Genomic DNA, 72089 nt, shown 5'->3' on the forward strand with positions numbered 1-72089 from the left:
CAATTAATTTTCCCATAATGCAATGCGCTCTTCAAATGGGAATCACATGTATGAGGGTTGACCTGGGCGCGACTTGCCCTAATTTCCACCATTGACTCCTTCGATACTTTCCAATGACCTATAATAACCCAATTAAAGCTTGGTAACGTCTCAATTTGTACTTGTTGATCTGCGCAACAGTCAAAGTCGCCATCTTTGTTTCCATGAGACTCAAATACCTCGCGCATGCGTGGCGCGACGACTACCGTCCTTTAAATTCATTTTTTATATGCTTGATTTGTACATACAACATAACCTATTGAACGTAAAAACCTTACTCCGCATTGACATTATATAGTTCATATTAGAATCATTTTCACAATAATGTGGTCTCAGTGTTCAGTATACTGTTGTTTTTAGAATATTCTAATTTTTCGTTTTACAGAGTTACGAAAATAGAGAAGCAGTATTCAAATAAGAACCGCAAGAGACCATTAGAGTCAAATACTAGAGGTCATAACAACTCGGCACAGAAAGAGAAGAATGGATCGACAACAAGCATAATTAACAACACATACACTATCAATCATACTAAATCGCCCCAAAGTTGTAAACCACAGGCAAATTTTATATTTGTTAAAACCGGAAAAACAGGTGGCAGTACAGTTTCTGCTGTGCTACACAGATATGGACAGAAGCATAATTTAACAGCAGTGCTTCCAAACACTTCAGGGTGCAAGCTATCCCTTGATCATATTGTGAAATATCCATGTGTAACGAACTTTACTGGGTATAATTACATATCGAGCCATATGGGAAATTACAATTATAGTCGCTTAAGGAATTTTATACCGGAAGCCAAATTCATAAGTATACTTCGTTTTCCGTATAAACAATTGGAATCTAAATTTTATTATAAAAATGTAGATAAAAACCTCGGGTTACAAAATCGTGATAATGCATTTAAAACGTTTCTTATGAAGGGTTATCATCAGGATTATTCAGATTTTAGTATACATTCAAATCAAATAAAATGGTTTGGATTTCCTCTATGGCCGAATGAAAATAAGAACAATTTTGAACGCAAATTACGAGAACTAGACGAGGAATTTGACTTAGTAATGATAACTGACTACATGCATGAATCTCTTGTTCTCTTAAAAAAGATGATGTGTTGGACAATCGATGATGTTGTGTATCAGTCAAAGCGGGTGGTCAATAGGAAACGTCAGAAGATAACGCCAGAAATGGAAAAAATACTTTCAAAACCTCTTGAGGAAGACATAAGATTGTATGATCATTTTAACAAAACGCTGTGGCAAAAAATACAAGATTATGATGGTGACTTTGACGATGATCTAGAACGATTCAACGCCAGGCAATTGGAAGTTACTAAGGCGTGCGGTGAGAATGCAAAGCACAAGTTGTGTAACATTTTCAAAACTGGAAATACAGGTGGAACAGTTAGAGATCAGCAATTTGAGAGAATTTGTGGACGTGAAGTTAACGTAGTTATAAATTAGTGAAGTACATTATTTAGGATAAATGAATGAATTTTATTTCACTATAAACAAAAAATAAAAATAAATTCTACAAGCGCTGAATAAATAAATAAATAAATAAATAAATAAATAAATAAATAAATAAATAAATAAATAAATAAATAAATAAATAAATAAATAAATAAATAAATAAATAAATAAATAAATAAATAAATAAGAGAGACATATCTGAAATACGCTGAATAAGCGACGATCACGGAAATAGTTTCTTGAACTAGTCTAATTCAGAATCCTTAAAATAATAATATAATAAATTTATAATTCTTAGTATTAGAAGAGGTGTAACTAATTTATTGATTGATTTAAAGGTCAATACATTTCTTGGATAAGTAGTTTGAGATGTCAATAAAAACAGTAATGTTGAAACCTGATTATTGTTTGTAATATATATATATACATCCGAACTCTTTATACTTCTTTCAGAAATTTTAGAAGCCCCGTTCTAATGGAAGGTTCTATCATATTATTATAATTGTGCGGGGAGTTAAACGCCCGGGGGTCCGATTTGTGGAAATACCTAGAACCCATGTCTGTGAAAGGGGTTTTCAAAATTACCCTAAACACGTTTTAAAAGGTCAAAATTTCGTACCCTTTTCACTGTTAGAAAGCTAAAAGATCACGCACCTTGAACTCGCGCCTGATCTCGCGATATTTGAGCTATCTAACCCTTCAGTGTAAGCACGGGTTGGTTATATGCCGTGATCGCCCGTGATCGTTTTCATCGTTTTTGCGATCATTGAATTCCTTAAAGCAATAAAAAAAACGATAATCTCATTTAAAAAATAACCACCCTTATCACGTTGGCAGTACCGGAAAAGACACCCTTTTTGTCTATTTTGACTGAAATGGTAACCCTAAACGCGTAACGCGCGTTAACGTGCTTTTCTTTAAGAAAAAAAAAGCTTACTTCCCAATGAAACACCGTTCTTCTGCACAAGTGTTAATTACAGAGTAATTATACGTTATTTATCTGAACTAAATACTGCGTTTTGTAAATGATTTGCCAAGCTATTTGTAATGGTAAATTCTAGGCCATATAATATGTATATTAATATCAGGAGAAAAGAGTGTATACATTAGGCATTATTTGATAGGAATGAGTTGGCATATTCTGCTGACTAGCAATACCAATCATAATTGGTCTAAACAATATAATTAAGAAAAAAATGAAAATATTGACACAGATAATTGCTTACAATTACATTTTGGCGTGAATATAATCAGATAATCTTCTTAACAGATGCAAACATTATGAAAATAAAAGGCGGCATTTATTTAATAAACCATGGTAGCTACCAAAGGAGCAAATTTCACGTTTCCACGCAAAAGTGAATCATAGATGTTTCCGATTTTTGTTCACGTTGCTGTTTGGCAACATTTGAGCGGGACAGCGGCCTCAAGAGTTCTAATTCTTGAACCTTAAATTTACGTTTGCACCGCTGAGGGCGGTAGAATGAGAACATTGACCTGAGTGATCGACCTGGGTTCCGTCTGCCATTCTTCGTTTCAGTTACCTTCGCTTCTCTACATTTGTTTGACAGTGATATATGGTCCTCGTTTGATCGTAATATAGTTTTATTATACAATCTGATCATTTTAAACTGGTTTAAAATATTTCAACCTGAGTCGTTCAAGACGCCAGTGACATAATGACTGACACGAGTGCTGTCACCACCTCATGCGGTACAACCTCACCATTTGCCGGTTGAAAAATATATTTTCTTTCTAAATTCGGCTGTTCGGTGTTAAAATATTTCCATCTGCTGCACGGTACGTCGTTCTGATTACGTCAACAAAGGCTTTGAAGTTTGAGGTTTGTTTTTATTGCCATTACGATGATAATGCTAATCTAACATTCTGACAGTGTGAAGACTGGTGACCAGACAGTATACAACTCCACGTATACAGAAAACAATACGGTGTAAGACAACTCATTATTGGGACCGTTTTACCAATTTATCACTTCCGCTGACGAATCTCAATTCTGAAAGTCCCGTAACCAACATCTGATGTGCGAGTAGGACAAGAGAATTCAGACTTATCCAGACGGCAACAAGTCGTGATTTTAAGAATTTCCGGTAAGTGTATTCGGACTACAAAAACGCGTGTGGCATCAACTGTCAGTGTCAAGTATCAATCAAATATTGATTTGAAATAATCTGAAATTATTATACGATGTCATTTTTGACAGCTGGTGAACAGACGAATTTAAACAGTTGACATATTTTAACTGATACTCGTTTGTAATTGCATGTTCTCCCTACTGTTCTTGTTGTGACATATATTAATACAAGTTGCATATTTTTTTTTTTTGGTACCCATCTTAGTTATGTTAGGTTAATAATATGAGGTTATTACGAGGATACCGAAAAGTGTGCACGAAGACAGTACAATGTGAGTATTGACAAACGTGTAGTGGTGGTTGATGTGACCGTGTACTCGTGCATACTTTTCGTTATCCTCGTAATAACCTTATTATTATTATACATCTTTTCCTCCCATAAAAACATATACCGCAAAACTACGGCACGCTGTAACTGTAACAGATGTATAATAAGTATCTTTACATTGATCGACTATCGGGGGAAATTTGTATTTCCTGCCAAACAAAAAGAAAACAGAAGACATATCATTTGCAGATAGTTAGATAGATATTTTATTTGACACAAAATTTAGTATGAATGAAAAAAAAAAACATACAATAAATCAATAGTCAAGAAAAACAAACAAAAAATAGACTAAACAAAAGCTTAGAAATAAAATCAATAAATTTCCCCAAGCAATGAAGCTATCTTTAGTGCCTAGCAAGCACTTAAATTTCCCAAGAGTTGATAACTTACAAATGTTGTCATTATAAATATATTAGCATATGTTAACACTCTGTATTGTGTAAAGCCTTCAGTTGTTTTTATGAGGAAGTCAAAAACATGAAATATTTAATACATTGTCAATACCATATATTATTGAATAGAGACACATCTTCAGTAGATTTTTATATAAACCAAAAATTGAATTTATTATATGCTAGATCATTAAAATATGGCTTATTAGTTACGATCATATGCAGCTCGTTAGAACAAACAAAGAGGTCAAAAGTGTTGGCTTATGCTGAGAAAACATGAATGAATTCATAATTATTCGATTGGATATGCCATTTAAGACGTTTCAATCAATGCAAGCACATCCAGAGACATTTTTCTCAAGAAAAAATGGACTGACAATGAAATTCTGTACTACTACAGTTTACTCTGCAATCTGCATATTCTGAATTTGTTTTGGTATTATTTTATATCCGTAGAATTAACATGTACCGTATACCTTCAAGTTATAATCATAGTAAAAATGATTTTTTGTATATTCTTAACAAGTTCGGGCATTCAACCCATGCTAACTGTTGTTCCTGTGCATGAATGCAACAGGGTATAGCCGATATGCAAATGTTTGACATTAGCTTAAATCTTAGCCCAAACTTGTAGCCTGAATATGACAATTTTGACCATGGATAAATCTGTGTGACCTCTGATCCTCGTACAGGTTGATTGCCATTCTATAAATTCCTAACATGGCTGCAATCAGAGTCATGTGAACTCCAGATCACAGTCATCGCCTGTATTTTAATTTCGCTATTGGTCTCACCCCTAATACTGTTATTTTCAGTATCAGTGTAGAATCCGATAGTGGAATTGACAGATAATCTGCATGACTTTGGCTGCATCCCAAACAATTGAATAAAATTTCAGCAGCTACACTCATTCCAAAGTCCATTCAAAATGACAGTATTTGCATTCTGAAATCTCTCAAATATATATGATGATTATTATATAATGGGCATCTTGTGAACTGATTGGTGTGAAATGACTGGACATTTGCAAATTTTTACATATTTTAATCATTAATTTAAAAAAGGCATTCAATACATGCCAATTTAATAAAGACGACTGACTCCTGATGTAAACCTCAATTAAATGCTCACTGTTATAAAATCTTGCATTTCTTCAAGATGAATTTCACAAAAAATTTTACTTATCAACATTTTCACACTTTATAATTGCTTTTTTCATAACAATGTGTAAAAAAATGATTTCAGTAAAGTTGTATGAACATAGAGAGTAGACAAATTTCAATAATGATTTTGATTTAAATTTTTTATTGTATTGAATCGAAATTATGTGTTTTTAGTGTGTAAAAAATTAAGGAAGAACATTTATTTGAAGTTTTTGTTTGTTTGACATTTCTTTCTTTTGTATAGAATCTTTGCTCTTGATTGAAGAAGGATGACCTCTACACGTGACAAAACTATGATGATTATTCCAATAATAATTGACCACGAATAAATTAATTAAAACAAATACAAGAATTCAATTTAATTATAAAATATACTGCACCAGTATATGTTCTCAAACTAGCTAACATTTTGTGCACGTTTTGGCTAGAACTGGTGGCTCGTACCCGAAAATAAAATTATAGCATAGCTTCTTGCTTTTGTATTTGATTATACACGTATGCATTAATTCCTGATAATTAAACAACTAATGGGCAATGTTGTCATAGTAGATTATAAACTTTTACTGATCAGTGGGCTCATTTGTTTTCAGACTTTCGTAAGCCGATTGGCACATATGACGTCACAATGCAAAAGTCTATAGTGTAATCTTATTTCAACCCCCCCCCCCTCCTCCATCGTTTTGTCCAACTTTTGATTTATATAATATAAAAATATATGCCATGTTTGGATTATTGATACACTACGTACTACAGAACTGGAGCCAAAATAAATAACTGGTAACTATGGCAGCTGCAATTTGTAGCAAATCTGTTTACCATCAAAATACTGTTATACTAAATATTGGTAACATTTGTGTCATAACCATTGGACTGCACATGTTCAAATTTCAGTTATTAAACAATGTGTTTTACATGCCTTGTATAGGAACCATATTAAACCGTGACATGTTATTTGAGATGAGTGTTGGATATGTCTATGAATATGAATAGTCTAACTATTTCAGGGTTATTATAGCCGGAAAATGAAAATTGCCTGTCTAATTGTATTAAAATGAAAGATGACAGTCTAGTCTATAGACTATTTTGTGTTTCATATTTATGCTAATATTGTGAATTATACAGAATTTTTAGAGATTTAACTTGACTGAAATGTGGAGTACATTTCTAGTTGCTTACATGACAGCTAGACAGGTGGCTGGCTGAAATGACAGCTAGACAGGTGGCTGGCTAAAATGACAGCTAGACAAATGGCTGGCTAAAATGACAGCTAGACAAATGGCTGGCTAAAGTGACAGCTAGACAGGTGGCTGGCTAAAATGACAGCGAGACAGGTGGCTGGCTGAAATGACAGCTAGGCAGGTAGCTGGCTAAAATGACAGCTAGACAGGTAGCTGGCTAAAATGACAGCTAGACAGGTAGCTGGCTAAAATGACAGCTAGACAGGTAGCTGGCTAAAATGACAGCTAGACAGGTGGCTGGCTAAAATGACAGCTAGACAGGTGGCTGGCTAAAATGACAGCTAGACAGGTGGCTGGCTAAAATGACAGCTAGACAGGTAGCTGGCTAAAATGACAGCTAAACAGGTGGCTGGCTAAAATGACAGCTAGACAGGTAGCTGGCTAAAATGACAGCTAAACAGGTACTAGTAGGTGGCTAAAATGACAGCGAGACAGGTAGCTAGCAAAAATGACAGCTCGACAGGTGGTTGGCTTACATGACAGCTAGACAGGTAGGTGGCTAAAATGACAGCTAGACAGGTAGCTGGCTAAAATGACAGCTAGACAGGTGGCTGGCTAAAATGACAGCTAGGCAAATGGCTAGCTGAAATGACAGCTAGACAGGTGGCTGGCTGAAATGACAGCTAGGCAGGTGGCTGGCTGAAATGACAGCTAGGCAAATGGCTGGCTGAAACGACAGCTAGGCAAATGGCTGGCTGAAATGACAGCTAGACAGGTGGCTGGCTGAAATGACAGCTAGGCAGGTGGCTGGCTGAAATGACAGCTAAACAGGTGGCTGGCTGAAATGACAGCTAGGCAGGTGGCTGGCTAAAATGACAGCTAGACAGGTGGCTGGCTGAAATGACAGCTAGACAGGTGACTGGCTGAAATGACAGCTAGACAGGTGACTGGCTAAAATGACAGCTAGACAGGTGACTGGCTAAAATGACAGCTAGACAGGTAGCTGGCTAAAATGACAGCTAGACAGGTGACTGGCTGAAATGACAGCTAGACAGGTGACTGGCTAAAATGACAGCTAGACAGGTGGCTGGCTGAAATGACAGCTAGACAGGTAGCTGGCTAAAATGACAGCTAGACAGGTGGCTGGCTAAAATGACAGCTAGACAGGTAGCTGGCTAAAATGACAGCTAGACAGGTGGCTGGCTAAAATGACAGCTAGACAGGTGGCTGGCTAAAATGACAGCTAGACAGGTGACTGGCTAAAATGACAGCTAGACAGGTGGCTGGCTAAAATGACAGCTAGACAGGTAGCTGGCTAAATGACAGCTAGACAGGTGGCTGGCTGAAATGACAGCTAGACAGGTAGCTGGCTAAATGACAGCTAGACAGGTGGCTGGCTGAAATGACAGCTAGACAGGTAGCTGGCTAAAATGACAGCTAGACAGGTGGCTGGCTAAAATGACAGCTAGGCAGGTGGCTGGCTAAAATGACAGCTAGACAGGTGGCTGGCTAAAATGACAGCTAGACAGGTGGCTGGCTAAAATGACAGCTAGACAGGTAGCTGGCTAAAATGACAGCTAGACAGGTAGCATTAGCATCCAGCATTAGGATTGGGTAATTGAGTTCCAGCATCATGATTGGTTGAATTACAACATTATACTTGGTTAAATTCCAGGGTTATGATTGGTTGAAAATTCAGCATTGTGCTTTGTTGAATTCAAGCATTATGATTGGTTGAATTCAAGCATCATGATTGGTTGACTGTCAGCATCATGATTGGTTTAATTCCAGGATTACGATTACTTAAATTTCAGGATTTTGCGTGGTTCATGGCCACAGTTATATTATTATATTAACATTGGAATAAAATCAACTTCAAGTCATAATGATATGAATAAAGAGATTTGTTGGCCAAATATGGCACACAAGCTGAAGAAGTAGAATGTTTTTAATGAATGTGTGAAATTAAATCAATGTATTTAGTAATTTATTTATTTATTCAATAACAGCACACATATTAACTGTAGCTTGGCAGAATCCTATGTACATGCATAATGTACCACATGTCACAGACAATGTGACAGTCAACAGCTGGTACAAAGCATTTTTATTAAAACTTAGTTTTTACCTTCGGTATAAACTCACAGCTTTTGTAAAGGAGTGATTGTCTAGAGTGCTGACGCACAGACACACGCACACACCTCACGCAATGTTTGTGTGGAACATTGTGTTCATTCTGCTTAACACTGGATTTAAAAGGTTGGAAAAATTGACCTCTTCATTTGCTTTTATTATGACCTTATTTTGATCACATTGATGTATACATGTACCTCAGTCATTGTGTATTAGACTTGTACCATTTTGTTAGAATCAATTGATCATTTAAACTGTATTATATTAATTATGGTACTTTTATTAATTCTTGTTAGTAATATCGTTATTTTCTTATTTGTTTCCTTAGATTTAGTATTGGTGAAGGGAAAGTAAATATTTTTTATAGACTATGTTTCTGTTTATAGAACTGTGAATTGTAAAATGTAGACTGTTTTATTCGTGCCCACCCAGGTTAATGAATTGTAATTTTAAGTGATGGTACCAGTTTTTGTTCACCTCAGTGTTTTCCAGCTATTGTAATTGACAGGGTCTTACTTATCTGCAACAGTTTTCAATCCAGTGTTCTTGTAATTAGTGGTTTGTTACCTATATACAACACACAATTCATGCAGAATAGGTTTTGCTACCTAGGTATATATATTCTAAACACTGCAGTATGGCTACAGTATGGTCCAAGCATTACTTAATATTTACCTTGCTTTAAGCTGGGTTAAGTGTAGCTTAGCTTGCGTTCAAAACTGCTATATAATTAGGTATTCCGAGCAATCTGCCTAAATATGTCTCATTACAAGTATTTTTTTATAAACACAGAACAACCCTCTGAAGGGATGTTAAAGTTGAGATGAAGTACACAAAATACAGTTTAAAAACTTAGAACAATTAAGGTGTGTCTATATGTTGCCTACATACTGATATAAACTTGGCTACCAATCACTATCAGTATCGACATGTGATCACACTGCCCATGAGAAATTCAAATATATTTTTAATTGAAAAGAATTTATCAATAATTTTGTCAGCGTCTGAAAACAAGACATTATGAAATGTTGTTCATCTTCTATGTTGTTGCCTTCACTGTTCACAGATCCTACATTATTATGGCGACCACATTAAATTTTTAGGTAATAATACAAATGATGCAAGACTTTTCAGTTGATTAATTTTGTAGACTACAGCTGTGGATCATTAAAAGTGCTTCAAAACAGCTGTAAATCAACCATAACTTGTAACTCCTAAACTTGAGTCCATGTTCTATGATACACTCATGTCTATTTTATAATCTGCACTTTTTAGCAACAATATTTCCAATTTTAATGCATCGCCAATCTCATAAAAAATAAAGTCATTTGTTGACAAATATATAAAACACATAACTGTTACTTTGTTTAGTCATTATGATACTTGCAATATGCGAAATGAACTTTGATTGATGGCATAACTCACTGGTCCTGTTTAGTATGTACACCATTATTAGTCCCCATCGGGCGTAGTTCATAACAGGGACTTATGTTTTGGGTTCCATATGTCCATCCATCCGTGCGTCCGTTGTCATTTCTCAGAGATGCCTGGATGGATTTCCTTCAAAGCTGGTACAAAGACAAGTCATAATATGAGAGACATGTGCACATAAATTTATTTTTGATTTGATTGACCTTTGATCGACTAGCGGCCATTTTTGTCCCAAAAATCAACATTTGTACATGTCATCAACCATTTCGTGGACATGCCTTGACCGATTTCATTCAAACTTTAATAGTCTTTATACCTGTTTTATGCACATTTGTAGTTAAAATGCTCAATACTATCCCAATATTTAAACATAATCTGACTATTATTTCATTGTCTGACAACGTCACTAAAAACATGACAGGGACTACAGATGTCATTGACAATGACTTGTTCTGTCAGTGTTCTTCACATGCAATGCTTGATTCAAACAATTTATCGTTTTCACAAAAAATATTTTGTATCAAGTAATACCATATTTAATTGTCCATCAACAGTGGATTTGTACGCACACCAGATGGCAAAGTTCACGGTGAGATTTTCCATTGTGCACACTGAAGGCAGATATGGATTCCATTGTTATTGGATTTAGAATTTTGTTTTCAATCTGATATATAATGGATCCACTGTGTAAACTGTAATTATATCATGGATTAAAAAAAAAATATTTTTACTTATCGGTAATAGAACATTTAAATTACTATATAGGGTAAAACTATGACCATTAAATATGTGTGTTTGTTTGAGTATTTGGGTCATGTACATGTATACTCTATGTGAATGGTCATATGTTGTCATTTTATTGGTACACACCATTCTGTTGATTATTAATTTAAGTTGGTGTAAAGCCTATGATTTGAAATTTCCAAAAGATAATGAAAGAAAATTGTTGGAAATGTAAAAGTTTCATACTGGTTATATTTCTTTATCTGTACAAACATTTGTTTAAATATTCTGCTTACGATGGATGCAATAATAATTTTGTGTGTGAATGAAGTATAAATTACATATGTATATATACATCACTGAATTTTCTAATACATGATTGTACTGGGAAGTCCCATGTATTACCTCAGTAAAATACATAGCTCTGATTGGATGTGCCTATAAGTATGTGTCCAATCAGAGTTGCCGAGGCTTATGGCAATGGCAGTTGTTAAAATTTATTTAAAAATACACATGGTGAACAGAATATGTCATGTATATTGTTGAGACGATGGCTGAGTAAAGATGCAGCACTGAATAAAAATGATTTCCCACTAAACCAGTTTTTATGAGCGTATTCAGATCTATATCTTCTCTATATAAATATGGCTTCAATCGGAATAACTTGCATAATAGTGATATGATGAAAATATCCAAAAGCATGCACTGTACAAAACATGGAAAACCACCTCTATTATTGGGGGGGGGGGGTGTAATGATGTTGTTATCAAATAATGCCATGTTTATGGTCTAGTAGTAGGTTTTTTTCCAAATATAAAAGGTTCAAGAAAATTTTGGAAGAAACAAGTCAACAATATTTATTCTTGTCTGAAAACAATATGCAATGCAGGAAATATCAGCTAGATTAATTAATCACATTTTTTATATGTTTTGTTTTTATTTTCAGAATCAATTATCACAGAAAAATGGTTGTCGGTAAAAAGGGCTGGTGCGATCAGACGGTGTTATGTCAGTGGGCCATGAACAATCTCTTACTACTGCTCACTTTAATTGGCGTGATTGTCGGATTCCTATTGGTGCTAATTATGAGGGTAAGGTTGCTATGGTAATATAAACATGCAATAAAATGTACAATAAACCTTCACATCTGTTACCTCACTGATGCACGCTTCTCAACTATGACATATGGTATTTCCATGGTCAAGATAAATAATACCAGATTCTGCCGTAAAATTCACCCATCCGAAAAATCGCCCTGAGCGGTTTCATGGCTGGTGGGCCTTTATTTGGGGTTCAAATTTTCAAAAAATTATCATCAAATATTTTTAGGGGGCTTATATTTTCAATGCAGTTGGACCACCCGAAACGAAAAAAACTATTGCAGAATTAGTTGTTTTCAAAAGATAAACTGAGCATTTGAAGAATAATTTAACATTGTTTACAGCGATAACAGCTCATTGTCAAAACAAAGCTAACCCATTCATGCTAGTCGCAATAAACATCAATACTCTTGAATAGGCGTCAATGACTACGGTGAAACTTTTAGGCATCAGAAAAAAATTCAAAATAACACCTTAAAACTACCGAAAAATCACCCTGGGCGGTTTCTTGATCCCAATTTATTTATTTTTAAACCCAAACTGCCGTTTAACGCCCTAGGTGAATTAAAGGCAGAATGCGGTATTTAATGAGTCAGTATAACAGATGCATTTTTTAGTTTATGTGTACTTTATTGGAGATCTACTTCTAATAAAATCAGTTACTTTATGGTTTTCTTTGTGTCATTAGTTTATGATTCCTAGCGTTGAGCATTCTAATTTGCATAAAATATCATAAATTTTAAGAGGTATTTATACAAATTAATCCTAATGAGTCACTGGTCGTTACACTTTGCCTCAAGTTTCCTTATGTTTCTTATAATAGTTATAGTTGTATAGACTATAGATATAAACTTAGTCTTTAAAGCGTGGTGGTCGTCGCGCAGCGTGTGTTCGAATTTCATGTAAATAAACAATTTATGACACACTCAATATTGTAAACAGAACTTTATTTGGCATCAAGGGGGGGCACGCTGCTGGGACAATCTGCCTGTACAAAGTTGAAAATGACTGACTGCCTAACAAACTGTAACTAAGCTATCTAAGATAACGTGTCCCACAGCGGGCCCCCCAGATAGGTCAGTTAGTGACAGTACTAATGACCTTTAGCACCTGGTAACAAAACATACAGAAAACTTCTTAAAAACAAACTGCGATAAAGATAAATAAATGTTAACTATTAGTAATCAGTAATGATTATGAGGTGAAGCTGTGGTAGCTGAGATAAGACTACCTGGTAGAACAGCGAAGACTATTGACTACCTGAGGTAAGTAAGTTATCAGTAGTGCTGCGGAGGCTGCACATACTAGCAGAGACAGCGTAAGCCGAGACCACGTAAGGGTTAGTAAGGCAGCGGAAGCTGCCTGGCAAGGTAGAAATGGCGGAAGCCATAGCTACAAGTATGGTAGGTTAATATACATGAGGATGAAAATAAATACATACTATATATAAACTAAGAGAAAACACTTGGGTGAACTATAAACACAAGGATGACAAAAATACATACTAAAAATAAACTAGGAAAAATAAATCTTGGGGGAACAAATGAGTATAATCCACTAATACGAAGCCCCCTGGTGGTGGTTGGGGCTGGTGGCGGTTCGTACAGAATCCAGAAATAAACTTCAACTTGCAACAAACATAACCGCTGACGCAGATAAAACTGAGAAACTGATGCCAACACGAGATTATGCAAATCACCGTGTGATCATAAATACAGTCTAACATAAACATTAGACTCCCATTTATGACACACTCAATATTGTAAACAGAACTTTATTTGGCATCAAGGGGGGGCACGCTGCTGGGACAATCTGCCTGTACAAAGTTGAAAATGACTGACTGCCTAACAAACTGTAACTAAGCTATCTAAGATAACGTGTCCCACAGCGGGCCCCCCAGATAGGTCAGTTAGTGACAGTACTAATGACCTTTAGCACCTGGTAACAAAACATACAGAAAACTTCTTAAAAACAAACTGCGATAAAGATAAATAAATGTTAACTATTAGTAATCAGTAATGATTATGAGGTGAAGCTGTGGTAGCTGAGATAAGACTACCTGGTAGAACAGCGAAGACTATTGACTACCTGAGGTAAGTAAGTTATCAGTAGTGCTGCGGAGGCTGCACATACTAGCAGAGACAGCGTAAGCCGAGACCACGTAAGGGTTAGTAAGGCAGCGGAAGCTGCCTGGCAAGGTAGAAATGGCGGAAGCCATAGCTACAAGTATGGTAGGTTAATATACATGAGGATGAAAATAAATACATACTATATATAAACTAAGAGAAAACACTTGGGTGAACTATAAACACAAGGATGACAAAAATACATACTAAAAATAAACTAGGAAAAATAAATCTTGGGGGAACAAATGAGTATAATCCACTAATACGAAGCCCCCGAAATATGCTGCAATAAATAATTGCAGCAATGCCCCCAAGATGAAATTTAAGCGTGATCATAACAGCTGTTGCTCAATACTGCATGAGCATGACCGATAGAGGTATCTGTTGTATGAATGTACCTGACATAGCTGTCAGATGACCATCGTCCCAGGGCCTTTATCATGTGATCCTGGATCCCTGCTTCAGCTGCTGAGGAAGCGGCACCAATTCGGAAAGAATGGCCAGAATACTGAGTTGTATCTAACCCCAATGCAAGTAAAATTTGATGCAAAAACTGAAGGAAAATAGACCGAGTCATAGGCTGACCTTCTGCAGTTACAAAAAGGGGGTGGTTTAACGAAGGTGAAGGTTGCATAGCAGCCCTAAAAGTTAGGTAACGCTGTAGTGTGCGAACTGGGCACATCCGAGAATTACTGTAAAATTTAATAACTGCCCCTTTACGAAAGGGATCAGTCTTAGAAGACTTCAATCTAAGGGAAGCTTGACCATCAGCGCTAAAACTGACATCGCCTATGCATAAGTGAACATTACTATCAAATTTAGATGAAACAGAGAATTCCCCACAACGCATAAATCCGAAAAAGGCTAGCAAAATAACAGTTTGCATAAGAATGTCGGCAAAACCAGTAAACAGTCCTGCCTGCAACCTCGAAAACATTGAAAAAATAATAGCTGAAGTGAAAGGAAGCCGTGTCCTGGAACACTGTCCCTGATCGCGCTTGATGGCTCTGAGTAATAAGTTTACACGCAACAGTGGTATATTAACTGAACTCTGCCAGGGATTCGTCACCCCGGCCTCAATGTACTTGAATCGTATACCAGCAAGATAAAGTCGAATAGTCGATTCTCGGAGGTGCAAATGTTTGTAGCAGTGTGTAATAAATAACAACAATAAATCCTCAGAAAGCACTGGTAAATTAAAAGTTGAACATGGTACATTGTGCATAGACAGAAAATTGGTAAAGAGGGCCAAGCCAGAGTCATACACCTGCCTTGTACTATGTGATATTGTTGCACTCCACAACTCACGCACTTCAATCCCTAAATAAGTGTTACTTTGCAAAACGGTGGACACAGTGTCTTGTTCAGTTCTGCCTCTGGTGCCAGACTGTGGAATTTCTGCAATTGAAAGCGTGATAAAGCATCAGCAATAGAGTTCTGCCTGCCAGGAACAAACTGTGCCAACACAATGAAATTATGTTTCATGGCCGTTAAGGTTAAGCGGCGCAAGAGAGCATTAATAGAGTGGCAATGTGATGAAGCTCTTCCTTTCCTCAACACATGAACTGTTGTCTGGTTGTCACAGTTAAAGCGAATTCTCTGTTGAGACCAATGCCTTCCCCACAGCATTGCCGCAATTACAATAGGATAAAGTTCCAATAACGCCATTCAGCCGTCCAATTGTTAGGGTTTGAGGCATCAAACGTTCGCGATCTCGATAGTTCGTTGACATCGCCCAAGGCGTTATTTGGTAAAGAAAGAGATCGATGGCGACCCCTACCACGGCCTCGACGACTTGATTTTCTCCTCGTGGCCGGCAACACTGGCTCTGTTGTTTGGGGTGCAGTAGGCACTCCACGTTTACGACCCCGTCGTCTGGTATTAACTGTAGAATTCTCCATCGTGCGAAAAGTTGGTGTAAATTCGTACAGAATCCAGAAATAAACTTCAACTTGCAACAAACATAACCGCTGACGCAGATAAAACTGAGAAACTGATGCCAACACGAGATTATGCAAATCACCGTGTGATCATAAATACAGTCTAACATAAACATTAGACTCCCATGTATTTTACACGCGTTGTATACGTCGCTATGAGTCCCATATCGAACAGAATGCGGCACGACGACTACTGCCCTTTAAACTTTTTTTTAAACAATTTTGTTTCACAAAGTAAACCCAATGGATTTTTTTTCTTATTTTTGACTCCCGTGTGCGAAGCACAAAAGGGAGTCTTTGCAGTTACCCTGTCTGTATGTATGTATGTATGTATGTCACTTTTTTTGTTCCACCGTTATCTCAAGAACCACTAATCAAATTTTGGTGAAACTTGGTACATAGATGCTCTGGGATAATGCGCAGAGTTGATTAGGTTTTGGTAAAAATCTATGAATATTAATTACCTAATTTGCATGATAATTAGCTGATTTTTAGCTGTTCCATGACTGTTCCACTGATATCTGAAGAACCACTCATTGGGTTTTGATGAAACTTGGCACATGGATGCTCTGAACTAGTGCGCAGATTTGATTAGTTTTAGGTAAAAATCTATGAATATTAATTCCTAATTTGAATGATAATTAACTGATTTCAAGCTGTTCCATGACTGTTCCACTGATTTTTGAAGAACCACTTATTGGATTTCAATGAAACTTGGCACATGGATGCTCTGAACTAATGCACAGATTTGATTAGTTTTGGGTAAAAATCTGTGCAATATTAATTATCTAATTTACATAATGATTAATCAATTTTCTGCTTTTCCACTGATATCTCAAGTACTAATTATAACATTTCAATAAAACTTGGTACATAGATGTCATATGACACTGCACAGACCTGATAGTTTTTAGGGTAATATCAGTTCTTATTAATTACCTAATTTGCATAATTAATTAATTTTTAGCTTTTGATATTTCGAGTAGTAATGATCACGTTTCAATGAAACTTGGTACATAGTTACTTGAGGACTGTGCAGACCCCTGATTAGTTTTTGGGTAAATATGTGTGCATATTAATTACCTTATTAGCATAATTAGTTAATTTTCAGCTTTTCACCTGATATCCCAAGTACTAATCATCACATTTCAATGAGACTTGCGACATAGATATTCTAGGACTATGCAGAGACCTGATTAATTTTGGGATAAATAATTGTGCCTACATGTATTAATTACCTAACTTGCATAATTAGTTAATTTTTTGCTGTTCTATGGCTATTGCACTGATGTCTAAAAACCACTCATTGGATTTTAATGAAACTTTTGAAGAGTACCCATCACATTTCAATGAACCTAAGACTATGCACCATATTAGTTTTTGGTAAATATTTATGCTTCTTAATCACCTAATTAACATAATTAATTAATACTGATATTTCAAGTATTGATCATCACATTTGAATAAAACTTGGTCCATAAATGCTCTAGGACAATAGACAGCCTGATTAATTTTGGGTTAAAATCTGTTCATATTAATTCTCTAATTAGTATAATAATTAATATTTTTTTGGTTCTAATCACATTTCAATGAAACTTGGTACATTGTGCAGACCTTATTAGTTTTACACCTAAATCTGTTCATATTAGTTACCTTATTTGCATAATTAGTTTTCAGCTATTCCATCAATATCTCAAGTATAAGTAATTTTGAATTAATTTTTAATGTGTCTCCAAAACTCTCAGCACACGGGAGTTCTTTCTAAGCTTTCTTTGATTTTTTAAATGTTGATGAAGATCAGTCGGCAATGGGAAATCATGAAAGTAACAAAAAAGTTGCAGGAAAATAGATAAATATGAATGAATTAAACTTTGCACCAAAATGTTGGTGAGGAAAATACTGGAAAATAATGGTCAAAAAAGCTGATGTAATCATTTGCTTTAATCAATATATTAAAAGTACAAAATAGTTAGATGCATAATGTATTTATTCAGATCACATTGCCATGGTAATTGGACCATAATTTGGTAACTTTGGTAAAATATCCCCTACTTCCTACATTACAACTGAAAATGTATTTCAAAATTAAAAGAAAATCTGAACTCTAAGAATAAAAAGTGGCTCATCTGTAGTGTGGTTAATTTGATACACGTATCCTTGGCAACCACAGACAGTGATGTCATTCAACAGGTTGGTCACAGCTGAGGTCTTGCATCGTTGAATTTCAGCAAAATAATGCCTCAAATCAAAGACACTTATCTTTGCTGGAATTTGACAATGAAATTGTATCACTGTAAATGTTTATTTTTGTATGCCAAATTTAAGATGTAAGATTTCTGATGTTGAATGTATTATTAGTTAAACTGCCCGAATTATTGTTTATTTTGACTTTTTGAACTTGCTGTATTACCTTGAAATGTCTACACATAATGCTTAATAGGTACACCTACATATATTTGGGGGGGGGGCTTCATTACTGGGTCTGCATATAGTGATTTCCTAGTGACTTTTGTCATTTGAAAACCATCTAAAATCATAAAAAATTGAAATATTGAGGTAAATTTTCAAATTTTCACTAGATTTTGATAATTTTGGTAAATCTTAGCCCAAAAAACATAGCGAAATAAATCTAAATAAAAATTAAAAAATTCACTGTAACATGCACTGTGTTTCAGTTAGAAATTGTTTTATCTTTCTAGCCTTACAATCCGTCGGATGATACCATTATGTGGATAGGAATGCCAGGGGAACTATTTTTACGAGGTTTAGAAATGACCATTATTCCACTTCTGGTTTCCACGGTGATAACAGGTGAGTTAAAAACACAAATACGCCAAGATTTCTACTTTCTTGTGATTTCATAACTGTGACATAAAGATAACAGTGTTTAAACATGTAGTATTGTAAAGTGCAGCAGCCTGTATATATTATGTTTTTATGTTATTTCCACAGCTGTGGCTGGCTTAGAGCTGAAAGAAAATGGTCGCATGGCAGCATGGTCTTTTTTTTATTTTGTTTGTACTACTTCTATCGGGATCACCACTGGAATCGTGATGACTGCCCTCATAAGGCCTGGGGAACAGTTTGCGATCCCTGGTAAAGATAGTCCAGAGCCAGCACAGCAGACGGTCCACTACCAGACTCAGGACGTGTTTGCTGATTTACTAAGGTAAATATGGATATGCAAAAATATGACTTTTCTTTATAGCACTTTCCATTATTATGGGATCTTCCTAATATTAGAACTTGTATGACATAACTATTAAAACAATATTCAGCACATGAAATGGATTTAATGTGGGCATCATTAGTAGGCGATTATGATGACAATTTCAACTGTGTCATGGCTTTTCGATGTTGCCAATCCTGAGGGAGCTCAGAGACTGAAGAAAACTCTTGCAAATTGATTTCAATGCTGTGATAAATGTATAAATACATTAATTAAAACCAGGGAGTTGTTACATGTGCATGTGGCTGAGGACCATAGTGTGTTGTTTGCAACTATGTGTCTACCATTGAGACTTTAGCATACCTGCATTGTTTTTGTTTTTTTTATTGATATGCTTAACAAAACAAAGATACAATACACAAATACAATACAGGTTACTGCACAAATACAAACTTATGCTTCAAAATAATCAATAAATTCTCCCCATTTTTTTATTGTGACTTCTCTGTCTGTTTTCTATAATTGCGACTTTCTTCTCTGTATGATAAATTAATTTGATATATGATCTAAAACCACCAATGTCTGGTTTTGTCAACAATTTTACATTTACCTGTATTGTTAGCATTACTTAGGATTCTATTCTTGCACATGCACAGAGAAAAATCTTTCAGCTTTACTATTTGTTTATCTGAATCAAACTTCTTTGTAAATAGAATGTCTCCAAGAATAAGTATTCAAATGACGTAATGCTTTAGGTGTGATTGTAAACTGTGCTATTTACTATGCTATTTAATTTTTTATTTTAGGAATTTAATTCCAAGCAATATCATCCGTGCTTGTTTCCAGTCGGTAAGTTTTAACAAAACCACTTTAAAATAAAAGTAAAAATTGTTATTTCAAAAATAAACTTTTGTAACTTGTTGCAAAATAAATTAGGTTTGAATCAAAATGAACGAATAAATTATAAATTTGCAAATAGTTACACTAAGATTTTGATGCCAAAAATGATGTTATTCAGAGCAATAATGTTTACAGTCGTTTATAATAGAAACATGTCTTTCAATTTATGTCTCAAAGTTTAGTGTTTTCAAAATACATACTTGATAAAAATTTTCAGAAATTGATTATTGGTTTCCAAGATAAATGAAATAAATGATACATGTCAACCCAAATTGTGGTTTTCAATGAAAATTAATTATCATGAAATTACCTGTAAATTACAAAATAAAAATAAATAATCAAAAATTAGTCTATGCCTCAGACTAGCAACTGTTTTTTTTATTTCAATCAAGTTTTTACACTGGCATTTTCAATTTTCTGGCTATAACCCTGCCTACCACTGAGTAAATAAGACAGATAATACAGGTACTCAAATAAATATACATTGTCTTCAAACAAAGATGTTTTGCAACATTAGATGAAACTGTAATTTGAACATTAATGATTGGGTTTGAACTCAGGTGGGACATCTAGGCAGTGACCTACATTGACTCCATGCTTTCCAAGCCCTTGATATGGGTATGGGTATGTGTATGCGCATGTTAAATTGTGAGTCTTTACATTAATTATCAAAGTGTAAATCTGCACAAAATGTCACAAGTTCACTGCCTACTATTGCCTTCAAGTATATAACTGCTGTAAAATTGCTGAAATGACTTCTATCGCAGTAAAAATGTTGTAATGTTTTAATGTCATTTAACAAACTTCTCAAAATCAGTATTTAGCATTTCTATACAAAAATCTTGACTAAAACAAAGTTTGATATTATGAGGTATTACAATGATACCGAAAAGTATGCACTAAGACAGTACAGCGAGAGTATCAACCGACACACAGTGGAGGTCGATGCGAATGCAGGCTGCCATGTTTGTTTTTATTATTAGGATGCTTATGCACATAATAGTTCCATATTTGGAATTCGCACTTCCTAATATGGTAGGATGAAAATACCCTGTAAAATACCGCAAAAGTACTGCACCCTGTAACTTATGGCGTTACGATGACAGATGTATAATAATATTATTTATTATGTACGTATTTAATATGTCTTTATGTCTTTCTGTCTGTGTATGTTATGTTCCAGTGATATCTCAAAAACCAAATCAGATATCAGTAAAACAAGGTACATGTACATAGATTCTCTGGGACAATGCGCAGACCTGACACTGACAGACACCTAATGGAAATCATGCATTCAATCATTGCCTCCATAACTCAGTACACAGGAGTTATTTCTAGGCTTTCTTTGACTCTAATATTACTTTCATATGAATAATAATAACATACATGTGTATTTTAGACTTTCACAAAATATGAATCCAAAGAAGTTGAGAATACAGAGAATGTGAATGGCACTAGTACCACTACCACTCTAACTAAACAGCTTGCAATGACAAACAGAACAAATATTATGGGTGAGTACCGAACAGAAGAGTTTCAGCTTTTCTGGTTGCTTAGCTACCATTTGTCAATATACCATCTTCAGATTTGTTCTGAGCATGCTCATTCTGTATTGTAGACATCCACATTATCTTTGTGTAACCTAAAATTTAGTGTTAAACGTTGAATTGGCTTTGATTCCCCCCTCTGCTAAAAGCCACCACGAATAGCCATAATAAATAGTAAAAAACAACGCCAACAGGTGATATTGAGCTAGTTTAGGTTTATGTTAATTTGGTTTCAAAAACAAATTTTTGTATATTTTATTTTAGCTGGAATTAATTTTTGCTGAAAAGGCTTTTTGTATGAAATTTATTTTCACTGATTTTTGACGAGTTGAATGTTGAATGTAAAATATTTGCTGGATTTTATTTTTACTGAATCATTGCTTCAGCAAAAATAGCGAAAATGAATTCCAAACAAAAATAATTTATTATAAGTATTTTACAGTAATATGTCTCATATAAGTAACTTAGGTTTAAGTAAGTATAAGTTCAAGTTATTATTTACAATGATACTTTAAAAAAGTTTTTATGTAAGGGCCAAGGTGATCTTACAAGTTGTGTTAAACACAGACTGTATTGTACAATGTATATTTAACTTCTAAAAAACTAAGACAAACAGGCTCACAAATGACTGGTTATAAAATCACCCCTCCCCTTCTGTTGAGTGTACACTCAGTATCATAATTACCAGGGAATACGCTGGGAACTTGAAACTCATCTATTATCATTGGAACGTACATGTAATTCATTTGCTAGTCACTATAAGGTGACATCATTTCTCATGTATAGGTAAAAGCAAATGAATCAGCAATTTCCCATATTTGATCTACTATGAAATACTATAGATACTTACATATTTAGTTTTTACACAAATATTTGTGTTACAGTAATAATTTTACTTGTGCAAATCAACTATTTATAAGTGATCTTAGTCACAGTCACAATCCTGTATTCAGAATACATCATTATCAGCAACATTTTTAAACTAACTGTAGCTATTTATGATATTATGGTATCATATCCATTTTCTTTCTTGTCTTTAACTGACTTTAAATATGGCACCATTTTATGTACTTTTCCTCAATTTTTAAGTCTTTCATTTCTATTTTTGTTTAAGGTGTTGTAATATTTTGCATAGCCTGTGGTATGGCAATGAGTGTTGAGCGAGTCAAGACAAAGCCATTGCTTGACTTCATGTGGGCTCTCAGAACTGTTATATTTAAAGTCTTTGGAGCATTCATTTGGTAAGATTGTTTGTAATATGTTTCCTCCTCATTTTCATCCTCATATTATTTTTTTATAGATTCAAACCAAAATGACAGACTGTTTTTTTGACATGGCTTGCATGATTTCATTCAAATTCAGTACAATGATTCTACATACTGGATTTTGTATTACATTACATTTTTTTATTGATTCAACCAAATTTGCTCAGCCCATTACTGTTTGCAGTAAGGCCACCTAGTGATACACAAATTGCAATAAAATATAATGATGCTTATTGTAGTGGGTAAAACCACAAAGGAGGAGTGGGTGAGTGGGATGACAACATCTGTGTGAAAATCAAAAGTTAATGGTATGCAGCACTAAGACCTGTGACATCACAGAGTGTCACAGATGGGGGCGCTATAAATAAGTTCAAGGCATCTACCCCACAAAGCTTAGCCTAGCTCACTAAAAAATTATTTAATGCAAATATTTTCATGTCGCGCAACACATCAGAATCAAAATTCAAACCATGATTTATGTGTTCAGCTCGAAACCTGCTGATCTCTCTTTACTGAAATATATGAAGTTGAAATGTTGATTGCATTTATTTGAAAATGATCATTGGTGTCATTTTACCTTAGGACTATGACATAAAAAATGTGGTTGATCCTGTGATTGGTTGTGTATCGATCGTACTTATCATTTGAAATATAGTCCATCTCTCAAAAATATTGTTATTAATGGGCAATGACAGAGCCAACAAAATAATGCTGTGAACACGTCACACTTAAAAGCTGGACGTGGACAAAGTAAATTAGAATAAAAAGCATTGCGTGTCATACCTGTCAATCTATTGTCAGTCTATTTATAAGAAGAATGAATTTTGTTTAATTACTGATGGAGATATAATTCATAGTTAGTGAAACGCGTAAATGCTGCTTCATTATGGAGGAGAATCCATGAAAAACTAAATTGTATATTGTTTTTATTAATCATGTTTATTTATTGGTGACACTTGTATTGTATTTGTTTTATCAGAAGGTTTCGGTCAAAATATTTATAAAATGTATTTATTGGTTTATTTTTATTACTGTAAAATGAATCATTTTCACTGGGTTTAAATTTCACTGATTTACCATTTCAGGCATATTTAGTGGGTTTTAAATTCACGGTTTCATCGTTTAGATAATGTGTTCTATGCTAAATTTTACATATTCACTGGGTTTTAATTTAGCGCATTTTCCAGTCAGCGAAATAAGCCAAATTAAAACACAGTGAATAATTAACCCCTTTACAGTACTTGAATTTGTCAGGGATGATCAGTTATGACAGGGGATATTTATTTTTTTCTCTATTAAGGTTGTACAAAAAAATAATTCCCCCCCCCCCCCCGCAAAAAATAAAAACATGGTGACACATCTCTAGAGTATAAGATAAAATTAGATTTAAAAAAAAAAAAAAAGTTGTTGACTAGTGATTACCAACTTTTATATTTCCTTACCTAGTACGTAATTATGCAAAAATTAATAAGGAACTACTAGACACGTGTACTGGCATATCTATTTTTGTATTTTAGTGACCTAACTGCGGTAATTTAATTATAGTGACTCAAAAAATTGTGTCCACAATTTAATGTTATTCTGTCCCCCCTGAGTTACGTTAATAAATCCAATATGGTATATAGATAATAATGATGATGCACAAACGTATGCACTGATGATTACTCAGTAGGCGTTTTTCCACTCCATTTACATTATAAATAAGCTGTTTACAGCCAGCTTTTGTTTTCACACGCCACAAACTACCAGCTGGTATGTCTACTTAATAGTTAATGGTTTGGCTTATTTTGAAAAGCAAACAAAACGCATTTCTGTTGTCATCATGTGGTGGCGCCTTTTGCCGCAATCGATAGCATTTAAAATTAGATTTGATTTATTGGTACCTTCTCAATTTATAAAATAACAGCAATATCAAATTCAGTTTTCAGTTTTCTGTATGGTTTCATAAATCTAATATTTGATGATATTAATTGAATTCTCATCTTGTTTTTCATTTCTAGGAGTCTCCCCGTGGCAACCGCTAGTCTCATTGCTGCATCGTTGTTAAAAGTAGAGGATCTACTCATTGTGGAAGAGGAGCTAGGCATGTTTGTGGCCACTGTCATCACAGTTCTTTTTCTACACTTCTTTGCAAGCATACCTGGCCTGTATTTTATTTTTACTAGAAAGAACGCATTCAAAGTATATGGAGCTGTCAACAAAGCAATCATTACATCAATGGTCATCAAATCTGGGTAAGTGTTTTAAAGTGGTATGACGGCATTGTTTTTAGAATGATTTCAAGTGATTTACATATATTCCGTTGGAATCAGATGTTCTCATGGACTGCTAGAAATATATGTGATTTGATGTGATTTGTGATAATTTCTAAAATTGACTAACTGCCTGTCTCACCGTGAGGCAACATTTCTGAATAACCCTAGTCATCCATTCAGTCGGCTAATTGCCACACTAGTTTGAAACATCACCAGCCACTATGCTGAATGGTTTATTATGTGAAATTTCAAAACACTGACATAACAAACCAGGTCAGTAGCTTTATAGTTTTTGAAGTCCAATATATTTTTAAAAGATCATAGATATTTTTGTTCAATAACATCTCTTAAAGATAGTAGCTTACACATCCATTTTTGACTCCCGTGTGCGAAGCACAAAAGGGAGTCTTTGCAGTTACCCTGTCTGTATGTATGTATATACCGGTATGTACAATGTATGTATGTATGTATGTATGTATGTCACTTTTTTTGTTCCACCGTTATCTCAAGAACCACTAATCAAATTTTGGGGAAACTTGGTACATAGATGCTCTGGGATAATGCGCAGAGTTGATTAGTTTTGGGTAAAAATCTATGAATATTAATTACCTAATTTGCATGATACTTAGCTGATTTTTAGCTGTTCCAAGACTGTTCCACTGATATCTAAAGAACCACTCATTGGATTTTGATAAAATGTGGCACATGGATGCTCTGAACTAGTGCGCAGATTTGATTAGTTTTGGGTAAAAATCTATGAATATGAATTACCTAATTTGCATGATAATTAACTGATTTTAAGCTGTTCTATGACTGTTTCACTGATTTTTGAAGAACCACTCATTGGATTTCAATGAAACTTGGCACATGGATGCTCTGAACTAACTGTGCAGATTTGATTAGTTTTGGGTAAAAATCTGTTAATATTATTAATTACCTAATTTACATAATGATTAATCAATTTTCGGCTTTTCCACTGATAACTCAAGTACTAATCATAACATTTCAATAAAACTTGGTACATAGGTGTCATATGACACTGCACAGACCTGATAGTTTTTAGGGTAATATCAGTACATATTAATTACCTAATTTGCATAATTAATTAACTTTCAGCTTTTGATATTTCGAGTAGTAATGATCATGTTTCAATGAAACTTGGTACATAGTTACTTGAGGACTGTGCAGAGACCTAATAGACCTAATTAGTTTTTGGGTAAATATTTGTGCATATTAATCATCTTATTAGCATAATTAGTTAATTTTCAGCTTTTCACCTGATATCTCAAGTACTAATCATCACATTTCAATGAGACTTGCGACATAGATATTCTAGGACTATGCAGAGACCTGATTAATTTTGGGATAAATAATTGTGCCTATTAATTACCTAATTTGCATAATTAGTTAATTTTTTGCTGTTCTATGGCTGTTGCACTGATGTCTAAAAACCACTCATTGGATTTCAATGAAACTTTTAAAGAGTACCCATCACATTTCAATGAACCTAAGACTATGCACCATATTAGTTTTTGGTAAATATTTATGCTTCTTAATCACCTAATTAACATAATTAATTAATACTGATATTTCAAGTATTGATCATCACATTTGAATAAAACTTGGTCCATAAATGCTCTAGGACAATAGACAGCCTGATTAATTTTGGGTTAAAATCTGTTCATATTAATTCTCTAATTAGCATAATAACTAATATTTTTTTGGTTCTAATCACATTTCAATGAAACTTGGTACATTGTGCAGACCTTATTAGTTTTACACTTAAATCTGTTCATATTAGTTACCTTATTTGCATAATTAGTTTTCAGCTATTCCATCAATATCTCAAGTATAAGTAATTTTGAATTAATTTTTAATGTGTCTCCAAAACTCTCAGCACACGGGAGTTCTTTCTAAGCTTTCTTTGATTAGTAAATTGTCATAAATTGCAGGACACTGGTTCAGGATACATAATTGTGGAGCTATTTTAATTCTATTGAAACCAACATGCTGTTTTTTGTCCCAGTATCCTATTTTGACCACAATTTAATCTTTTACATTCATATTCATATAGCATTTTGAAAATAGGATAACAAAAGCATCCCATCATTCATCGTATCGTGTATGTACCAGTGTGACATGCGATGAATATCACACGCAAATTGCAACATGATCATGCAAATTGCAAAATAAACCTGCATTTTTAAAAATCTGTAAAAGAACTACCATTTTCAGTAGTGTCCTTGATTATTTGCAAAACGTAAAATACATGCATTTTTAATGTGGCCAAAACCTCATTCATTTCTGTCTACGTACAATTGAACATTTCTAAACACCCACTGTGTTCATTTCTGTCTACGTATAAGTGAACATTTCTAAACACCCACTGTGTTCATTTCTGTCTACGTACAATTGAACATTTCTAAACACCCACTGTGTTCATTTCTGTCTACATACAATTGAACATTTCTAAACACCCACTGTGTTCATTTCTGTCTACGTATAAGTGAACATTTCTAAACATCCACTGTGTTCATTTCTGTCTATGTATAAGTGAACATTTCTAAACACCCACTGTGTTCATTTCTGTCTATGTATAATTGAACATTTCTAAACACCCACTGTGTTCATTTCTGTCTATGTATAAGTAAACATTTCTAAACACCCACTGTGTTCATTTCTGTCTATGTATAAGTGAACATTTCTAAACACCCACTGTGTTCATTTCTGTCTATGTATAAGTGAACATTTCTAAACACCCACTGTGTTCATTTCTGTCTATGTATAAGTGAACATTTCTAAACACCCACTGTGTTCATTTCTGTCTATGTATAAGTGAACATTTCTAAACACCCACTGTGTTCTATAATGTTATTTGTAAGAACTACATTTGATAGTTGCGTACAGAATGGGATCAATTTTAAACGCTTACAAAACATTACTTTTTCCTGATATCTTCATTGTATATTGAATCCTTGATGATATACCCCAGGTACACAAAAATATAATTTGTTCATGCTTTGTCACCAGCCAATATGGTATATCCTATCTCCATCATATCCAACGAGTATTTTCAATGTTGATTCTGTGTGGATCTAATGACAGAATGTTTTCTGTTATTGTACTCTGCTCCAACACCTCTAACCATTGGGAGAACAGCTTATATGTTTGCTGGGGTTCATTGACCAATCATTTACATTTTATGAAGTCAATTCGAATGATGATTGGCTATTTGTTTTACAGAGCTGGTGCATTACCAATAATGATGAAATGTTGTGAAACTGGCCGTGAAAAAATGCATAGAAGTGTCTCAAGTTTTGTACTTCCTTTATGTGTCTGTTTCAAAGGGGATGCATCAGCCGCATTTATTATGTGTTCTGTTCTGTGGTTAGGACAAAGAGCAGGAATATTCATGTCAATGGCAGAACTTATAGCACTTGGGTGAGTGTAAAACTTTTTTCAGCCATTTAAAAACACAATTCTTTTGCAATAAAGAGCTTCTTTAATGTAGATTCCTGAAGATAATGAGAACAATAGCACTTACTGTAGAATACTTTATTTTGGCTTGGAATTTATTTTCGCTATTTTCGCTGAAGGGATGATTCCGTGAAAATAAAATCCAGCGAATATACTTTTTTTCCTATATTTCACATTAAACTCGTCAAAAATCAGTGAAAATAAATTCCAAGCAAAACGTCCAAAAAGCCTTTTCAGCGAAAATTAAATCCAGCGAAAATAAAGTTTTCCACAGTATATTGTTTAGAAATTAGTCAATAAAATGAAATAAATCAATAAGAGAATATTATACTTCTAGCACTAATAACATCAGAGTTTGTTGTTCCATAAAAAGCGTTATCAGCACTTGTTTGAATGTTCAAATTATTCTTAATATGGGGTAAACTACAACATCAATATTATTGAGTTCAAGGTTATTGAGTTCTCTTGTTTATATTGGATGTAGAAGCACTATAACATGACTGAGATACAATCCCATCACTGACCGCAAACGTTAGACACAGTGCAATAACTTATTCATTGCTATTTCAGGTTATAATCTGTCATATAATATTACTACAAGCATAAAAAAGATGTTTATTAATAAGGTTATCATGAGAATACCACAAATTATGCACCCAGGCATTACAGGGTTGTATTGACTTCCGCTACAATCAATGTGCTGTATATTCATGCATATTTTGCGATATCAATATTTTTGAGAGCTACAGAATTGCAAAAACTTTTACTACAAATGGCATTGCTTTTATTCATTTAAATACAAGGGCAGTATTGACTATTTAGCCACCAAACCCCCCCCCCCCTAATTAATCAATAATAATGAAATTCTAAGGCAAATACAATGAGACCACAATATTTGGGCACAATGACAATTATTAATAATAAGTAGATATTACAAACAATAGTCCCAAAATTGCAATAAAGCTTTAGGAATAATACAACCTAATATTTTTTTCATACATTCTCTGTTTGTATTTTCAGAATCATGTCTACATTTCTGTGTCTATGTATACCACCAATTCCGAGTGCGTCTATGGTTATTATTATTCTCATATGTAACTCTGTGGGTGTACCCACACAGGATCTAGGACTTCTACTTGCCTTAGAATGGCTACTGTAAGTACTTGAGGAAACCACCAAAAATTATTATTATCATTATAACTGTTGTGATTATGGGAGGAAATATTTACATACCAACCAGTGTTTCCTGATTTATAGTTTTACTGAAAAATTTGTAGTAGAAGCTGCATCCCTAATGAAAGCCACACCCATTCATTTTGAACAATTGAAAACCAGTAATTTCTGAAAAGTGACAAAAACAATTATTTGCCAGGATGGACATAGTTCAGAGATTTTTGTGACAATATAATACAAGTTACGACATATTTTGTTTGAATGAATCGCAGGTAAAATGCAATTGTAGGTAAAAAGCAACCACAGAATGAAAGAATGATTGTTGGATTGTATTGCAAGGAATATTAGGAACATTACACTCAATAATTATGTGAAAAAATTATTAAAAGTTTCAGTTATTTATTTATTTGCTCTATTATTAGCACATACATTTGCTTGATTTACCTCAAATAACGGAGATTGTCAAAATTAGTCATACCGGTATTTTAATTCTCCAGTAAAGAATAAAGTACAATTTTGGTTTGTGTGAATTCTACGCTGAACGACTGAAAGCTGCACCATCATAAATGTATTGATTAAAATTTATGATTGAGTCAAGAGCTCAAAATGAAGCACTAGTTTTTACTGATTTGATGATGTTGAACTAGATCATTAAAAGTGGGAATTGTCACCTACGCAATGCCGCAAACGACAATAGCATTTTGTTGTTTACAAACAAGTGTCTACCCATAGGTCTTTGCATTTTTAGCAGGTGACAATCCTTTCGCTTTCATTAAACTAACTATAATGTCACAATACCATTTCAGGATTGGTCAATTTGAATTCAAATAGTAAAGAAAGATAGCATTACTACTTGGATCATTAAGAAAAAACAAAACAGAAATCTACAGTATAAACAACTATTGAGTGCATTTTTCTCCATTTTCAGAGATTCCTTGAGAACAGGAGTCAATAACGGAAGCCATGCGATGTGTGCAGCCACAGTAAACCATGCTATGAGACATAGGTTTAAAAAGAAAGACAAAGTCAAAACACTGGCTCTTAACTCAAACCATGAACATCAACTGAACCAGATTACGGTGGACAGTGAAGACAACACAGATTTAGAGAACGATACCAGGCCACTTATCTTGTCCCAGTATTAGATGCTGGGCCTCTTATCGGGCCACCTATCTTGGCTTAGTATGCTAGGCATCTTGTATTGGCCAGTGTTAGATGTGTTGGTTTCAAACTGTGAAACTATTTGTTTACTAGTACTCACTTTCACATCATCACACCACATGGTTGAACCATGTCTCATTTCTAGTCTTATGAATACAGCCTATTGATTGGAGCTTGACATTTTGTTTTAAGATTCACAATGTTGTAGATTTCATAGATGATGTTCAGATATGGATGCATCATTTGTAAATATTAAAACATACAAAGCTGTCAAGGTCTTATAGTTTGTTGCTGTATTTTAAATTTCTGTACTGTGTACATTGTATTATGTACACTACTATAGTGCTGTGTGTAAATGTTGTTCTGTTCAAGTCAGTTATGGTGCCAGTAAATTCACTTTTTCATAAATACAACTATTTACTCCAAGTTCAAAGCGTCTTTTTTAAAAAAAAAAACAATAGGAAATTGGTGCAATAAGTTTTCCATTGTTTGCAGATATATGTCCAAACACTGCTTGAACAGATAATTTCAAATTGGCTTTTCCATCATTATTCTAAATATAACTCTAACTCACTTTAACCCTCACATTTTTTGTTGATATACTAGTATATTATTTTTAATATATTCAATAGAACAGAGAAGACTTTTCATAAGGTCTTCAACAAAATAAACCTGCATATTGTTTTCCATATTTTTCTTTTCAGACCAACAGAAAAATGGCATTTAAAAGTATTTTGTTCAGCAAAATTAAACACAGATGTGTCTTTACTGTTAGATGTTAACTGTCATGACAATCTCTCATAATGATCTTATCATTTTATTTTAGTACCAAGGTCTGTCCTAATAAACTTGAAAGGTGCTGATTTTTATAAATTAATTGCAATGCACGGTTTTATGGCAATATCACAACATTGTTTCTAGCATAAAAAATACACTATCATAAATTTTATTTTATTCACATATAATACATTTTTAGTTAAAGCTTCAGAGTTTTCTTTTTGAAAGTGAAAATTTCACCTGGGGTCTTTCCTTGCTTGAAACAGGGAAATGCTTGTAAATCATTGCTGAAAAATTTAGTAATGAAAATTTAACAGCTGTCAATTTCTGCCATAAGACAATAAGCAATAAGTCACCATACTGTAAGACAGCAGATGTCAAAAACTTTATTTATTTTTTTTGTCCAATTTCAATTTAAAAGTCCAAAAAATGCAATTTTTCAGTTATTCACTATAACTAAAACCAACCGATCTGACACATACCGTGCATAGAACATTAAAGATTAAATCCTTCTAAAAATCGGGAGAGAATTTGTTCAAAACAACGAAATACTTGTATATAGTTCCGCGAAAGAAACTGATGGCGGATGGATATTTAGCCATCAAAGGCTAGTTATGCGTCATAATACACAGGTCTGTGCTGAATAGCGCCACCTGTGTTGACACAGTGGGTTATTCACTCTATGACAGCACACGTATTACATTCTGGCATTCAGACTTAATTTACATAATTACATCTAGGCATTTATCAGCAATTATTATTTAATTTTTCTAAATACACTACTTGCGTTTGTGCATGGATACATTCATTATACATATTTATCATTAAAAAGAATGCATTGGCTCATTTCTCGAAGTGCTATCATAGCTTGCAGTTCTTTTAATCATGTTTATCTTGTTATCTCTATAACTCTTCTCTTCATGGATTAATTGTAATTTATATAAAGTACCAGTACATTTATTTTATATCAACATGTTACTGAGCATATGTACAATGCATTATGGGAGAGAATATCCCAATGAAGTCAACTAAACGAATTCCTGTCAACTTTTGCCACCTTTCAAGAATAAACCTGCCAAATTGTTTTCCCTATTTTATAAAAAGTTTAGCTAATGAGAAATTATGTCTATTTTGTTCAAAATTAACAAAACAATTATTGAAAAAGGCATAAAAATATGCAAATTGTTGCACTCAAATTTTAAGCAGGAAAAAATTATGTCAAAATATTTCAAATAGTGTAGTGTGATTTACTCTTTCTGACATGAAACATTGTTTTGTTTGGGTTCCGTCCATCTGGAGCCATTTCTCAGACATGCTTTGACCACATATTCAAACTTTTTAATGCAAAGACAGTGTATAATGACTTACATATGCATATCAATTTCATTACCATTTGATGAAACAATGGCTGACTGGTGGCCATTTTGGTCTTTAAAATTTATAATACTTATCACATTCATGTATGTAAAAATAAGTGTCATGCCCTTGTACATCTTCAATCATAATTTGATATTTATATAAACTTATTAAACTGCCTATACATAAATGTTAGCTATTATCAATGTAAATCATTGTTTATATACATTATCTATCATTGTAATTTATTGTATTTGCAGCTGATGTTTTGAAACATTTATTTTTTAGAAATGTTAAAATTTCTTTATTGTATGTCACATGTTAGTGGTGGATGCAATCTGACCACATGTATGTCTGTATCAGGCATTTCTATTGGCTGGTCATCATCTGATTTCTTATAATGGACCAATGAATTGATAGTAATCCTGACTTTTCAACACTTTGAAACCCAAATTTTTGATGAAATATTTAAAAAATATTTGTCTGCTATTTCTTCAGACCAAATGGGTGCGAAATTGAACTTGTAGTTTCTGATTGAGATTTCTGACTATATTATTATTTTTAGTAAAGTTGACCTTAATGTTCAAAGGGTTATAATTCGCAATAGCATGTTTGATATATTAGAAATACATGCACTTATATGTAAATAACAGATCTACAGTCAAAATACAACATGTTTCAATGATCTAGTGTACAATGCATGCATCATTTTGTTGATGTGCACTTCTGTGTGCTTCTTCAGTACAGCAATTACATTATTGCTAATAATGTGAATAATTAAGACTCGTTTTTCAATTTGCAGCTTATGTTATTCAAATTTATTTTTTGTTCTTGACAGTTTAGAGGATAATGACCTTGATAGAGAGTTGATTAGTTGTGTTTTCAACTTCCTCAAGTTGTGGGGTTTCCATAGCTCATATTCAGGGGTCAATAGGTTGTTTACTTTATCCCAAAGTAAAATTATAATTTGTAAATCTGGAGATGATGAGTCATCATAAAAAATTTATCAAACTCTCCATCCATGGTTTTGTCACAAAGTTCTTAGCAATATGCTTATATATTTGAATAATAAATGTGTATTACAATAAACCTGTCTTAACTGAACACTGTAACCTTGAACCTGTCCTAATAGGGCACTGTAACCTTGAACCTGTCTTTACTGAACACTAACTTTTGAAACCTGTCTAAACTGAACACCACTTGCTCTACTCCATAGATTTGCTTGCTGTGCCATTGATGGTCAGTTTAGAGAGGTTTAGCATTCACACCAGATCTTTTTATTGTTATTTGAGGCGAGCATTTATCAATCACTTAATTGCAGGATCGGCAATTGATGGTCTCTTTCACATTGTTCATTTTTGTGTAAATTGATAACTGCTTATGTGGGGAGCTTCACCAAAACATTAATGTTTAAATAATGACTTTGAAGCTGATAAAAGTCTGATTCGCTTTTACAAAATCCAAATTATGAGTCTGGTTTGATCTTACCGGTAGTTCAGCACTTTATGTGATGATGTGAATATTAAAATTAGCTTCATTGTGTCTGTGTAATGAGTGATGGAATATGTATTTTCTGTGTATCAAAAAAAGGTGCACTTAGCTGCCATCACCGTGAGAGGTTGTATGATAAATAAGTGTAGACACGCACATGTCAGTTTTGATGACACTGTGCCTATAAATAGCCACATGTGCAAATATATACACAGATGCATGTAGTACAATGGTGTTGCAATAAAATAATTTTCAAAACTATCTTCACACTCAAACACATTTTGCATTGAGAACTTTACCTTGAAAGCAATGGTATTTGGAATCCTCCAATGCTGTTTATGTATTGAAATGCATTTCCACACTGTAGAACAATCTGAGTAAATTCTTCAGATCACACACTTATTTCTTCACATCACACTTATTTCTTCACATTTGTAAAGCAATTTACATTAATTTGGGGTTTGATGTAAAAAGTTTATTTACTATAAATGTATCCCATCATGCACTACATCTTTCATGAGGTTGCACAAAATACAATTCTCGTCTTCTGTAAAAGTTTGTAAATTTCTATTAGATGAATATGAACTTTTTAAATGAAATGTGTTATTGAAATAAAATTTCCTGATGTTGATGACAAATAGTTTTAAACTGGTGTTATTTGTGTAGTGTATGCCAACTAATTCATAGTAGACATCTACCATATCTTCCAGTTTACAGCAAATTGTCAATTGTAAAGCTCCATACCCCTGGATGTCCATAAAATTTACATGGATTTGTGATGGAGTATTGTGTCCTGTTGCCATGGTTACTAATGCATTTTCAACATACTATGAACGAATTAATTAAATTTCGCTATTTTCGTTGATAAGTGAAATTTATGTGAACTTGTAGAACAACAATAGACAAGTTTTATAAGGGTTACACATTTAAAAACAATTGTTAATAACTACATATTTTTATTCACATCTGCATTTCTATTTTCTCCTTTATTATATATAACTCGCCATTACATGTTTTTGTTTTGTTCTTCATCTTCATAAATTCTTCCACCCTTCCAGTTTTCATATGGGGAAGCTCTTATTAGTTACACCATTTCTGTCTCGGTCTCATCTAGCGTAGGCATCCCATGCATCTGAGCCGTGTAAAGGCTTCTTCGTCCAGTCAATGTACGCTCCTTTTTCACAAACTCTGACCACTGAGACTGCCCAGAGGCAGCGGCTAGAAATATATCTGACCCTGAAATAGATGCAACAAGTATACTATGATTGGGTTCAAAAACGCTGAATTCGGGGAGTAGAGTCCAGTTATGCTAAGAGTCCAGGCAACAAATATTTTGAATTTCAAAAAAGAAATTATTAACTGTTATCTCAACAATTATGCCTGCAAGCAAATGACTTTCAAATGTGCTTTCTGTCCACAACATTTTGGAAGTTTTACTTTCCCGAATATGCCTGGGTTATTACTCGGTAAAATTGATTCACCACTAAATATTGAAAATGAATCAATAGATTGTTAAAATTTGCATTTGTGGCTGAAAGAAGCATGTCCCGTATCATTGTTTTATTGTTTCTATATCTAATCTCCGTGGCGACAGTAAGTCACTGATATGAGAATTATCATTGATATACAATCTTGTGTCTTTCTGAGGTTGACACTTAAGTACAAAGTTCATGTAAGCAGGGGTGAAAAATACAATAATGAAGGATAAACTGGACTACAAACTCGACATATTATTTGCATCCTATTTTGGGTCCTTGTTTGTGGAATTGAATTGGAAAAACTATTTTTTTTTTTTATTTCCATCACGTTTCTGAATTTGTATGCATTACCATATAACATCAAAAGAATAAGTAGAAATCTACTTTATGAGTCGCCTAAGTGAACTGTCGTATTAAATATGACAATTCCACAAGTTATGTTTTCCACTTAGCATTCCAATAGTATCTTGAAGTAGCTGTGTTCATTATCATTGAAACTTTAGGTTCGTCTTCTGTGATTAAATTTTTTAAATATCAAATGTGAAGGGATCAATGCAAATTCGTTTAATCAATACACCTGTTTTGAAAGTCAACTGAAGGAACCCCCCCCCCAAAAAAATATATTGTTTTAAGAAAAACACTCAACAAAAATCTGTGAATTCTCAATGCATTTCAAATAACTTACTGTAGCATATTTCTTGTTCCAATAGTGACAGGTAGTACATATCATCCTTAATGAATGATTGTGATTGGTCTAAAACAATGTCAGCTGATGTAAATATATGGTCACGTGGTATTTTTTTTGCTAAGTGAGTGACGATATTCTGTGGATATACAAATCAAATGTATTATTAGATTGTCTGCAAATATGAAATGTACATTGTGTTTTACATGACATCATCACATCTTGAACATAGGATAGCTCACGCCAATCTAGTTAGGTCTGATTCAGATTTGGTAACCTGCAAACAATGGGAGAAAAAATATGTGCGATTGGGGAAATTGTTTTAGACGCATCCGGGGTACTTTGTTTGTTGAGGAAGAATGTACTACAATATATGTTGTATTTATACTGATGCTAAAAAGATGTATACGGTCGGATGTAATTAACAACCTCCACAATGCTTATAGGTCCAATTAATTCATACTATTAACTATTAACTTATATTTTCAGTCAATTGCAATAATAAAAGAGTCTTAATTTTCCATCAACACAACATGTTTATGGATGAAATTAACCCAATTGTATATTGATTATACAATGTCAGTTATCATGCTTATTTAAATCAGGCAAAAAGTTGGGTGGCACTCATGCATTAAATTAATATTTTATGCTCACAATCCGAATTTGGTCAATGGTAAATTATAGTAGCAGCTGTATGCAAAATGATTCAATTAATATCCTAGTAACAATATTACGCCCTCCCACGACGTAGTTCGTAATAGAGAGGGCGCTATACTTACCAAGGACCACAGCGGACACGAGACATAAATACAGGGTAAACGGAGTGTTTTCATAAGCTCGAATATCCCTTCAGCTGCGTAATCTGCCAAGACGCCAACACGTGTTATCATTGCATCACAGTCCACCATTTTGTTATTCTGATGTATGTTAAACATGCAACTGTGTGGAATTCGAAAGTAAATGAATATACTTGACTGAGTCATGCATGGTATCTTGGTTCTCAGACCATGTTGTTTTAGTTTTCTGAGCTTGGTCACTGGGGATTGAAATATGGAATAGTAATTCACATATACCGATAAAATCAATAAATCTTATGGAACTAGCACGCAATGTAGTGCCGACATGCTACGGTTAAAGACTATTTTTTAAGAACCGCTAACTCTCATGATCGGCGCGACGACTACCGCCCTTTAAATATTACCGGGAGTGTGTAATTGAACTCAACGCCGACTTTGTGGGCTTCAGGGTCTTCTGAACATTGCAAAAATTAAACTAAAATTAAATTGATTTATAATCATATTCACGTGAACGTAAGGCGATTATTTTGGCCAATATTTTGTCATATCAGTGAGTTATCCATTGTATGGCGGCATATCGGTGAACTTGTCATTAAGTATGTTTGATTTGTATTTTTTAGCCGAATCTCGCGGGTCGCAAATCAGCCAAGCGCCATTGTGTTCGATCTATAACAATAATTGTCATACTTACGGTAACTCTGTTGATTTATTCCTCCAATGAAGCGACATGTACGGTTTTCCATCGCATATGTGTTTCAATGCTGATTCTGCAGCAGAAACGATAAATGACGCCCTCTTGACGTAGGTCAAGACTCTGTCTTCCATTTTGTTGTAAATTTTACCATACAAGGGGAATTGTGACGGTCGATAGAAAGCCATACACGATTCGTCTCCTTTCAAATACTCTAATTGCTCATCGTTAATATTTACATAATTCTGAAATCTTCGGATACTCGAGACTTCGGGAAGATCGATGCCGAAGAATGGAAGAAAGGTTTCTTCCCGCGTATTTTCGTAAGCGTCGTTTGTCCGTCGAAAATCAACATCCCAGGTGAATACTTGAGTATTGTCATGGTAACAATTTCTGTTAAACTCATTTATTGATGCAACAGGTAGCAATTCCACAAGTTTATCGATATTAAACGTGTCACTGAACTGTTTCATATGTTTAAATGTATAACCACGTGCGTGTCCACCATGTAGAAAAAATGGCGTCAAAATTAGTGTTCTATTGCTCAACAGGGCCAATATGGCTGCATTAAGAAAATTGAAGTATTGCGAATTCTGGCCTCCAGCGCCGGTTCTCAGCACTGGTAATAAATAACGACGGTCACCTGTTGAATGTCCGAGATCGTTGGAATTCACTCTTATTTTGGCCACAGTGCTCTCTTTATTGGAATGTCCGGTTCCTATGGGTTCGCCTGTCTCTGATCCTGGTGGATTATCAGGCTTATTTATGTTTCTGATTTCTAGATCAAGTCCCTCATTCTGTGACAGCAAAAGTACATGTAAGTTTGCAAATATATTTAAAAAAACAATAATCATTGCAAAGGTACATGCATTAAATATTTAACAATAAGAATTACACCTCGGAAAGTCAACTATATCATGATAGTTGGTACACACAACAGAAAATGAAATTGAAAATGAACAACAACAACAACAACATTAACACCGTCGTTGCCGAGCAAGAGCAGGCCAACAAAGACTGTACCTGTCTTCCCAATATTAAAGTCCTTGTACACGTACACTATCTAATATGTACTTTCATTGAATGGTCTATATAGTATGTGGCTAGGTATTTACGTCACGTACAACACATGTTGGGATGTAACACCGCCTGTATCCAAATGCAATCAAGTACATTTGTGTACGTGACATGAATACTGTCAATACTGACCGAATAATGCCTAGTGTACATACCAACGCTCGGCAGCTATTTTATTAATATGACATACGAGGTGTTAACGAACAAGTTATACGTCAATGCCAGTAAAATGAAGTTATCCTCTATTGTATAAGACGCGATGGGAATAATTCAAGACACGAGAATTGTTTTTTTTTTTGTGTTTTTTTGTTTTTTTTGTACTCTTAATGTTTCGTATTGTTTTAATTATTCTGTATGATGATATTCACATTTAGGCAATTTAATATTCGACTGCTGATACACTGAATTAAATTAATATCGTGAGCGTCGGTTTACATATTTCGCATTAACATAAGCAATAGGTAATTACACGTATATAGTCAGTCGTCAATTATCAGTAAAACAATTATGAATAATATTCGCAAACTGAAAGGACTATTGAAACATGTGAATCACGGAAAGTCATAAAGTTGGGCTGGCTGATCTGAATTTAACGCTGTAATTGGCTAATTCTTGTTACTTGACGTACATTATCATAACAATCGGGTGATCAAAAAATAGGAATAGTGATACCGTAGATATATATATTTAAAAGAGGGTGATTCATTTTTTTTCATTTTGTTTTGAAGGGACACTAACATGTCGTGTTGTCTGAAACTATGCAAGTTTTTTTAGTAAAGAACATTGTAATGCACGTACCAACTGTGGCAATCCGTCTTCTTCACGGTAGATGTCGCTCACAAACTGATCAGTTCTGTCATGCTCACTTTCGGTAGGAATAAACCACACATTTTTGTAGATTAATGGGGTATTCAAACACTCGTTTAGAATTGCCATCAACATCAACACGCAAACGGAAACCTTAAGTTGCCCGCGCTTCATGTCGAGTTGTAGTTGAATATTCACTGCAGGTCAAAGGTTATATAATCCGATACGAATGAGGTCTGTTTAGCATTTATAGTGCATTCCGCCATGCTGTGCATCAATGTAATCAGGTATTAGTGATATTATCAGTGGAATGCGGTTTAATGTTTGCATTGCTACGTCCGCGAATTATACATGCTCACTTTATGTATTACAAGTTCTCGGCATGTTGACATATTGTATTGGAATGTGTGAAATCTCCCTGCTCGTAGTTGTCTATTTCAGAATTCTTATGAGCTCAGATGATGTAATGCAAGTTATTTGAAATGAAATGTTTACATCTTTTCCAATACATCGACATGGGTACCAAATGAACAGATCTCAATTAGTTCGAAGTATTTCTTTTATCCTCATCTTTTTGTCACATCGATTCCCTCTGATTGGCTATTAAGCTATGTACTGTACGCGGGGTTGTTGTTGTTGTTGTTTTTTCCGGTGCTCTGCATAATTTGCAAAGCTGTTTATAACTACCAAATAGCAAATAGTCGAGAAAGGTGATGCTGGATTTTCCATATACTATAAATATTTTACAAAACAGTAATATAGTTCTGGTTATATGAAAGTTATTGCCACTTTTTAAAGGTGCACTTTTTAAAGGTGCACTTTTTAAAGGTGCAGGCAAACACTCTAGAGAAGAGGTTTTATTATGAAGGCTTATGCAAATGTTTTTAACCCAACTAGACTCAAGGTTTTACAGTGGGCAAGGACAATTCGAATTTTGAAATTGTCACATTATGTTGGTGTTTCGTTTAATTAAGAACGTCCGGTATTCAAGCTAAGGGCAAGTTCCAGACATTCTACGGTAATCCGCTACTGTGTGACAATAGTGCTGTGATATTTTATGTGCACTGTTGACAGGAACTGTACAGCACACAAAATCAAGCTTTACGTTCCCTCCGACAACTGGACGCCATATTCGCAAACCTGGATGCCGAGAGCCTTCCGGGGCAGTATGGATTGTTTTCATTATTAAACTGCTGTGTTTGAAGTACACCAAAGATTGACCGACATGCTAACCGTTAAAATTGCAATAGCTGGAATTATCGGCCTTTTCGTACGATTTTTATTTTTAGTGAAACATTACCTGTGCTATCATGTCAATTTTTAACGACCATTGCCAAAAAGCGGACAATTAAGAGCATTACATATACCTAGATACTGACGTTGTACATTAAATAACTTGCAAGTGAAAAAAAAAAGAATCATCATTTGAAACACAGTCCCTCTATCTCTGCCGGACAGATCTCGTTCAAAATTCCCTCCTACATCATGTCGCACATGCATCTGAATCGAGATGGCAACAGATATATTAAAAATTTAAAGCGGGAGGGTCGTCAACTGCGTACGCGCGGGAATTGAGTCCCAAGCTACGATAACGCACGCTAAAAATGCTAAGGCTCATGGGTAGACGCTTGTTTGTAAACAATGGCCATCTAACGCATGCGCAGGTGGCGACTCCCCCGCTTTAATAAAGTACAGAAACCTGCTCACATTGAGAGATGTGCCGCACATATATTAATGATTAAATACGCTCACGTGGTAGAGGTTGGTTCATTGTTCACCGTAATTTGGAGAAAAATGAGCATTAGCAGTGTGGTGCCAGACTTTCGTAATGCTTTTTAATGCATAATCCTTTATTTATTGTTTTTATGTCTTAGTATCGTGACCTAAATCATTTAATGTAGGTTTCTCAGCATAAACAAAAATCAAGCCAATTTTTGAAAAAGAACTTGCATATAATTCAAATATTTGGTATTCATATTATAAAAACTAATTCAGAAACCTTAAGAATGCATTATGATTTATTAACCATGGCAATGATATTATATAATAATGAGAATAAATACATTTTTAAAACACCCAATTTCACATCAAAATAAAAATCACTTCTGAATAACACAGTAGCAGGCACGAGTAATTGCAGATATCACCCACAGTTGATGAGACCACATGCAGTCTATGATCGGGAGACTAATATTAGACTAGTGAATCAGCATCATGATGGACAGTTGTGTCTGGTCTTGCCCAATATCAAGAGTGCATACCTGTGAGACCATGGGTAACATACCGAAGGCACATGATATAAAATCCAGCCATTTGATTGGCTAGTTCGTGTAATGATGAATATTCATAAACATACAACGCCACTCCATTCTGATGTATGTTAAACATGCAACTGTGTGGAATTCGAAAGTAAATGAATATATTTGACTGAGTCATGCATGGTATCCCACTAAACAACAGGGTTTGTGACATGTGTAACAAAGGTCTAATTGAGGATGAAATGCATTTTCTGCTGGAATGCAACAAATATAATGAGTTGCGTGCCAAACTGTTCAATAAAGCTAAGGATATGATCCCAGCATTTGAAAATAAACCTGCAGAGAAAAAATTCATGGAATTGTTACAGAATGAAAACATTATTATACCAGTAGCACAGTTCATAAGTAAAAGCTTTGAAGTCAGGAAGCAGGGTCTTACTTGACATCTTAATGCCTGCTGTCAATTTTGTAATTTTATATTAGATTGTATTTTAGAGATTTTGTATTATTTAGTAATTTAGTGATTGTATTTGTTATTTGTTATTTAGTATATTGTGTTTTTGTTTTGTTTTTTTATATATATATTTCTCCTTGTACTTTGTGACCATTTTCTTTCCCTCCGGGGATTGTGTAAGAGTCAATAAGTAAATAAATAAGTCACGGGGTGTCAATAACGCTACTATACTGGTTCTCAGACCATGTTGTTTTAGTTTTCTGAGCTTGGTCACTGGGGATTGAAATATGGAATAGTAATTCACATATACCGATAAAATCAATAAATCTTATGGAACTAGCACGCAATGTAGTGCCGACATGCTACGGTTAAAGACTATTTTTTAAGAACCGCTAACTCTCATGATCGGCGCGACGACTACCGCCCTTTAAATATTACCGGGAGTGTGTAATTGAACTCAACGCCGACTTTGTGGGCTTCAGGGTCTTCTGAACATTGCAAAAATTAAACTAAAATTAAATTGATTTATAATCATATTCACGTGAACGTAAGGCGATTATTTTGGCCAATATTTTGTCATATCAGTGAGTTATCCATTGTATGGCGGCATATCGGTGAACTTGTCATTAAGTATGTTTGATTTGTATTTTTTAGCCGAATCTCGCAGGTCGCAAATCAGCCAAGCGCCATTGTGTTCGATCTATAACAATAATTGTCATACTTACGGTAACTCTGTTGATTTATTCCTCCAATGAAGCGACATGTACGGTTTTCCATCGCATATGTCTTTCAATGCTGATTCTGCAGCAGAAACGATAAATGACGCCCTCTTGACGTAGGTCAAGACTCTGTCTTCCATTTTGTTGTAAATTTTACCATACAAGGGGAATTGTGACGGTCGATAAAAAGCCATACACGATTCGTCTCCTTTCAAATACTCTAATTGATCATCGTTAATATTTACATAATTCTGAAATCTTCGGATACTCGAGACTTCGGGAAGATCGATGCCGAAGAATGGAAGAAAGGTTTCTTCCCGCGTATTTTCGTAAGCGTCGTTTGTCCGTCGAAAATCAACATCCCAGGTGAATACTTGAATATTGTCATGGTAACAATTCCTGTTAAACTCATTTATTGATGCAACAGGTAGCAATTCCACAAGTTTATCGATATTAAACGTGTCACTGAACTGTTTCATATGTTTAAATGTATAACCACGTGCGTGTCCACCATGTAGAAAAAATGGCGTCAAAATTAGTGTTCTATTGCTCAACAGGGCCAATATGGCTGCATTAAGAAAATTGAAGTATTGCGAATTCTGGCCTCCAGCGCCGGTTCTCAGCACTGGTAATAAATAACGACGGTCACCTGTTGAATGTCCGAGATCGTTGGAATTCACTCTTATTTTGGCCACAGTGCTCTCTTTATTGGAATGTTCGGTTCCTATGGGTTCGCCTGTCTCTGATTCTGGTGGATTATCAGGCTTATTTATGTTTCTGATTTCCAGATCAAGTCCCTCATTCTGTGACAGCAAAAGTACATGTAAGTTTGCAAATATATTTAAAAAAAACAATAATCATTGCAAAGGTACATGCATTAAATATTTAACAATAAGAATTACACCTCGGAAAGTCAACTATATCATGATAGTTGGTACACACAACAGAAAATGAAATTGAAAATGAACAACAACAACAACATTAACACCGTCGTTGCCGAGCAAGAGCAGGCCAACAAAGACTGTACCTGTCTTCCCAATATTAAAGTCCTTGTACACGTACACTATCTAATATGTACTTTCATTGAATGGTCTATATAGTATGTGGCTAGGTATTTACGTCACGTACAACACATGTTGGGATGTAACACCGCCTGTATCCAAATGCAATCAAGTACATTTGTGTACGTGACATGAATACTGTCAATACTGACCGAATAATGCCTAGTGTACATACCGACGCTCGGCAGCTATTTTATTAATATGACATACGAGGTGTTAACGAACAAGTTATACGTCAATGCCAGTAAAATGAAGTTATCCTCTATTGTATAAGACGCGATGGGAATAATTCAAGACACGAGGGTTTTTTTTTTTTGTTTTGTTTTTTTTGTACTCTTAATGTTTCGTATTGTTTTAATTATTCTGTATGATGATATTCACATTTAGGCAATTTAATATTCGACTGCTGATACACTGAATTAAATTAATATCGTGAGCGTCGGTTTACATATTTCGCATTAACATAAGCAATAGGTAATTACACGTATATAGTCAGTCGTCAATTATCAGTAAAACAATTATGAATAATATTCGCAAACTGAAAGGACTATTGAAACATGTGAATCACGGAAAGTCATAAAGCTGGGCTGGCTGACCTGAATTTAACGCTGTAATTGGCTAATTCTTGTTACTTGACGTACATTACCATAACAATCGGGTGATCAAAAAATAGGAATAGTGATACCGTAGATATATATATTTAGAAGAGGGTGATTCATTTTTTTCATTTTGTTTTGAAGGGACACTAACATGTCGTGTTGTCTGAAACTATGCAAGTTTTTTTAGTAAAGAACATTGTAATGCACGTACCAACTGTGGCAATCCGTCTTCTTCACGGTAGATGTCGCTCACAAACTGATCAGTTCTGTCATGCTCACTTTCGGTAGGAATAAACCACACATTTTTGTAGATTAATGGGGTATTCAAACACTCGTTTAGAATTGCCATCAACATCAACACGCAAACGGAAACCTTAAGTTGCCCGCGCTTCATGTCGAGTTGTAGTTGAATATTCACTGCAGGTCAAAGGTTATATAATCCGATATGAATGAGGTCTGTTTAGCATTTATAGTGCATTCCGCCATGCTGTGCATCAATGTAATCAGGTATTAGTGATATTATCAGTGGAATGCGGTTTAATGTTTGCATTGCTACGTCCGCGAATTATACATGCTCACTTTATGTATTACAAGTTCTCGGCATGTTGACATATTGTATTGGAATGTGTGAAATCTCCCTGCTCGTAGTTGTCTATTTCAGAATTCTTATGAGCTCAGATGATGTAATGCAAGTTATTTGAAATGAAATGTTTACATCTTTTCCAATACATCGACATGAGTACCAAATGAACAGATCTCAATTAGTTCGAAGTATTTCTTTTATCCTCATCTTTTTGTCACATCGATTCCCTCTGATTGGCTATTAAGCTATATACTGTACGCGGGGTTGTTGTTGTTGTTTTTTCTGGTGCTCTGCATAATTTGCAAAGCTGTTTATAACTACCAAATAGCAAATAGTCGAGAAAGGTGATGCTGGATTTTCCATATACTATAAATATAAATACTACAAAACAGTAATATAGTTCTGGTTATATGAAAGTTATTGCCACTTTTTAAAGGTGCACTTTTTAAAGGTGCAGGCAAACACTTCTAGAGAAGAGGTTTTATTATGAAGGCTTGTGCAAATGTTTTTAACCCAACTAGACTCAAGGTTTTACAGTGGGCAAGGACAATTCGAATTTTGAAATTGTCACATTATGTTGGTGTTTCGTTTAATTAAGAACGTCCGGTATTCAAGCTAAGGGCAAGTTCCAGACATTCTACGGTAATCCGCTACTGTGTGACAATAGTGCTGTGATATTTTATGTGCACTGTTGACAGGAACTGTACAGCACACAAAACCAAGCTTTACGTTCCCTCCGACAACTGGACGCCATATTCGCAAACCTGGATGCCGAGAGCCTTCCGGGGCAGTATGGATTGTTTTCATTATTAAACTGCTGTGTTTGAAGTACACCAAAGATTGACCGACATGCTAACAGTTAAAATTGCAATAGCTGGAATTATCGGCCTTTTCGTACGATTTTTAGTGAAACATTACCTGTGCTATTATGTCAATTGTTAACGACCATTGCCAAAAAGCGGACAATTAAGAGCATTACATATACCTAGATACTGACGTTGTACATTAAATAACTTGCAAGTGAAAAAAAAATGAATCCTCATTTGAAACACAGTCCCTCTATCTCTGCCGGACAGATCTCGTTCAAAATTCCCTCCTACATCATGTCGCACATGCATCTGAATCGAGATGGCAACAGATATATTATAAATTTAAAGCGGGAGGGTCGTCAACTGCGTACGCGCGGGAATTGAGTCCCAAGCTACGATAACGCACGCTAAAAACGCTAAGGCTCATGGGTAGACGCTTGTTTGTAAACAATGGCCATCTAACGCATGCGCAGGTGGCGACTCCCCCGCTTTAATAATGTACAGAAACCTGCTCACATTGAGAGATGTGCCGCACATATATTAATGATTAAATACGCTCACGTGGTAGAGGTTGGTTCATTGTTCACCGTAATTTGGAGAAAAATGAGCATTAGCAGTGTGGTGCCAGACTTTCGTAATGCTTTTTAATGCATAATCCTTTATTTATTGTTTTTATGTCTTAGTATCGTGACCTAAATCATTTAATGTAGGTTTCTCAGCATAAACAAAAATCAAGCCAATTTTTGAAAAAGAACTTGCATATAATTCAAATATTTGGTATTCATATTATAAAAACTAATTCAGAAACCTTAAGAATGCATTATGATTTATTAACCATGGCAATGATATTATATAATAATGAGAATACATTTTTAAAACACCCAATTTCACATCAAAATAAAAATCACTTCTGAATAACACAGTAGCAGGCACGAGTAATTGCAGATATCACCCACAGTTGATGAGACCACATGCAGTCTATGATCGGGAGACTAATATTAGACTAGTGAATCAGCATCATGATGGACAGTTGTGTCTGGTCTTGCCCAATATCAAGAGTGCATACCTGTGAGACCATGGGTAACATACCGAAGGCACATGATATAAAATCCAGCCATTTGATTGGCTAGTTCGTGTAATGATGAATATTCATAAACATACAACACCACTCCAGGCTTGTTATCAATGTAAGCCAGCAACCATTTAGTAAAGACATAGAATTCTTTGACGACTATGTAATTACATAACGTACTTGTGAACTCAGAATGCTTTATTCCACGCAAACTCATAAAATATTTTGTGATGTTTCTGAATAAACATTTACAACGTACTTTAATACGGGGTCTTACAATGTTCTGAAGGTTTTTACATACAAATCCGAGTGATTATCACACCAAGAAGTGAAATGCACTCAAAAGAAAATATATTTTAATTCAAAATACAACCTTATTAGAATGTGTATAAAATAAAACTTTTTGTAAATTAACTTATCAAATGAAATCATTTTTGAAGCCAAAATTTAGGTTCGCCATTTTTATGTTGCTTATGAGAATACTGCAAAGTATGTCGGTACAGTGATAATATCAGACACAGTGGTGGTCCATGCAAACCTTAACTGCCTGAAAGCATACTTTGCGTCATTCTCACAACTCACGCAGCTTTTCATTATACATCTTTTCTTTGATTATAGTAATAATTTAACTTATGCATTTAGAGACATAATTATCTTTCCATCATCATGCTCTATAACACTTCTGCATATAATGTAAAACAAAGTGTTTGAATGTGACTACAACAGAATTTGCAGACATTTTTTGGGAACAATTGCAAATACTGCTATGGAAAGGTAAATTCATTTATATTCTATGCTGGGTGTATAATAATGTCTTATAGACAACAGTTCTCAATCATAAATTTTGAAAAAAATATGACAAAAATTATGATAGCTTAATTTCGTAAATGGTTACAAAAGTTGACTTTGAAATTACAGTGTGACCTTAGCATACATACCTATCCCCCATAATGCAACAAAGAGAATAATAAATCTGTTAAAAATGAAACATAATATTTAAACATTTCAAGATGATATATTTTTCTACTTCCCAGGAATATTTTGATATATATTTTATACAATCAAAAATATCTTTGCATCTCCACACACACCCTCTCCCCCAGAACCTGAATTACTTTTTGCCCCCAAATAAGGATAAAATAAAGAGAAAGATGTATACAATGTCAATATACAGGTTAAGGGCCGCAAAGATGTATTCTTCAGGGCTGATTGCGTAACGTTTGTTGCCGATGATCAATTGGGTGTCATATGCCAGGAACTGCAAACAAAAATAAATATTACTCATATATAGTTTACCAATCGCATCGCTGAATTTCATGATTTTGTTTCAAGTTGAATACTGTAAAATACTTTATTTTCGCTTGTAATTAATTATTGCTGAAGGAATGATTCAGTGAAAATAAAATCAAGTGAATATTCTTTTTTGCCTATATTTTACATTTAACTCGTTAAAAAATCAGTGAAAATAAAATCCATACAAAACACCCAAAAATCTTTTCATCAAAAATTAATTCCAACTAAAATAATTGAAATATTTCACAGTATACTAAGAGTTTATAAAGTATGCACAAAGAATTGTTGTGTTTTGATTGATTTTATATTCAATAATGGGATTCTATTCAATTCAATTATGATGTAAATAAAGCTGTTGACTTTTATTATCTTTTTTGATCTTTGACTTTTAAAATGAATGCAAATAAAACATTTTAGATAACATTTAACTCTATTCTAGAAATCAAATAGGACACAAACTGATTTGATGATATTCAGCGATAAAATGTGATAGAGCAAAGAAACCACTACAATGATCTTTGCACTACCTTTTAACTAGAAGTGCTTTCTCTACAGTTGCAGTCAGGGTCACATGTCTAGTTGTGAACAATTCAGTAGTAAAGTGGGAGTCACTTGTTTACTAGTGAACCAATCAGTAGTAAGGTGAGAGATGACAAACCAATCAGAACTAAGATGTGGGTCACATGTCTACTTGTGAACCAATCCGTACTAAGGCTGTGATTCACACGCTTACTAGTAAACTAATCAGTACTTACCAGAGTGAAAAGTATTGCTCCAAGTCCAGCGTAGACGACTTGTAGGATTTCCGATCGGAAGATGATGCAGAAGAATCCAAAGAAGAAGAGACACATACAGCAAGCAAACAGTACACCAGCACATGATGTGAAATCATACTTTGTCTGAATGGAGAAAAGACTCACACTCAGACAAACACCCTGTAAAAATAAATTTTATAAATTTAATGATTAATTCTTCCAACAATGCATAATAGGAGAGAATGACAAATGTATAATGCAACATTTAATGTGATTAATGCAATTTTTCAGCCGGTACACAGGGAAACTTGTCCTGTGAACAGTGCGACTGAAAAGATGAAGACCACTACATAAATGCATGACTGAAACTACTAGTATATGGTGAATACATCTGTACCGACCATATTTCAAACAAGAATTGCCAAGTTCACACTGCCAATGCTCATTATTATTCTCGAAATAACAGTGAACCTCCACTCTACTGACAATTTCTACGACATGAGCGTATTACTGTAAAATGACTAATTTTCACTGGGTTTAAATTTCGCTGATTTACCATTTCAGGCATATTCAGTGGGTTTCAAATTCACGGTTTTATCATTTAGATAATGTGTTCTATGCTAAATTTTACATATTCACTGGGTTTTAATTTAGCGCATTTTCCAGTCAGCGAAATAAGCAAAATTAAAACTCAGTGAATAATTAACCTTTTTACAGTAAATCATTAATCTGATTCGTACTACAAAATGATATTCCAAAATGCAGTTTCTGTCTTATTAATATTTTATTATGTTTATGCTCAATTTCAATTTGTGTGTGATCTGACCAAATCAAATCATTCATAGCTTATTACTGGTAGATAGCAGACACGAGATATCAAAAAATGATCCATGGGATGATTTGTAGTTCTGAAAACGGTGACCTCAGTATATTACCTTTTCAGACTTTACTCTCATTTTGGCCATAGAGGGCATAGTTTATTAAGTTGCCTTAGGCATACTTTCAATGAGTTGCCATAGAGGGCATACTTTTATGAAGTTATTAGTATTAAGATCTAGAGAAAAATTATGTATATTTATTGGGTTTTCATTTTCTCACTTTTAGTGGCTGCTAAATGAATGATTTTTTTTGTTCACTTTCTGCATTGTGCAGAAACAAAGGTCATAGTGGTGTCAACAATTTGTGTGAGATTCCACAAAGGTGGACATTTTCATGTTTAATAATGTGATATACACATTTGATGACAATGAATTTTGATGAAGTAATCTCAATGTCTTGTTCACTTCTGAAAAATCTGTGTTTCTATATTGAACTATAAAAAAGTAATTCATATTCGAAATATTATCATTTGATTTTTGCTGGAGGTATTTATTCCACGCCTTTCATGTAAAATACCAGATCTCGTAGAAATATGGAATATCACATATTAAACTTGGTTATCAGATAATGTTCAAGTATATGTGAAATTCAAGTATTATACTTACTGCACAGATGCCAAGGGCGATTAAGACAGACTTGGTTTCATAAAAACTGAAAAACAAACATAGCATGTTGCATAAATATTTTTTTTATCCGACCCTTAATCCTAATTGTGGAGCCAACAGACAAAATTTCAGTCAAAATTTTCAGTTTTCACTCAACAAATTTTCTGTAGGAAAGTGTAGATATAATTTGAATTTATGATGAAAAGAGGAAATATAACAAATGCTATATAATTGTCGGTTTATAATACTGAATGTGTAGAAATGTTACTTAATTGTCGGTTTATAATACTGAATGTGTAGAAATGTTACTTAATTGTCGGTTTATAATACTGAATGTGTAGAAATGTTACTTAATTGTCGGTTTATAATACTGAATGTGTAGAAATGTTACTTAATTGTCGGTTTATAATACTGAATGTGTAGAAATGTTACTTAATTGTCGGTTTATAATACTGAATGTGTAGAAATGTTACTTACCGGTAATTGTCGGTTTATAATACTGAATGTGTAGAAATGTTACTTAATTGTCGGTTTATAATACTGAATGTGTAGAAATGTTACTTAATTGTCGGTTTATAATACTGAATGTGTAGAAATGTTACTTAATTGTCGGTTTATAATACTGAATGTGTAGAAATGTTACTTACCGGTAATTGTCGGTTTATAATACTGAATGTGTAGAAATGTTACTTAATTGTCGGTTTATAATACTGAATGTGTAGAAATGTTACTTAATTGTCGGTTTATAATACTGAATGTGTAGAAATGTTACTTAATTGTCGGTTTATAATACTGAATGTGTAGAAATGTTACTTAATTGTCGGTTTATAATACTGAATGTGTAGAAATGTTACTTAATTGTCGGTTTATAATACTGAATGTGTAGAAATGTTATTTAATTGTCGGTTTATAATACTGAATGTGTAGAAATGTTATTTAATTGTTGGTTTATAATACTGAATGTGTAGAAATGTTAAAGCAATAATGCATTTATATTTATAAAGTATCTCATGCTAAAATAAGATTGATAGGGGCAGTTGTATACATACCTTGATATGGTTCCAACCATGTAAGAAAGCGATAAAGTCTAGAAAAAATACAACACAGCAAATTTAATCCTGAAAACGATTGTTATTAGATGTACAGTACATTATTCAAATAAATCAATAAATATTCAACCCCAGAGTATTGTGTCTAAGTTTAAAATGTAAAAGCAAAGTCCACATTTCATATATGTAGTTACAATAAACAGTTACATAATCTACATAGTTGATACCAATGACCAGGGTATGCAGGTCATCAAAAATCATGATTTTTTTAGGAGGTGATAAGTTTTCATTCACCATGTGCTACTTTGGGGAGAATATTACAATATTTTCATACAATAAAGAAACAGAAATGTTCACAAATACACATATATTATTATTTAAATTTCATCAGAATTTACGGTGTAAAAGTTAGGGCTTTGGGGAAACTGAGCTTCATCATTATCTTCATTGGTGATTGTATTTTTTACATTGCAATGCAAAAATGATGTTTAAATAGGATCTGTTGGCACTGATTTTGACGAAAAAACACAGATTTTTTTCAAAACTGGTGATTCACAATTTTTGAAAGGGAACTGAGGGTGGAAAAGTTATTTTACCATGATTCACAAACATCAACTTATCCCATCAAATTGTAGTTTACCCGTTCACGATATACATACAAGAATGGACACAGTAAATATTAGGACAAATAAGACAATGTTCATCGACTAGGTTTTATGACTCAATGTTATGATTTATGACGTTTGGGAAAGGGTGACTGCTAAGTCGAACGTAAACCTGAAAACAGAAATCCCCCATAAGTGTGGGGTGGGTTCTTAGTCAAGCATGAATACTGAGTATGGTATGGTAGATCAATTAAACATCGACCCAGATTTTTACATGGAAAATAGACAAATCATTAAGCGAAAAAAAAATCAATTTAAGTATACTCACAAATAACGCTAAGAGAATCAAGTTAGTAGGAGATTTTCGTCTCAGATCCCCACAGCAGGCCAATGCAATGAAACAAACCAGGAATACTGCACTAAAAAGTAAAAGAAAATGCGAGCATGGCACGTCATGGATAATACAAAATGGAAACACTCCTTATTTGGAAACTTCACCTCCTAATAAGTTAGTGTGCAGCTGGGCACTTTATACAGAATGAAAACTCTACTTCCTAATAAAGGTAGTCTGCAAATACCCCATACAGAAAGAAAACACTCCTTATTTAGAAACTCCACCTCATAAAGTAGACTGCAGATACCACAAGTACCGGTATACTTACTATGAAGCAAAATAAAATCCTGGGTTGTCTTGCACAAAATCACACATTGGTTCACTGAAAAACAGAAAAAAATCTAACTGTTGTATGATACATTACATTAATTACTTCCACTATATAGATACTATCAAGTATATCAGCTAGAAGGCACTTCAAAGATGCAAACCTCTGACACAAATGTAAATTACTTATTTTCACTAAGGCCAGACTTTTTTTATTCCTTGTTTCTCAAGTTTTTATAAGTCAATAAGTCATGCAGAAAGGTCAATACCCGAGATTCACTGTCAACCAACGCGCATAAAGTATAGATCTGCGCGAGACTTCGGTACTTTGATCATGATACTCCCCATAAAAATGCAACTTGGGTTTGTTATGCGGCGGGCGAAAAAAAAATAAAGATAAAAATAATTTTTTGTAGCAATTTTTTGCACTTACAAGTTGGCAGGTGCGAGAAATTACAGTGAATTAAACTTTTATTTTTATTTCATTTTCGGCTCTTGTTCATTCAGCGGGTTCGTGTAACAAGGAATAATAAAAGTCTGGCCTAATACAACTATTCTGTTGTATTAATAATATCTTCTGATGACAAACCACTTTTTTCATATTTACATTCCAAAACCGAATTGAGTCTTGACAATTGGCAAGGGTGGCTATTCTTTTTTGTGTTATATCGGTAAATGAAAAGTTGTTTTCAAGTTGCTGTTTCCATGGCAACCATAATCAAGTCTTTACCAAAAGATAATTGGTTGGTTTGTGTTTCAAGGGCAATTTCCTTGAAAATGTCATGTGAATCCATCCATCACAAACAAATATATGCCTGCAAAGACAAAACCTTTTTAGAATACGTAATAGCACATACAAATTATTACCCCATAACCCCCACCCCCCGTAACTGCAATGTCATTCTGTCTATAAACATAGTACTTCCATAGTAAGCTTGTCCTACAGTGATGTTTCTCACCTTACAAATTGAATTTGTTTTGTTTTTTGTATTTTAAGAATGTTGATCAAGACTTACAGAAAATTATGTCCATGTAGTATTAACAATAAAATTACAGAAGACTACATTTAATGTCAACAAAACGGTGGCAGAAAATGGCTTTATACCATAGAATTTAAATTCCCTTATTTAAGTCAAATGGTCAAGGATTTTTCATGAGGAAAACTAAGCAAGCTAATTTTCATTTATTTGATTTTTTTCAAATTTTAACATGAGTAAAAACTAATAGTTTAGACATTTAAAGTTACTAAAATAGATTTGATTGCAATAATTATTATTATTATTACATTTTTATAATTTTGTTTCTGACCCATTAATGCATCTACTCAGGCACTATAAAGAATGATCTGTCTATTTTTAGAAACCAGCAGATTAAAATCCTATTTTTTGCACCGTTTGTTTTTCTGCTCATTGTGATCCTCTGTTTTTGTTATAGTACATGTTTATTAATTTTTCATAATCATTGTCAGACAAAGCTGTGTTAAGAGAAAATGATAAAGGAGGAGCATATGCCTAAAGTATAAAAATAGATAAAGCATACATGTATGATATTACTTACGAAAATACAAACAGACATACTACAGCAAAAGTCACAAGCAGCTGAACCATTAGAATCAAATACACCTGACGGAATGAGCAATATATAATATTTATAAATAAAAAGCATATGACATTATATAACAGCATCTGAAAATGTTTTCCATGTTGGTGAACAAGTCAGATCCTGTACACTGAGGTGCAAAGACATTGTTGCATTGCCTGCCGACTTCTTTTTCCCCCCCATTGGTTGAGGTAAAAGATAAAAATAAGTTTTTTTAACAACTTTTTGCCCTTACAAGTCGGCGGGCGCGGGAAATTATGCTGAAATAAAATGTTATTTTTATTTCATTTTCGGCTCATGTTTATTCGGCGGGTTCGCGAAACAAGGGATAATAAAAGTCTGGCCTTACATAAAATAAATAAAAGGCAATATTAACATAATTATACACTTCAAAACATAGATCATGATTTAAACCAAACACGATGGATTATAATTGTGCACAAAATGTGAAAATATAATTGTAACAATCATCCTTAAACCAAAACTAGGGAATTCAAATAAAACTTCATAATTTTACCTTTCTGATGAAGCCATTCCTAACATTCATATCAGAGAAGGAATTTTCCGATGTAAACCCACCACCCTCAACAATATGATCTGTTTCAGAAGTTGGTTGGTACATTGGTGTTGGATCCACTGTGCTGTATGCTGGTACTTGCCCTGAAGAGCCTTGATAAGGTGTATCTGTCAGAAAGTCAATTAAAGATGCTATATTAGGTTCTATGTATCGACAGCTTTATTTTTTTCTTCATATCTCCCAAAGGTAAACATTCACAAAGAATACATGCAATCTAACATCGTAAGAATCACAGTTCTACAGGATTCAGCAGTACCGGTACTACCAATTCATCAATCACTGAAGGATAAGTTTATTGATAAATCATTAAACATAAATAAACTTGGTATTAAATGCTTTATGGCATCACTCATATTATGCTAAGCATAATTTCACAATTTTAATAGTGATTTGAAGACCAATTTTGCTAAAATTACATAATTAAAAAAATGTAATTAATGGGTCAACCATCTATGAGAGATACAAAGTGAAGGTGATTGCCATAGGGCATCTTTGTTATCATTTGGTCCTAAAACTAACAAAATTATGAGTTATTGTTTGGGTAATGCTACTAATTAGAATGATGTACTGTGGAATACTTTATTTTCGCTGGAAATAATTTTCGCTGAAAAGGGCTTTTCGGGCATTTTGTATGGAATTTATTTTCACTGATTTTTGATGAGTTTAATGCGAAATACAGGAAGAAAAGTATATTAGCTGGATTTTATTTTCACGGAATCATTCCTTCAGCGAAAATAGCCAAAATAAATTCCAAGCGAAAATAAAGTATTCTACAGTACTTATACACATGTCTATTTCTAGTAGGTAAATGGGTTTGAGGAAATCTCATTATTTGTGTGCATTACGTGATTATGTTTGCTTTTTACGATAAAAAAGTGTGTATTTCCCAATAAATGGTGTTAATGCAACACTGATAGTTGTTTACTGTAGAATACTTTATTTTCACTTGGAATTTATTTTCGCTATTTTCGCTGAAAGGCTGATTCCGTGAAAATAAAATCCAGCGAATATACATTTTTTCCTATATTTCTATATAAACTCATCAAAAATCAGTGAAAATAAATTTTATACAAAACGTCCAAAAAGCCTTTTCAGCGAAAATTAATTCCAGCGAAAATAAAGTATTCCACAGTAAATGAATACAGTGCCAATGTACCTGGCAAAACAATTCACAGATATTGTATTTGCACTATTAGAAGCAGATCTCCAAAAGAAGAGCATATAAACTGAATATTGCATTTGTTGTACACTATGTTTTATGAAGGTATGAATTTGTTTTATGTACATTTATACATAGTTATAAAACATTGGCTGTAACGACCATTACCCACATGTCTTTTCAGTTTATTCAATCATAAAATTTGTTTACGCTTGAAATTATAGTGATTCATGTAGTAAATAATACAAGTACTGTAAAATCTGTATTAGAGACCACGGCTTCTGTTAAAATGGTACGATGCAACAGAGGGTATGTGGCTTCTATTAGAGCATCTACACTAATGAGAAATGATAAATTTTTGGTTCTCAATTTTTTAAAAAGGATTGGTGCGACTTCTATTAGGGATGCGGCTTCTAATACAAATTTTACGATAGTATCATTAGCGTTTGGCACAGATCGTTAAACTTCAAAAGCGAGTCGGTATCAAAAGAGAAGTTAAAGGTTTATTGACTGCACTGATGTTCTATACAAGTAGTATTTGTCTGATGTTTTCAATTGCCATTTGAAATTTATAAACATATTATATAAAACCAGAGGTACATTACTTGGGGTTTGCAATGCGCATAGTACTGTATGGTGACATCATGCCAAGATCCCATTCAAGTCTCATCTCGTAGATAGCGAGACTGGTGCTGCGACCTTCTGACATGACATAGGCGGTTTGTAATAATACAATAAAACGTGTATTACCACATTCATAGTGAAAAAATGTAATACATCGAAAATGTACAGAAAATATAGTTATCGTAATCCATCATATCGTGAGCAGCTATTTTGATCCACCTGGACATCCCAGTATCCTAGTTACCTCGGGCATGCGCATTCGCATTTTTCTGAGTTGGAACGCTTATGCGAGAGCGAGATTGAAATGGGATCTTGATATCATGTCACCGTAGTTGCAAACCCCAAGTAATGTACCTCTAATAAAACTTATTTTGACCATAGAAACAGCTCTGAAATTTATGTATTAAAGTGCATGTGCTATTAATAGAGCAAATACGGTACTTGTAACTATTGTGGAATAATAGTGGTAAATATGTCAATATATATTCAAATGTCTTACACCTGTCGGAGTTAGTATACACCTCAAGTGTCATGCTTATTGGCGCACCAAGCCACAAGTTCGGGACTTAGTTAGTGTAGCTATCTAGGGGAGGCGCCTACGATCGAGTACTGCTAAAATGATAAAACAACGGACTGAGCGATGGGCGATTACCTGCATAGCCGTAATGGGGTGCAGTTGGTGTGGTTCCGTATGTGCCCGCAACGCCATCTTTGCTGGTCAGCCCTTGCGTTGAAATAGAATCAGTGTTTGCTGTTGTATACGGCGGTGGGTCCTCCTCATGGAGGAGTGCGTACGGCTGCCCATCGGTCCCTCCGGACATTTTGGAATGTAAGTATACCGATAAAGTCACAGCTTTCAGACAATCTCAGGTGCGAACAACACAGCAGGGTTCAAAGGTGACGTATCGTCATGTGATCATGTGATGAGTTATAAACCAATGACGTCATTCGGATTGAGCGATGGTATGCGTTATAATTTACATATGAAAAGAAGCGAAACTAGGTGCTTGGCTCCGTTCAAGTTAGTGCGTAATATATCAGTTATATTTTTTCTTTGTTCTATGTTGACTTGAAGTCAAAATCCTAATAAGGAATCGAACGCAATAAAGATTGATATTATTTGCTACATAGGCCATAGGCCATAGATTAAGTATACGCCATTATGTAAACCCCCATTCTCACGACTGAGCCAAGATTTTCGGCCAATAAAAGATAATGTGGGTCATTTTGGGAGCTAAAGGGCCCCAAAGTCGATGGTTCCAGTTTTCAACTGACTTCAGAGCACCCCACCCCAAATCTAAATAGTCCACAACAGTACACAACAGCTTATGCCTAGGGGTGGGTTGTTGATATGAATAAATCATTAAATGTGAAAGTAACCAGTCAAAGACGACCTTGTTTTGTTGTCCAGGCTTGCCAAATGCCATCATCAATTCCCTTGAAACATACTGTCAGAAATGGAAACTCAATATAAATATCTCTAAATCTAAAATTGTCACTGGACAAATTCAACTTCTATGTCCATGGAAAGGAACTAGAAAAAAACCTACACATACCTCGGAAAAAAAGTTCACAAATTGGGAAAATTCGCTGGGGCTCAGGAAGCAAGATCTATGAGGCCTAAAAATAAAACAAACGATGTTTCAGAAACACCGATTCAATCCTAAACCTTCTTAAAATGTTTTAATGCAATGGTTAAACCAATCATGTTTTTTTGCAGTGCTAGAGCTGGAAAGATACCCTCTCGCAGTCATTAAAATATATGACAAAATATTGGATCAAAATAGATGAATCTAATCTAAATTCGCTAGTATATGAAGCCTACAAACTTGGGTTACATTGAGACAAAAAGGGTAAATTTGAATTTGAGTAGTGTATGGAACAACTACAAATCTCAGGACGTCAGGATATGCAAAACAGAGAAATATTACATGATGAAAATAAAGATACAAACCATAAAAAAATAATGTGCGTACCTACAGAAAAATAAAAACAGAATTTACATAAAAATACATATTTGAAACGTGCAATTGAACGGGTCCTGTTTTCCAAGATATGTGTCTTATTTACTTCCCAAATAGGTATAAATCCAAGGTATCAATATCTGGCGTAAGTTGTAGACGAACTGTACAGTTGTACACCCATCAACATATTCTGGTGGTCTAAGAAGATCAACAAAACGAAGAACTGTGATTTCACAATTGACAAATTAAATAAAATTAAAACCACGATATAAGTATGGGTTTCAAAAATTGTACTTTGGTATAAATAAGGGTATGTATTGTTCCTAATACAAGGATATACAAATGCTCAGTGGCACCTCTCTGTCCAGATTTAGGTGTAGTACCGGGTGTAATTACAGCCTCCGCTGTTTTCTACAATATTTGAACAGCATTCCTCTGCCCTCAGTGTCAGATCTGTTGCAGTTGCAGTTTCCATAACTTCTATTTATAACACCGTAACTTCACGTAGCTTATACCTACAATAACCAGCCCAAAGCTTCCGCTGTCCACTCTCATATTAATAAGCTAACGCTAACGTTTTACAGTCAGTAAGTTTTGTAGAAATCTAGCGCAGGTCGGTATCTTCTCCGAATGCTATCTAGTCTTTACACGTCATATCAATGATCTGATATGGATTGTTGCGTGTTTGGGTAGCAAGATGTCCTCATTTTGTGAGCATTGCGATTTCCTTGGCTCTACTTGAAAAGCATTTAAACATACCATTCATAACTTGGTTTTTAAAGTGGAATTGTTTTATAATAACTTATCTATAATAGATTTATAGACAGTTTTTTTTACAAATACGATCTTCGCCATATGAAACCCTGCCTACAACAAACTAGACGAAGTATGTTTAACAGATCAATAGGTTGTATAACATTTTGACAACTTCTCATTTTTAGTCGCGAGTTTACAATCATAACCACTGTTGTGGGTTTATCTTATCCTGAAGGGCAATGTAGCAGTACGTGTATATATTAAATATTTCTTTATTACTTCACACATAACAAATCACAGAATATTCCCCTATCTATGTAAATTACGGATGTAGTAAAAAAGCATATAAAAGAGCTTAAAACGCGTATGTAAAGCGCCGTCATATTTGACAACGTTATACTTAAATCACCAGGGATATAGACTTCTTTCGCTTATTTCATACATCTGCCTTATAAACAGCCAATCACACGAAATAAATCGGGAAATATATGCACGATATCAGTATAGATGTTCAAAGCAGCAAATATGTAGTCTTCAGGACCTATTTCGCCGCGTTTGCCGTCGACAATCTGTTGCGTGTCATACGCAAAGAACTGCAATGATAAAAACGATTATGTGAGTTTACATGGCATATTATTTATATCGGAAAGAAAACTGTTTTACAGTTTACAGCTTTTCAATAATGAAGTACTTGTATACTTCCTATACTTCGATGTTTGCTTTAGACAGATTCATGACATATACAACTTACCCCTGATAACAACAACGCTCCAATTGCACCATATACAGCCTGCAATATGTCATTGTAAGTGAAAATAAATGTGAAACCAGAGAGGACGACAACCAACAAGCAAGTGTACACTACACTGCCATATATAGTGCAATCATACTTTGTCTGTATCAAGAAGATCGTCATTCCAAGACATACTCCCTGCAAAACAAATCACAAGTTTAGATTTAGGGGGATTATTCACTACAAAAAGCTCCGAGAAATATGATGTATGGCGACACCTTCACCAGTTCTAATCAGCTAGTAATGCTTTATCAATGAAATCATATAACATCCACTAATACAATCAAATAAATATATAATTGTGCCTTAATCCGAGCCTAGTCATGTAAGTGACGTCGAACTAAAAACATTTATTTATCTCATGCATATTTCCACACACCGAAGAAGTGAGTTGAAAAACATAAAAATAAACGCAGTCTGTCAGCAGATACAGCTCCGTTGATTTCTAATGAGAAAGAAATCTCAAATCAATCAGTCAAGAATGCCGATATTCACTAGAATGAGACAATTTGCGTTATGGACATTAAATGAATTATTCTGACAGAGTAAACAATCAAATCAATCTGACAATGATCAACTTAAGACACCTTTGGAACAATTGGGTTTCGGTTTTTAAAAAAGATAAAAAATAACAAAAACTGAAATAAAATATTCACTAAAAATAAGAGAACTAAAATTATCGTCATGAAAATCAATCAAAAACGGGGGACCACCTAAAGTGCTAACATACGTGTGTATGAGTGTGTTGATTAAGAATATACATGTATAACTTGCCACTCGTGCAAATATTTATGCGAATGTCTGTTATCGTCCATGATAATTACTGTAGTTCAGGTAATGTGGAATTGAATGAAAATTCTGAAAATAAAATCCATACGCTTACCAGTATGGATCATGCTGATCACAATCTGTAATTACCAACGGTTTAACAACCAAAATACTCTTTTCATCTTTTTGGTTGTATCCGGGTACATTTCATTTCCGTAGTTTGTGGCTACGTAATAAACTCTATGGCGATACGCAAATTATTTATGCAATAATAACAATGACGAGTGACGAACTTTCAAAAATATGGAAATTTTGGGTATTTCAATGAATACTTACATCACTGATGCCAAATGCTATCAGTACAGACTTTGTGTCACAGTAACTGAGAAGAAAAAAAATTATGGAGTAAACTGTTGTAAATTATGTCATGACACGACTGTGACGTTCAATCCCATGTCTTTCAAAATGTGCGTTCCGTCACATTGTTATAGGAGGGAGTAAGAATGTTATCTTCTTTTATATCATTTCTATATTTAGTGAGTCCTGTGTTATTGCTTTGATGTGATGTGCCACAACCGTGAAAGTCTACTGAGACAACCTCTTACTTACCTCGATATTATACCAGCCACGATTGACAAACAGATTGTCTGGAATGAAAATGATATTCGTCAAATCTTATTTGGAATTAATAAGTAACAGTCTGTTATAGCTCCGTGGTTGGAGATGCACACTGGGATAGCAATGTTACAACAGAGATTAACTTAGAATCTCAGTGGCATTGATAAAAGATGATCAAATCTTAAAGTATTCAAGAAGAATTCGAAAATCGTTTAGACAAAATTGAAAGAATAATTAGAAGTGTACATATAAAATATTGAAGCAATCGAGCTAGGTGTTTACAGGACGTTGAAATTTACTGAATGAGTCATTATTCTAGACTTATAAGGACTACACATAATCATTACTTCGAACAATTACCAAAGCTTTACTTCTAAAATAGAACAAGTGAATCAAAGGCCTTTCCATACTCGACACATTCAAAGGAGCAGTAAGTGTAGTAAGAAGCGGCATATAATATAAACTAGGAAAAGTTTCTTTTTAAAATTGAAAAAAAGTATGTTTGAGAAACTTACAAATAACTCCAACATGATTATGTTTTTTGGACAACTCCTTCGGAATGGTTTACAGCAAACTAGAAATATGATGAATAAAATGAACAACCCACTGCAAATAAAATTAAAATCACTATTATTCAACAATTAAATGTTGGGAGAAATTGTTATATTCACACAACCTAACAACCATGTCGCAAGTAATGCATATAACAGCGAGGCGAAGTTGAATAAAATTGTTTTATTATTTTATTAACTAATATTTGTATTGTCAATTTCACTTCTAAATAAGTGTTCATCTATCAAGGATATTTGCGCAAAGCTAATTGAAAAATTTAAAATGGAATTATGGTTCATGGATCGTGAAAATATCGCTTGATCTGAAACGGTAGTTAAACGGTAATGCGGTAATTACGCAAAAAAACCTAGGATACATAACAAGTTTGCTTTCAATGAAGACAATACTAATCATAGTAAAGTGAAAATTGCTACTATATTGAAGAAACAACGTAAATCCATTCAATTACAGTAAAATATTTGATCAGGGAGGCGTCTTTCACCAAACATGGGAATTGAACTTTTGAACGCCATTTTGTACCTACAAATTAACGGCGCAGATTATGCAATATAGTGTTTTGATAATTTGAGATGAAGTCAACATAATTTTCTATTATGGCAGTCTTGGTCGGAAAGACTTTCCAATGTACCAACACCTCTAATCCGAACTCCAACCCAACCCCTACCCTCTATTATCCTCCTCAGATTAATTGTATATGCCTTTCTTGAGGACACCATAGTTATCCAGAGGGGCATATACAACTGAAATTGGGGGCTGTAGGGTTGGGGTCAGAGTTGGGGTAAGGGCTGGTGGTATATTGGACAGTCTTTCTCTTTGCTCAAACTGGTTGAAAGCAATATAAAAAGGTTAGAGGCCTTATTTCTTATGTTGCGTGTTCAGGGGGTTAAGTGCTATAAACACTTGAGCGGCAAGTCTAATACAGCCTAATATATATATATATATATATATATATATATATATATATATATATATATATATATATATATATATATATATATATATATATATATATATATATATATAGTCTAGATGTGGGAGTCGATTATTCCAAAACAAAAGTGCTCAATACAAAGTATATGTAGAGCGGATAAATGCGGTAATAGAGGAATTAATACACAACTACATGAATATTGAAACTCGACAGCACTGTTTCGTAAGGTACAAGTACCTCACTCATCAGGAGCTTTATGTTTAAAAATTCACTGCACCAACGAGCATACATTATAAGCTCCGAAAATTAACATATTAATTAAAAATAAAAAACATACAGGTTTAAGTGTTACATAATAAGGCTTTTGATCTGTGTCGGCATGATGATACGAGTTCATTTCTTTTGTTTAGTGTGGAGTGGTGAGGTCTAAAAATTATTGTATGCTCGTTGGTGCAGTGAATTTTTAAACATAAAGCTCCTGATGAGTGAGGTACTTGTACCTTACGAAACAGTGCTGTCGAGTTTCAATATTCATGTAATTGTGTATTAATTCCTCTATTACCGCATATATATATATATCATAAAAAATACATATGTGCTCACCACGACGTCCAAACTAACCAGGAGTTTCTGCACACAAACCATTTCACGTCATCACTGGTGAATGAAAAATAATAGCATGTAACACAGTTCACTATCTGAATTTGTAGAACCTTGCTTTAGCCAGCTGATTCGTGTTCCCTTAATCTTAACCCCTTAATTCAAAGAAAAATATGTAGTATTTTGTGGACTGAAGTTTAAGTTTGACCAAAAGAATCTTCTGAAAGGGTGACATTTTCAGAACTTTGACACAATGTATGAATGCATTCCATGCATGGCAAGGCCACATTTTCAGGATATGTCATAGATGTATTAATCAACTCTGAAAGATGTCACAATGCAAAGAGAGAATGATTGAAGTTCATTGATGTATACCATCTAAGTTTAGCCGCCCCACATCACAGATGTGTCCTGATACAATAAAATTTGATAATGGGAACATTGACCTAAGTCAGATGCCGGATGACGATAGTAAATCTTACTTAAATAGAAAAAGTGAAATGAATCCCATTGTACAGAGTAACTGAACCATCAGAGTCACATAAACCTGCAATCAGTAAAACAAAGACTTGCATGACGAATCTAGAAGTAACCGTAGAATGAAACACAATATCGATATACACGTATTCTTCCTATTCTTGTATAATTGTAATCTTGTAATACCAAACAAATCCTCAAATAAAGTACAGTTTTACCAACAAATATAAAAGGGGCTACAGGGTTAAATTGCCGATCACAATGTACTGGTATATTGCAAACAAGCCCAATGATATTTCAATTGCAGACTCCAGCTGACGAATTATTTGGGTAGTCATCTGAGGAACAAATTTGGATGTGTAAAAGTGACTGTTCAGTAACATACCTTCCTAATAAAAATTATTCTGACTGTGTTGTCACTGAATGCACTAGACGCTTCAGCTGGACATTCCTCTCTAGATCTTGATGATGCGGGATCAGGCTCGAGATTATAAAGTGTTGTCGCTGATGGTGGTACCAATGTAGATTGCAGCAGAGTGGCTGGTCCTAAAGTACAACTACATTTCTACAATAGAATGCTTTGAACAAACAAATATAGAAAACCGTATCTGTTTCGACTAACTTTTCATCCAATAAGGCATGACTTGGAGTACTAAAATTTAATTTAATTTAATTTAATTTAAATTATACCAGAAAATTATATGCAAGATTCCCAGCATTGTTGGTAGGAAATCTGCATATATGAAATATATCTCACATTAAAAATGAAAATTCGTCCATAAAATTCTTACCATCAGTATTTTGATCAGAATCATACTGAGTATTATATTGTGTGTTGTATGTATCATTGACAGGCGGAGGGAAGGTAGGAAACTGGGCCTCTCCGGCTGTAGCTTGCTCATAACTTGGTGGTGGTGGTGCAGCACTCATTGTAATTCAACAGTAGTATTAAGTAACTCTGTAACAAAATAGATGGAGAAAGGGGGGAAATAGTGTAGGCGGTCACAACAATCCTTTGTATAGTTCTTTTCTCTAACAATATTTTCTTTAAATATGTCTTTGCATTTTGTCACTCCAGATTGGGTTAGCATTATTTTAGTAATGAAGCCCTGTGTCTACATTGAGGTCATACTCTGTGACAGCATCATACACCGTTAAAATAGTGTTTTCATTATTGCCTTCAAACTCACTCCTGTCAGTGAAACTATGGCATTGACAATGATGACGTAAGGTATGATATGAATACGACAAAAATCACTTCACACGGAATTCCAAAGCATGTGGTGGATTTCAATAGAATTGATTGACATTGATGCTAATTATCATATACACGCATTTTTTTCTGCATATTCAAAATGTTTTAAATACAACTCCCTCAATATATAAATACATGTATATAAGTTGTGAGTCTTTATAACTGTCGTGATTAGGTTGAAAAATACAATCACATTCAACTTCCGTAACTCAATGATTATGCTTCTGAACAAGACTATTGCCTATATTTGGCTAAAACCTGGACATGCTAATAAGTCACCTGCAATTAATACATAATCAAGGATAAATATTTTTGCAAGGAACGATATATTTACATTTGAAGATTAAATTTGTAATCAATATAGACACAGTACATTCAGGTTTAGAAATCTTCATCCTTGAATATCCAATGTATTTGCATTGGGTAAATATCCATGAGAATATTAATCCAGAATCTATCCTGCCATAAACCTACTGTAAAACATTCCAATGAATGTTCAGACACACTGATAGTATTATCACAGCGTGTGCGCGAGTTCAAATCTTGTGTTGCGTGTAGTTATGTGAACGCTCGTTTGCCTGTAATTATTTACATTTCCGCAGCCGATTGTCTCCGGTAGTGGACAGTATATGTCCCAGCGGATACTCAAAGCTGAGTGGTTTGGATTGAATCATGAATACTTAGGCTTCCTATGTGCATAGTTAAAAAAGTATTTGTTGTTTGTGTTGTCCTAGATTCGGCTCGGTATTTTCATCTAGTCACTGTTGACTACAGGCAAGCATTCTTTGGGTCAGTTAGAATGGTTGAGTGATTAGTTCGTTCACTTGCAGTGGCAAGGTACTACGAAGTGTGCGCGAGTTCGAATCTTGTGTTACGTGTTATGTGAATGTTAGTTTGACTGTAATTATTTATGCAAACATTACTATGAGATGCAATAAGGGAATCACCAGTTAATTTGACCGAGGGGGTGCCGGTGAATTTCACATGTTATTGTTAAATAATCACAAGTCCCCCCTAGGTGTATATTAAAAATTGGGCTGTCCCCCCTTAGAAAAAGACAAAATATGGTAGCCCCCCCCCCCCATGATTTTTTTTTAAACAATAAAGATTTACATTAATGAATCGTTGCATGCTTCCAGGTTCCAGCTCTTCTCCCTGACCTCGTCACTACAGTTTAAGGAACTATTAAGTCATCAGTCTCTATTTCCTCTGCACTGTCAACGAGATCATCACCATCAGAGTCCTCTGAGTCAGTTTCGTCAGTGTTGTACATTCTGGTGTTTACAGTTTGTAAATGTTCAGTGATTTTATGTGTTTTTGCTTGATCTTTATATGATTTTCTGATTACATCACTGGTAATTGCTTTCATTTTGTCTTGTTTGTTCCCTTTTTTGGTAGCTTATTATGGTCCAGGTACTTATCCAACTCAGCTGCTGTCAATGTTTTTAGTGTCCCATTCAACACCAAAAAAATCCAGTCATAATCACTATGACTTTTTTCCTGCTTCTTTTTTTGTTGTTTCTTTCTACCTTTTTCCCTAATGGTTTTCATTTGCTTTAGTGTGGTAAGATGTTGTAAATAGTCTATGACATATTGCTCTTCCACTGCATACTTAGAGGAAAATTCTTTGATGCTCTCAGTATTCTCCAAAGATAAAAGCCCATTTTTGAAATTCTGCGTGATGTTGAAACGCGGCTGCCAATCATCTGGCTGTCTTCTTTCACTATTACTATTCGCACATGGGGTCTCATGCACGCTTAAGAAGTGGTACGGCCTCTCACTGTTTGTCACTGGTTGGGGAAAGTTACTCTGACTTATTTACCAGTTATGGAAGACGCCTAAAACAGTGGGCTATTGAACAGACGGCTTACAATGACAGCATGGTGAGTGAACCGCAGTCAATCTACTGAGTTCATGGCAGATCTTGATAAAACACTGACTTGGTTAAGAAAAGAAAACAGGAGAAAAGTGAAGAAGCGAAAACGAGATTGTTTTGCAAGAGGAGTTACAGCTTTGCTACAAAGGATAACATCCACTGAGGTTGTACAAAGATGTTTCCCTGATGGTATACATGGTTCAGTAGATTTTGAAATCTCAGATCAAACTGAAGCCAATTTGAAGTTGTCAAAGATGGATGCAGTATATTTGCAATACCTCATTCATCGCAATGTCTTCTGTGCTGCAGCTAAGCAGCAGATGATGAAGTATGAAGAACTGAAGTTAAAATATGAGTGCCTGTCTGATAGTTCCAGTGGAGAGAGTTATGAGGATGGTGAAAGTGGTTCTAATGATCCTGGTGATAGTGCCGATACTGATATTCTTTGCGATGAGGATAGAGATTGATAGGAATGGAGAGGATCAAAAATAGATGCCTAGGTTCAATATCTACAGTTCCTCAGAAAGTTGTGTTTTATTAAAAAATATGAAAACTTTTTTATATATATTTTATTTATTTACATACAAAATATTACACTATATAAATATATTTTATCTTTATATTTTGTGTTATATTAGTGTGTTTGCTTTTCACAAACTTGTTTAAAAGGTTTGTTTTTCTTCATACAGTGGAAAGTGCAGTAAGTTTTTTTATGCTATTTACAGAGGTTTATACTGTTGTTTACAAATGAAGTTTCATGTTTTATACTAATTTGATTAAGTTATTGTTGTGCAATAAAACAAACAAACAATAACTCTTTCTCATTGCAGTATGTTCATCACAGCAGCCGTCGTCTATACAATATATGTGAATAAACCCAGAAAATTATAATCCCCCCCCCTCCTTCACTCTTGGAAAAATTTTTAGCCCCCCCTTTTCATATACAGAAAATGGAAAGCCCCCCCCCCCCTTAGAATTGCCCGGCACCACCCAGGCCAGATTAACTGGTGATTCCCTAAACATGGGAAATCAAATGCAGTGTCAAGGTTAAATGCTGCACATGAGGAATTCCCCACAATCATGAAATCAACACAATATCAAAAGTAATAAAATGTTCATAAATCTGGTACCATGATGCAACTGTTTTACAAAATGTTTTACATCAGAAGCAATAATCATTAGCGGCTTTTGAACTGACGTTCGCGCCAGTAATAAGTTATTTACTTCGTTTGCTCTAAACATGTGAATTAACAGCGTTCTCAATTGCTGACCATAATTATATGTGTAAGTGGAAATACAGAAAGAGAATAGGAATCCGCAAAGGTTCAGGACAGTAAAGTGAGAATTTGCACTGTTTGAAATAGGTACATATGTTTAACTTCATGGACCTGTTTTTTTGGGGAGGGGTGTATTTATAATATTATTTCACTTCAACTCAGTCATGTGACTCATTATCCTATCCATGCCTAGCTCTGTAACACCACCTTATGCTTATTGCAAACCATTGAATATGTTTTGAATACAAACATAATACTTTGATGAAATGTAATCGTCGGTGTAGCTGCAATCAAGGATGTTAACGAAATGGAACATGTGGTTGACTTCTTGTTACATTATAAATCAACGGGGTGATTTAATTGAGATTCAATTTCGTGGCTTACATGTTTTGTTTTTCTGTAATTCTAAAATTAATCGAACATTGCATATCAATAAAAGGACATGTCTTTGAACACGTGTGCCACTTGTTTACCAAAATTTTGAACTCAGTACGTCTGTTTCGTGATTTTAATCTATTGTCTCAAAGCCCAATATAACACTACAACTAAACTCATTGGCCCTTTGCGGAATTAATGTTGTTGCCCTTTTCCAATTTGCTACTTGCATTGCTACTATTCACAATAACATTTTAAGGTTAGTTATTTAGTGGTGTAAAATACTGAAAATTGACATAGAGTAAAACTAGTGCATTTTACAAATGTTACATTAAACAAATAATATCAACCACAATCTCTTCCTGTATGTGCTGTACTGTATAACATCATTTCGAGTCAGATACATTTTAGCCAAATATATATATAATTACCTAAATAAACGTTCGCAAAGAGTTTATATGCAGGATAATTTATTTTCAGAATGGCAAACTGTTCGGAAATGTGTACCACAGGGATCAGTCACGGCGGCCGCTACTCCTGTGGGAAGGTATCCACCGGTACGATGGATATGCCGCACAATCCTCCTAACCGATGTCCTCGCTAGTCCAACTTCCTTGGAGATTGTTCGCGAACTATATCTACCTAAGAAGAGGAGAGTGTCTTCGTCTACGCTTTGACATAATAGCAATAATAAGTGTTTAGTCAACGATTAATTCAAAATCAGAAACTGCTTTCAAAACTAAACTGTTCGCACGAGGGTGATTTGATAATTCCATTATATGTTAGGGGTGTTTTAAATATTTGTATCAACGAGGTTAATTTTTTTCGTGAAACGTGCAAAAGAATATTCCAAACCGTAGTATGTTTCTACGACTGACCCCGCCTAATTATTTAGGTCACATAAGACAAGCCAGTCAAAGTCAGATTAGTTTATTACCCCCCAAATGCTTCAAATATTGTTATTGACATGTTACAATGATATAACCTATTACTTCACATACCACGGATACTAACAATATGAGTAAAATCTAGGTGAAAAAAACAATCCTTTTGACACACGTGTGGTACCACAATGACGTGTTTATTGGATATGAGCTGCTGCGTATTTAGGCCAACTTCGAGACTCTACCTAAGGCCATTCATGCATTTGTATTTAAGTGACAAACTGAAACTCTTTTCACAATAACCTGTCTGTAATATATTTATAATATGTCCCACAAAGCTGCAATCTTGTTAACAATAACTCGCACGTAGCATATTTAACATAGTACTAGTTTTTATCGTTTTCGTGGTATAAGTCGGTAGTTGTACGCTTAGTCGTGAGTTTACAATGTTAAACTTCATTTTGGAGTTAATCCTGTAACATTTATTGGGACTTCGGCCCTGTGTGGTTTACAGATGACACGAGTTGACAGATACACGAGAAATGGACAACCAGATTTTACTAACCTGTAAACACCGTGCAATAAATAAACAGGCGAATGATGTAAAAAACGAGAGATTTGCTTCCTGCTTAATGTCGTAACCTCGTTCTTCAAATTATTATAAAAGTGGAGATCGAATAAAATAGAATAGAATAGAATAGAATAGAATAGAATAGAATAGAATAGAATAGAATAGAATAGAATAAAGATGTTTCAACAAAAAGACAAAAGTAGGATATGTACATTCTAATTTACCTTATAATAGCGACGCCTAAGCAAAGTATTTGAATTACTCGAATATAATTAGGAACGAGGCTAAAGTTATTTTTCCAGGTCGAAATAAAAGACACGGTAGGTGAACTGCATAAATGATGCTTTTTTTATCCAGGGTGAATATGTTATGTTTTCAGTGTTATTCAACTCCATGATCAGTGGTAGTGTAAGTACAGACAACCAAATATACATACTAGTACATTGAAAACAGGATTCCAACTCGTGACCACAGCAAGTACCTCAGCAGTGTTGGCATACGTGCTACTCTTCACGCCACAGTCACAGCTCCAATCTATTGATTCATAGTTGGGTGCATGCACGTGATTTGAATTTCAACGTAAAGCTAGTAAAGCGTCGTGCACGTGAAACATACATCCATATGACACAATAAAAAACAAATTATGTGTTACAATAATTTTGTTTGGTCCTTTGGGGGCTACCAGCGTTAAAATTAGTCACATGAACCAGTCATTCTACACCGGCGT

At 34.4% G+C, this 72089-nt stretch overlaps 4 protein-coding genes across 5 annotated transcripts in view; 2 read left to right on the forward strand and 2 right to left on the reverse strand.

Annotated features, from left to right (window-relative positions):
• The first annotated feature begins 3263 nt into the window (after positions 1-3263).
• Positions 3264-35386, forward strand: LOC102802041 (putative sodium-dependent excitatory amino acid transporter glt-6). Its single transcript, XM_085495363.1, has 11 exons — positions 3264-3619; positions 11958-12102; positions 18877-18988; positions 19130-19346; positions 20153-20195; positions 21646-21760; positions 22908-23034; positions 25059-25292; positions 28557-28754; positions 29811-29945; positions 30892-35386. The coding sequence occupies exons 2-11, from the start codon at positions 11977-11979 to the stop codon at positions 31106-31108; spliced, it is 1524 nt and encodes a 507-aa protein (XP_085351489.1). The 5' UTR covers positions 3264-3619; positions 11958-11976; the 3' UTR covers positions 31109-35386.
• A 12189-nt stretch (positions 35387-47575) lies between these two features.
• LOC100377995 (protein lifeguard 2-like) lies at positions 47576-58616 on the reverse strand. The gene is made up of 9 exons (XM_006823957.3): positions 58297-58616; positions 55802-55968; positions 55243-55307; positions 53687-53740; positions 53353-53443; positions 52420-52457; positions 51371-51416; positions 49887-50066; positions 47576-49096 (listed from the first exon to the last, which is right to left on the reverse strand). Exons 1-9 carry the CDS (start codon positions 58463-58465, stop codon positions 48950-48952), a joined length of 957 nt encoding a protein of 318 aa, XP_006824020.1. The 5' UTR covers positions 58466-58616; the 3' UTR covers positions 47576-48949.
• A 2004-nt stretch (positions 58617-60620) lies between these two features.
• LOC144364051 (protein lifeguard 1-like) lies at positions 60621-71405 on the reverse strand. 2 transcript variants are annotated; one of them, XM_085494875.1, is made up of 9 exons: positions 71357-71405; positions 65916-66082; positions 65130-65670; positions 64651-64704; positions 63059-63149; positions 62535-62572; positions 62262-62307; positions 61116-61295; positions 60621-60957 (listed from the first exon to the last, which is right to left on the reverse strand). In XM_085494875.1, the coding sequence occupies exons 3-9, from the start codon at positions 65177-65179 to the stop codon at positions 60814-60816; spliced, it is 603 nt and encodes a 200-aa protein (XP_085351001.1). In that variant the 5' UTR covers positions 65180-65670; positions 65916-66082; positions 71357-71405; the 3' UTR covers positions 60621-60813. The 2 variants fall into 2 exon arrangements, with proteins under 2 accessions (XP_085351001.1, XP_085351000.1); XM_085494874.1 differs by having other exon boundaries at positions 65130-66082.
• A 219-nt stretch (positions 71406-71624) lies between these two features.
• The window catches only part of LOC102800832 (uncharacterized), a 46477-nt gene continuing 46012 nt past the window's right edge, over positions 71625-72089 (forward strand). Inside the window, exon 1 of the mRNA XM_078014360.1 lies at positions 71625-71682. The gene's annotated coding sequence lies outside the window, so the exon portion shown is untranslated. The remainder of the gene's footprint in view (positions 71683-72089) is intronic.

The sequence above is a fragment of the Saccoglossus kowalevskii genome, chromosome 21 (assembly GCF_978046115.1).
Source record: "Saccoglossus kowalevskii chromosome 21, keSacKowa6.1, whole genome shotgun sequence".
NCBI lineage: Eukaryota > Metazoa > Hemichordata > Enteropneusta > Harrimaniidae > Saccoglossus > Saccoglossus kowalevskii.

What these genes read in the sequence shown, in the direction of transcription:
- LOC102802041 (XM_085495363.1), top strand. Translation starts at nt 11,977, where the DNA reads ATGGTTGTCGGTAAAAAGGGCTGGTGCGATCAGACGGTGTTATGTCAG. An exon ending in GTGTTTGCTGATTTACTAAG is followed by an intron (nt 19,347 to 20,152) that starts GTAAATATGGAT and finishes TTTTTATTTTAG; the next exon opens with GAATTTAATTCCAAGCAATA. An exon ending in CTTGCCTTAGAATGGCTACT is followed by an intron (nt 29,946 to 30,891) that starts GTAAGTACTTGA and finishes CTCCATTTTCAG; the next exon opens with AGATTCCTTGAGAACAGGAG.
- LOC100377995 (XM_006823957.3), bottom strand. Translation starts at nt 58,465, where the DNA reads ATGTCCGGAGGGACCGATGGGCAGCCGTACGCACTCCTCCATGAGGAG. An exon ending in ACCCCATTACGGCTATGCAG is followed by an intron (nt 55,969 to 58,296) that starts GTAATCGCCCAT and finishes ACTTTCTGACAG; the next exon opens with ATACACCTTATCAAGGCTCT. An exon ending in GTATGTCTGTTTGTATTTTC is followed by an intron (nt 53,741 to 55,242) that starts GTAAGTAATATC and finishes TCTGTTTTTCAG; the next exon opens with TGAACCAATGTGTGATTTTG.
- LOC144364051 (XM_085494875.1), bottom strand. Translation starts at nt 65,179, where the DNA reads ATGGTTCAGTTACTCTGTACAATGGGATTCATTTCACTTTTTCTATTT. An exon ending in TGGTTAGTTTGGACGTCGTG is followed by an intron (nt 63,150 to 64,650) that starts GTGAGCACATAT and finishes TTTTATTTGCAG; the next exon opens with TGGGTTGTTCATTTTATTCA. An exon ending in TAGCATTTGGCATCAGTGAT is followed by an intron (nt 61,296 to 62,261) that starts GTAAGTATTCAT and finishes TTTGTTTTGCAG; the next exon opens with GGAGTATGTCTTGGAATGAC.